This window comes from Pinus tabuliformis, chromosome J (genome assembly GCF_031772625.1).
Source record: "Pinus tabuliformis cultivar Carrire ecotype Pingquan chromosome J, CPIR1, whole genome shotgun sequence".
Classification (NCBI taxonomy): domain Eukaryota; kingdom Viridiplantae; phylum Streptophyta; class Pinopsida; order Pinales; family Pinaceae; genus Pinus; species Pinus tabuliformis.
This window is the reverse complement of record NC_142295.1, coordinates 950,317,620-950,389,708: the sequence shown is the minus strand read 5'-3', so window position 1 is coordinate 950,389,708 and position 72,089 is coordinate 950,317,620. Positions and strand designations below refer to the sequence as shown.

The window sequence follows — 72,089 nt, the reverse complement described above, 5'->3', positions numbered from 1 at the left end:
CTCTCCATCTCCATTTCGTAATGATTTGAGTAACTTCCCAAACCCTGGGTGTTCTATCTCTTCCTCACACATTCTATATATTGTATGCAAGTTATTTGCAAAGGGTTGGCTGGTTTGTAACTTCTAGGAGACTGTGGGAAAGAAACTCTGTTTCTGCACTGTGTATTTTTTACAGAGAATTAATGAAAGGCAGCGGCTCTGTTTCATGAGATTCTTGTGGTTGTGAGTGTAGCAAATGTGTTCTTATGTTCCATATGTATCTTGTTATGTTTCATAATTCAATTCATGTTTCATTTCAGTGAAATTTTCTAAGTGAGATTAGGTAGAATCCAATTTATATTGCTCTGCCTGTGGGAAAATTTCATGTGCAGTGTTATTCTTCTGTTGAAAAGGATTCATGTGACTATGCCCTTTTCACTTTCTTTAGCAATCTTCCATTCCGCGTTACCTTAAACCGAAATTGTTGCTCTTTCCGCCTACCTTGCCTCACGGAATAATCTGTGCCTTCATATTCAATTCTCTATTCTTTGCTGAGCGCCAGTCCCATATACATCCCAGAAGCTCGGTCATTCATAAAATTGTTTTCAAAATCCCTTTTCACTTACTAGCCTAAGGTAAATATTGCATTGTAAGTCATCTCAGACCATTTTTGCTTATCCATTCACTGAGCGTGACTCGGAGAGAGCCCTCTCCTGCTCTGGTAGGGCTAGCTACCAGACTGAGCGTGGTTTGTGGTTACCCTAATTTTTGCCTTCCTTCAGCCTGAGGCAGATTTAGGTGCTAACATACTACACACCACATTGCTATTGGACAGGATTGTATCTGGGGCCTTGATGATATTGACAAAATCTTGGATCCCCTCCTACATAGTCTTAACAACAAGGGCATATACTTCTTACAACAAGTCATTTCGACTTGGCATAATAGTGGCCCAATTTGGAAGCGCTTAGCGGCATGGGACTGTATGGACAGACCGCAGAGGAATGGAGCAAGATCCGCACACAACTACTGCTGATCGGGATTCGCAGAGATTCAGAAAGAGATAAGATTGTCTGGAGGGGCAAAATGAAGGGCGACAACATCATGGTGGTGGAAACATGTCAACAACTCTGCTGTTGGGATGCCACTCATCCTCAAGTATGCTGGTTCTCAAAATTTTGGAATTCTCACATCCCTACGAAAAACACTCTTTTTCTCTGGTTAGTTTCGAGAAATAAAAATTTTACATGGGCAAACCTACAAAAAAGAAATTGGTCTGGTCCCGGGATTTGCATTCTATGCAGGAGTGAGGAAGAAGATAACTGGCATATTTTCTTTATGTGTCCTGTTGTTTCTAAAATCTGGCAAAATCTGGCTGTCATATATGGACTCCAACTCCCACAGTTAACTTGCATCACTAATTGCCTTGAATGGTGGAGTCAACAGCACACTACCTGGTGCTATATTCTAGCGATTTTCCTATGGGAGATTTTGGAGATGGAGAAACAACATTATTTTCAACAAACTACAGAGAAAATTGTGCATTGGTATCGGAAAGAATCATAAGCACACTCATCTCTGAACTACAATTGGGCTCTTTCTTTGTTTTTTGTGCATGTCCCCAACGAGGTCGGGGTATAAGGAGTTAGGCTTGAACTGGTTGAACCTTTTCAAGACTAACCTCGCCAACCCCGACAACCTCCCATTGCGGAAGAAATGAAAGATGAGGGAGTAGGATATCCTTTTAAAATATTGCTCGAAGAATCCCTCGAGCGACAAAGGAACACGATGATGGACAACTTTTCCTAGATCCTTCGATGGATTCCCACATGTGACACATCTTCATCCACCAGCCACTGATCTGAAAGACGATCTTAAATCAAGAAAAAGGTATTACAGACTCATGTGCAGGAATGCCTATATCACTTAGTGCAATGGGTCGAAAAGATTGTGAATAATATAGAGAATTGGCAATTAGAAAACATAACAGAATCACATCAACATAGCCAAAATGATAAAGGAGTTCACCAGACTTCATGGCTACATCTCCTAGTCCAAGCCTTCAATGCTGACCTCTATATCCAGTCTTCAGATGTGGGATTGTTATAGTTTGTGAGCTCAATACTAAGTCTCAACACAACAATGGAATTTAATACAGAGCTTGCTCGGAACTCCTCGAGTAACAAGAGTAACACATCTCCAGACCCCCTGGATGATTCCAAAGCTTGCTTTGGTGCTGCGTTGCTCTATCTTCTCTGCCTTTCCACCTCTGTACTATCCCTCTGGCTCTCTGGCTTTCTTTCTCTGTTCACTGTCCTCTATATTCTTTTTCTACGTTCATCATATTTTATAACACGTTTTGTTACAAAAATGCTTAAAGCGTGGAATCTGTTTGTCCATAATAGAAACTATTTATAACAAAAGACTAGTGGGCGCGGTGGACCCGACCGTCCGGCCATTCTCTGGAACTAATTCCTGAAAAAACAAATTTTAGTTCATAAGCAGAAATTCACGGAAATACGTTGAAACCTGACCATTCAAACAGCTCGTCCATTCTACACCATCCAATCAATGATTGATAATCCGATGGCTGACGAACATTTTGGGCGACCCACTTGCACGGGGATAATCCACCCGAAATGAGTGGTTTTCTCTCTCCTGCACTGTGCCATGTGTCAACTAGTGTATGGAACCAGGCGGAGCCCCTTCAAAACTACTTACCACCTGAAGCCTGTCCGAAATACCATTTACAAAGAAATACATGGAAAAACTTGACCGAAAAGCTTTAAGTCAGAACTCAAATGATATAAAACCTACCCTATTATCCTTTCGGGTCTGCGCTTTATCGCAAGTCGCGTGTCGCATGTCACAGCGCCAACGCTCATGGTCCACAACCCTTTGTATGTTGTGATGCGATCAACATCACCGATCACCATCGCTAATCGCAATCGTCGATCGCACATCGGCCCTTTTGCCAACACTGCAGGTCTTGGTCCTTCCCCTTCGTGCGATGCGATAAGTCGCAAATCGCATGTCGCATGGTCTTCGGCCCTGTGGCTTAAGTCCTCCCTTTGGAATTTGCGATGCGATATATGTAATCTCTACCGTCGATCTCTGCGCCGATCCAACGGTCCACGTTAAGTTGCTGGATCACGATCGCAATTCCCATAAGGCTACCTCTAACACACTCCGTTGGCCTTTCCTGATGCGATCCGCTGGCTTCCTCCAATGCGATCTCGTTGATTCAATCCGGACCGTTGATCTGACAGATCTAACGGCTCTGATACAACGATACATCATTCTTGGGTTTCTGCCATTCTTCACTGTTTTTGCTGCGATACTCTATTTCCGATATTTGAAGACTTAGATGTTCAAGATCCATTTTGGATCATGCCTCCCCACTGAAAAGCTTTTGGACCACCAAAAGTTGGTTTTTAGTCATCGATCAAGTGACGATATTGCGCCTTCACTTGTCCAATTTCTATCCATATTGCTTTGCTTGGATTTGAACCTTTGAGCCCTACTCTCAGGTACTCAACATCCCCTTGACACGAAGTTCTTACCGTCCTGTCCAGAATTGTGCCCTCCTATAACTCATTGAGATACTCTGTTAGGCCCCTATACTACTAGTGTAACCCCTTATTGTTATTAGTATAACCCACTTATTATATTGATGTACCCATGTAGTGCCCATATTGTTACTATTGTGCCCCATAGAAGCCCACTATTGTTATTATTGTGCCCTTACATTATTATTGTTATGTCGGCTCTGATTATGTTATAACCCCTTAGACTCCTATATATAGAAAGGAGGTCTTTTCATTTGTATCATCCAAGAATTGTTCATTTATGTAATGTAAAGGAGGTTGCCCCCTCGAAGAGGCTGAATTCTAAGGCGTGGATTTATCTTTTCTATCTTTTCTTGAGCTGGTTTCATAACATTTGGTATCAGAGCTTTGGATTCTAGGGTTTTGCTGCTCCAAACAGGTCATCGTGGCATTTTCGCTATAAATTTTTTCTGTGATGTTTCAGAAGTCGCAAAAAAAACCCATTTGAGAAGAAATCACGTGAACCTTATGTCAGAATTTTAGAGCTTTTCGCGCGATATTTGCGGAGATATGATCTAAGGAAGTTGGTCTTTTTGCAGACTCCTGAATTACATTCAAAACAGGTGACCTGGGGAAAATCGTCATAACTTTCTCTCTGGGGATCGGATTGAAATTTCGTAAGAAGGTACAGAAAGAGGATGGACTGTAGTTTCTTGTATGCATTTTTCAGATCCAAAGGTTGAAACAGTGACACGTGGCACTTCATACAATTTCGCTCTTCTGGAAAGGTCTATAATCAGGTCATCTTGGGAGATTGTGCATAACTCTTTCTTAGAGAATCCAATTTGGATCAGACTGGTGGCATTGGAAAGAGGACACAGAGGGCTACTATAGTTCACAATTTCAGAACTTAAAGATCTGAAAGTACAGAGTTACAGTCGTTTCAAGTTTGAGCTCCTAAAATCAAGAAAAAGCAAGATGAGGAAGTTTGATGGCAAGGATCCGGTAAATTGGATACTTCAGATGGAGCAATATTTTGATCTACATGGTGTACAACTATTACAAAAGGTATGTATTGCATCTTCATATTTAGAACCAGATCAATTTTTATGGTATGAAGGGCTTTGTTCTCGTAAAAAACTTGTTACGTGGTCAATTTTCACGGAGGAAATGATAGCACATTATGAGGATACAAAGAGCAACACCTTCTTTAGAGCAAAACCACAACAATAGGAAAGAGTAAAAGGGCTTTGTGACATAATGGAAAGCAAAATTATGGAAACCAGGAAGCATACCCCTCACAACTATAAAGATGGAAGTGTTGTTTCTCCCAGCCTTCCACAACCTACAAGGGTTACACCACAACAATTGGAAGAAAAAAGAGAAAAAGGGCTTTGTTACAATTGTGATAGCAAATGCACTAAAGGTCATAGGTGTGCTGAGAAGAAATTATTTTACATAGAATATGAAGAGGAGGAAGAAAAGGATCAAGAAACATCAAAAGAAGAGGATATACGCCAGGACACCACCCCAGAGAAAGAAGAATTAAATCAGACCATATCTTGTAAAGCATTGGCAAGAATTACCACTCCTCAAACTCTCAAGATAGAAGGACATATCAAGAAGAAAAAGGTGCAAGAAGTGAAAGATCACATCGAGAAAGAAGAAATGAATCCAACCATATCTTGTAATTCAATGGACGAAATTACCACTCCTCAAACTATCAAGATAGAAGGACACATCAAGAAGAAAAATGTTCAAGAAGTGAAAGATCACATCGAGCATCAAGAAATGAATCCGACCATATATTGTAAAGGACTGGAAGAAATTACCACTCCTCAAAAGATAGAAGGACATATCAAGAAGAAAAAGGTTCAAGCAGAGAAAGATCACATCGAGCATCAACAGCAAGTTCTCCAACTTTTAAAGGATAACGCCACTTTGGTGCAAAATCAAATGAAACAACAGGTAGATCAACATCGTAGTGAAAAAGGTTTTGATGTAGGTGATTGGGTATTTTTACTGCTACATCTCAAGCAAGCTATTTATGAGAAGGAAATGTTGGCAATACTACATGCACTTAAAAAATGGCGACCTTACCGAATGGGAAGACTCTTCAAGGATAAGGATGTGGAAGCATTGTTTTGTGCTATTTATATTATCCAACCAGATTGGATAAACGAAGCAAGGGATGAATGGAAGAAGGACGAAGAAGTATCGCCACTTATTCAAAAGTTGCAAAAGATCACAATTCAAGCAATATTGCCAGAAATTGAAGAGGAAGGAAAAATCATATTGGAACCTGGAGCAGTCACAGAAACAAGAACCCGACAGCTACGAAATCGATCAATTTCAGAGTATCTCATCAAGTGGAAGAACTTACCCGCTGAATATTCCACATTGGAGGACAAGAATTTTATACAGAAGCATCAAGAACTACTCAAGCGTTGAGGACAACGCTTTTTGAAGGAGAGGGGCATGTTAGGCCCCTATACTACTAGTGTAACCCCTTATTGTTATTAGTATAACCCACTTATTATATTGATGTACCCATGTAGTGCCCATATTGTTACTATTGTGCCCCATAGAAGCCCACTATTGTTATTATTGTGCCCTTACATTATTATTGTTATGTCGGCTCTGATTATGTTATAACCCCTTAGACTCCTATATATAGAAAGGAGGGCTTTTCATTTGTATCATCCAAGAATTGTTCATTTATGTAATGTAAAGGAGGTTGCCCCCTCGAAGAGGCTGAATTCTAAGGCGTGGATTTATCTTTTCTATCTTTTCTTGAGCTGGTTTCATAACATACTCTGGCAACAGATCCTCAATAGAAGGCAACTGGCTTTGCTCTTCGGGATCTTCAATTAAGGAAGGTTCATACAATCTCAAGTTCTTTGCATTAACAACTGAATAGTTCTACATATAAGCTGGTAAATCAAGGTGAAAAGCATTTTCACCAATTTTATCAAGTATCTTGAAAGGTCCATACCTTATTGGTTTTAGCTTCTTACCTTCACCCTGTATTCTGTGTTTGTTGATGTACAGCCAGACTTGATCACCAACTTGAAAACTATGCTCAACCCGATGCTTGTCATGTCTTGCCTTATACTTGGCTTGACTTCTTTCCAGTTGTTCCTGTATTGCCTGGTGAATTTCCTGGATTTGTTCAATGAACTTGGTTGCTTTGTCCACATCAATGTGTCCATCAACTGCTATGTATTTACCATAGACAAAATCCAAGGGAGACTTTGGTATAAAACCAAAACAAGTCTCAAAAGGAGATCTTTGAGTAGAAGAGTGTTTGGCACGGTTGTAAGCATGCTGCACATAACACAAATGCTCATCCCAAAGCTTGGGATTCTTGCTGCAATAACCTCTGAGCAACTGGATCACTGTCCTATTGACCACTTCTGTCTGACCATCTGTTTGTGGATGAAATGTTGTGCTTTTCTTCAATTTGGTGTCCATTAACTCCCATAGACTTGACCAAAACTTCCCAACAAATCGAGAATCTCGATCAAATACAATAGAAGTGGGTAACCCAAAATGAACCCATACATTCTGAAAGAACAACTTTGTTGTTTGTTCAGCTGTAACCTGCTTATTACATGGTATCAAAATACACATTTTACTGAACCTGTCCACAACTACATACAAATAATCATGACCTTTCCTAGACTTTGGCAATCCCCAAACAAAATCCATGGAAACACTTTCCCAAGGATGAGAAGGAATTGGGAATCGAGTCTACAAGCCTAATTTTCTATTACTGGGCTTGCTTGTAGCACACATAGTACACCCTTTGATATATCTAGAAATTGTCTCATGCATTCTTGGCCAATAACAAAACCTTTGCAACTGTGCAACTGTTTTACTTACACCAAAATGACCTGATATGAGAGAAGTATGTGCTTCTCAAATTATGTTAACTCTTTCAGTTTGTGGAATGCATAACTTTCCCAAATGATATAAGATTTGGTCCTTTACATAATAATCCAATTCTTCTACCTGCTTGCCATGACTTAAAGTTGCATATACATCTTTAAAATCTACATCTTGAGCATATTGTTCAATGTAACTTTCATGAATTACTGAGTTATGCTTAAGTATAGTAGATGCATTTATGATTGGTCTTGATAACATATTTGCAACCTTATTGTGTATGCCTTTCTTATATCTAATGACAAGATGAAATTGTTGTAGAAAACCCATCCACCTATAATGTCTTGATTGCTACAATTTAGTTTGTGAGTGCAAATATTGAAGTGGTTGATGATCTGTATGTATGATTGTTTCTTTACCCATTATGTAATGTTTCCACTTTTTCACACTTTGTACTAATGCATACAATTCTTTATCATATGTAGGATAGTTAACTACTGCAGAAGTAAATGTCTCAGAATGATAGCATATAGGCTTTCTGTGTTGCATCAACACTGCTCCCATGGCATAGTCACTGGCATCTGTCTCAATCTCAAATGGATGTTGAAGATCTGGCAGTGCTAGTACTGGTGCTGTACTAATTTTCTCTTTCAAGGTGTCGAAGGCTTTTTGCTGTTTACCTCCCCACTGAAACACCTATTTCAAACTTGTTAAAGCATGTAAAGGAGCTGCAATCAATGAGAAGTTAGCAATAAACTTTCTCCAATATTGTGCTGCCCCTAGGAAACTCCTAACCTCTGTAGCAGATTTGGGTTTAGGCCAATTCACAATGACTTCAACCTTAGAGGGATCTATCTTCAATTCACCACCCCCTACAATATAACCCAAATAATTTAAAGATGTTCTGCCAAATTCACATTTCGACAATTTTACATAGAGATTTTCTCTTTTTAAAACATCTAAAGTCTGCTTCACATGCTTTACATGTTCATCCCATGTCTTACTAAAAACAAGAATGTCATCTAAATAAACTATTACAAAGTCATCAATAAATGGTCTAAATACATCATTCATAACTCGCATAAATGTAGCAGGAGCATTAGTTAAGCCAAAAGGCATAACCAACCATTCATAAAGTCCTTGCTTTGTCTTGAAAGTAGTCTTCCAGGCATCCTGTTCTGTCACTCTGATCTAATAGTAGCCACTTCGTAAATCTAACTTAGAAAAGTAAACGACTTCTTTTAATAGATCTAACAAATCATCTATACGAGGAAGAGGATAACGATTTTTAATCGTTATTTTATTTAGTGCTCTAAAATCAATACACATTCTCCATGAACCATATTTCTTTCTCACCAGTATGATTGGTGATCCACATGGTGATGTGCTTGGTCATATAAACCCCTTATCGAGCAACTCTTGTACCTACTTCTCTCTGCATTCTCTAAAGCTGATAACCTGTACATTCCAATGTTAGGTAATGGATCATCTTGCTGTAAATGAATATCATGTACTATTTCCCACTTGGATGGTAGACCTTTAGGCTCTTGAAATATAATATCATACTCCGAAACAACTTTAACTAAATCAACTTTCTGTTTAGGATCACAACCTTCAAATGCATTGGATTTATCAGGATCTTTTGCCTTCACAACCATTAGTAAAAATTGCTTACTTGAATTCACAATTCTTTTCATCTGCCCTGAGTTTATGAGCCCTTACATTGTATTCTATTCCATCTTTAGTGAGTTGATACTTATTCTTAGCTCTATAGAAAATAGCTTTCCTATCATACAAGTATGGACTTCCTAAAACAATACCACATATATCCAATGGAACTATATCTAACTCAACCTCATCTACAAATGTTGATCCAATAGCAAACCTAAGTTTACATTGTCTCATTACTTGTAGCTTTGTTTTATCACACACCCAACCTAATGGATATGGCTTCTTATGAGGCTTTGTTTCTAATTCCAACTTCTTTTCAATTGCTTCAGAAATCAAATTTACTTGTGATCCACTATCAAATAAAGTATCAATTTTATTGTGCTTGGAAATTACTCTAATATGAAATAGCTCATTTATTTTCCCCTCATTACTTTCATTATCAACAGATTGTGAAGAATTACTTGTGGATGCTTTAGAATCTTTACTTTATTACCTGTGGCTGTAACTGTTGTTTCATCACCTGAATCCGACCCCAAGTCCTTTTGAATAACAGCAACATTCTTTCTCTCCTTACTCCCGAACTTCTTAGGTTTCAATTTGGATGCAAAGACCAGCAGTGTGCCTCATCGTGTCCTTCTTTCTTACAATGAGTGCATGAAGGTTTATCCTTATTTACATTGTTTGCTTTCCTCTCCTTCCATTTCAGTTTCTTCTTTTCTTTATTCTTGTTTACAAAAGATTTAGATGATTTCCCAACCTCTAGGTTTACATTCTTACCTCTAGCCTCTAGATGTGTTGCTTGAACTGATACATCATCTAAGCTAGTGGGATTAAACATAATTATAGTATGCTTTAAATAACTATGGAGACCACCTATATACTTCAATAAAGTCTCAGGTGAGTCCAATGATATAACTAGAGTTAAAGCTCCTTTTCTGAATTCTTGAGTATAACTTTGTACACTCTGTCCCTTCAATTGCCGAAGAGTTTGCCAACTCATCATTGCCTGTTGCATGTAAGCCAAAGGATAGAATTGTTTTTTGATAGCAGAAAAAAATTCATTCTAGGTAGAAATGATTTTACCATGTTTTTAAAGATCAGCTTGTGTCTTGCCTGCCCACCATACTAGTGCAGCTCCTCCAAGTCGAAGGCTAGCCAGATGGATCTTCTTCCTCTCTGAATCAACGTTATGTACCCTGCAATATACATCAATTTGCCTTATCCAATTATCTAGCTTCTCTGCATTAAGTTCTCCATCATAAATTGGCAAATCAAACTTAACATCTAATTTGATTAAAGAAGTTTTCTTCTTCTTCTTTGAAGAGCTAGTTTTATGCGAAGAAGATGATGAGGATGATGGAGGAGATGGTGGAGGAGGCATTCCTCCTTTTCCTTTGTCTTCTGGAGGAGAAAATAGAAAAGGTTCCCCTACTCCTTTGTCTCGTGTAGGTGTTGAAGTGCCTTCACCTCGACCCTTCTTGAACTCCAGATACATCTCTTCCACCATGGCTCGTATTGTCATAAAACTGTCTATAAACTGAGATTTTGATCCCAATGTAGCTTCTTCTGCCATTCTCCTCTGAGAAAAGACTCTTCCAATCTCTGGATTGGCCTCAACAAGTTCTCCTTCTCCTAGTCTGAGCCTTAATCTAGTTAGCATTCAAATTCCTTCACAAGCTTGTCTAACCTTAACAAAAACCTTAAGCTCTGATACCACTTGATCTGAAAAATGATCTTAAATCAAGACAAAGGTATTACAGACTCATGTGCAGGAATGCCTATATTACTTAGTGCAATGGATCGAAAATATTGCGAATAATATAGACAATTAACAATTAGAAAACATAACAAAATCACATCAACACAGCCAAAATGATAAAGGAGTTCACCAGTCCTGGCTATGTCTCCTGGTCCAAGCCTTCAATGCTGACCTCTATATTCAGTCTTCAAATGTGGGATTGTTATAGTTTGTGAGCTCAATACTGAGTCTCAACACAACAATGGAATTTAATACAGAGCTTGCTCTAAACTCCTCGAGTCAACAAGAGTAACACACCTCCAGACCCCCTGGATGATTCCAAAGCTTGCTTTGGTGCTGCGCTGCTCTATCTTCTCTGCCTTTTCCACCTCTGTACTATCCCTCTGGCTCTCTAGCTCTCTTTCTCTGTTCACTGTCCTCTGTCTACTTTTTCTACATTCATCGTGTTTTATAACACGTTTTGTTACAAAAACGCTTAAAGCATGGAATGTGTTTGTCCATAATAGAAATTGTTTATAAAGAAAGACCGGCGGGCGCAGGTGGACCCAACCATCTAGTCGTTCTCGGAAACTAATTCCCGAAAACAACACATTTTAGTTCATAAACAGAAATTCACAGAAATACGTTGAAACCTGACCATTCAAACACCTCGTCCATTCTCCACCGTCTGATCAATGATTGATAATCCGACGACTAACAGACATTTCGGGCGACCCACTTGCATGGGGATAACCCACCCGAAATGAGTGGTTTTCTCTCTCCTACATTGTGCAATGTGTCGACCAGTGTATGGAACCGGGCGGAGCCACTCCAAAACTACTTACTGCTTGAAGCATGTCCGAAATACCATTTACAAAGAAATACATTGAAAAACTTGACCGAAAAGCTTCAAGTCAGAACTCAAATGATATAAAACTTGCCCTATTATCCTTTCAGGTTCACGCTTTATCGCAGGTCGCGTGTCGCATGTCGCAGCGTCAACGTTCATGGTCCACAGCCCTTTGTATGTTGCGATGCATTCAACATCGCCAATCGCACATCGACCCTTTCACCAACACTACGGGTCTTGATCCTTCCCCTTCATGCAATGTGATAAGTCGTAAATCGCATGTCACATGGTCTTTGGGCCTGCAGATTAAGTCCTCCCTTTGGAATCTGTGATGCGATATATGTAATCTCCACCATCGATCTGTGTGCCGATCCAACGGTCCACGCTAAGTTGCTGGATCGCGTTCGCAATTCCCATAAGGCTACCTCTAACACACTCCGCTGGCCTTTCCTGATGTGATCCGCTAGCTTCCTTCAATGTGATCTCACCAATTCAATCTCGACCATTGATCTGGCAGATCCAACGGCTCCGATACAATGATACATCATTCTTGGGTTTCCGCCATTCTTCACTATTTTCGTTGCGATACTCTGTTTCTGATATTTGAAGACTTAGAGGTTCAAGATCCATTTTGGATCAGCCACCCTGGAGGCTCACTCCATTTAAGTTACAAGTCAACTTTAACATTCCCATATTTGAAGGCCAAATAAATGTCGTAGATAAATGGTTAAATTTGTAGAAAATATATTTTTTCGGTTCATGATTTTTCCAATAAGGAAAGATTACTTTTTCCCTCCTCAAAGCACCCCCCCGCATCAAGGAATGATGTGAAACCTACTATGAGTAGAGGGATGAGAGGGAACCCTCACTATTTTTAGTTGCGCACACTTGGAATTATTTCTGAGACGCCATCAAGGAACAATATTACCCTGTTGGGAGCTATGAAGATAAGTACTTAAAATGGACCACACTATGGCAAGGAAGGGACCAAGACATGTCAAAATTCACAAATATTTTTCATACCCTTCACATGAAGTTGGGTATCAAGGATTATGAGTGGAATCTGGTAATCAAGTACTATAGCTATCTACAAAAATATATCCAGGACGAGATGGAGTTCCTGGACATCTCCTCTCTTGGCATCACCTATCAATACGTTGTTAAGAATGAGTAGAAATTTAAACACAAGAAGTGAGACTTTGGATCTGCAAATCTAAAGCAAGGGGAAGGTGCTTCTAAATCGCAAAACAAAGGAAAAATCCAAGGCGGGGTGACCCAATACAACCCGCCGAAGCTGCAAGCAAAGAACAACACCATGAAATCAAAGGACATACGAAAGTGGTGTGAGTTCCATAAGAGCCCCACTCACAACAAAAATGAGTGGTAAGCCAAGCAGTCACTGGTGATTGCGGTAAAAGCTTCAGATTCAAATGTGTGTTCTGACTCTGAGTGAGAACCCGATAAGGGGAATGACAAAGAGAAGCAGATTATTGATGCGAAGCCTAGTGCCACCATTGCCACCACCAAGATCCAAAATATTGGGCCCGAAGATCCACGGGAAGGGGAGCGTCTCTTCCACTCACAAATGTGGGTGAAGGGGTCTCTGTTGCAGTTCATTGTTGATAGCGAGATCCAAAAGAACCTCATCCCAACAGAGTTCGTTAAGAGGTTGGACCTACTGACCACACCAAAATCGCATCCATACACCATCGAGTGGCTCCACCAAGGACGAGATCTTTGTGTCAACCAACAATGTCATTTTCCCTACAACAACAAACCCTTCACGGATGAGGTATTGTGTGACGTTGCTCCTCTTGAAGTTTTTGATGTATTATTAGGCCATCCATAATTGTGGAAGCATCATGTTGTGTATGATTTGAGGCCTCACACTGTTATTATTACTTTGGTCAGTAAGTTGTACAGAATACCGAAGGTACCCCCGCCTACTGTCATCTCTTTGATCTCTTCTAAGAAATGTAGTAAGATCATATGCCATACTGGGAAATTTGTTTTTTTTTATTCATTCTAAAAATAAGGGGAAGATCGTGGCCACATCCATGGCCCTCACGAAGGGTTTCATCGTATAGCAGAAGCAGGTCGATAAGGTTGTGGAAGAATACAAGGACATATTCTCCTTGCCCATAGGGGCACCTTCGCACTATTAGTTCAAGTATTCGATCGATCTGATTCCCAAAGCACCGCTACCCAATGGGTCGATATATCATTGCTCTCTTATGGAAAATGAATAAATCAAGCAGTAGATCCAGGAGTTATTGAAAAAAGGGCAAATCCGACCAAGTTCCTCACCTTATGGGAGCTCGATTGTGCTTGTAGAAAAGAAGGATGGGACTTGGAGACTTTGCATTGATTACATGCACTAAATAAAATCATTGCCAGGAACATGTATCCATTCCCACATATTGATGACCTTCTTGACCAGCTCAAAGGGGCCAAGTATTTCAGCAAGATTGATTTAAAGCTTGGTTATCACCAGGTTCTAATAAATCCCACGAATGTATGGAAGACGACCTCCAAATCCAAGGAGGGCCTTTTTGAGTGGTTGGTCATGCATTTCAGGTTAAAAAATTCCCCTACAAATTTTGTGAGGTTGATGGATGACATCGTGCGACCCTTTACCAAGCCATTTTGGTTGTATATCTGTACAACATCCTCACCTTCAGCAAGAGTTGGGAAGAGCACTTGCAACACATTCAACAGGTCCTTCAAAACTTGCGACAACACAAATAACCTCTGCTTTATCAATTGCTTAACCAACTACTGCATCTACTAAAGTTACTGGATCTATTGCCCGCATACTTTCCATTTGCCCTAATAACTATTTTAGGGTAAAGACCTCGTAGTTTGGATCGAAAAAAATTGAGTTCAAGTTGGCAGACTAGATCCAAGCTAAGCAGCCAGGGATCTAGCAGTCGGGGAGCCTTAGGTGATTTATGTGATGCAGCTACGAAGAAATCCTTTTTATCGTGTCTTATCTCTATTATAGATTCCTATTGTTCATAAATATGACCATTATTACTCTAAACCAATAGAAACTACAGGAGCTAACGAAACCTTTCTCAATATATATGTAAATAGCTTCTACTATGTGCCAACTTGGAGAAATGCACCTTTGGCATGAGACAGATCCAATATCTGGGTTACATCATTGATGAGAAAGGTATGCATGTGGATCCATCTAAGATTCACGTCATTAGGGATTGTCCAGCCTCGACCACTCTAATGGAGCTTTGCAGCTTTTTGGGCCTTAACAATTTTTATCAGAGATTCATGTTCAGATTCTCTCATATCACTTGATTCTCTCATATCACTTGGCCTTTGAGCAAAGTTACCAAGGGCATAGCAAAAGCAAATTTTTTATGGTCTGAGTCCCAATAGAAGGCATTTTTTGAGCTAAAGCACCACCTCTGCTCTGCACCAATACTCACATTGTCAAACTTGCAACAAGAATTTGAAATTGAGACAGATGCCTCTAACTATGTTATTCGTGTAATTATCACACAACAAGGGCATCTGGTGGCCTATATAGGTGAGACACTTCTTGAAACAATTCATAAATACCCCACCTACGATAAGGAGATGTATTCCATCGTGCAGGCTTGCCGACAATGAAAACATTTATTTGTAGGGAAGTAGACAATTATCCACACAGATCACCGACCCCTGTAGTTTGTATAGATCCAAGGGAAGTTGTAGAATGATCACCATCAGAAGTGGTCCACATATCTGCAACAATTCCATTTGAATATCAAATACAAGAAGGGAAACACCAATCATGTTTCAGATTGCCTCAGTCAGCCACCGATTGTAGCGTTAACCATTGTTCTCAACTCTTGCGACCATGAGACCTCTGGATGGCTGCAATTATATAAAAATGATCTAGATTTTGACACCACATACCAGAGGCTAGTGGATGGCAAGCAAGTTCCATACTTCCACCTCCAGGATGCATTACTATGCTACATGGGCCATCTTTGTGTCCCTTTAAGTGAGCATGCCAAGATGATTTGGAAGGCGCACTACATTTGAGTCCTAGGACACTTTGGTGTGGAGAAAATTGTGGTTGTACTACATAAGTATTTTTATTGTCCAAATCTCCAACAAGACGTTGGAAAATACATCAGATCCTACACTACATGTGTCATTTCCAAGCCAACTATTAATAAGCAAGGCTTGTATACTCCTATACCTACTCCTATTCGACCCTGGGAATCCATCTCCGTGGACTATATGTCTAGCCTTATTTCTACCAAGAATGACAATGACTATGTATTTGTGGTCTTTGACATATTTTCTAAGATGACCATATTGGTTGCCTGCAAGAAGAGTGTCACAGCAGAGGCCACTGCCAAACTCTTATTTGAATGAGTGTGGGTACATTTTGGGATCCCATAGACCATTATATCAAACCAGGATAGAAGGTTCCTAAGCGCATTTTGTTCGGGCCTTTGGTCATTGTTGGACACCAAGCTCACCAAGTCGATTGCATTCCACCCCCAAACTGATATCCTGACAGAGGTGGTCAACAGGAGGATTGTGCACATACTACGCATGTATAAATCTAAGCATCCATGATGAGAGTCTTCCCTATGTGCAACACAGTTATAACAAAGCTCCCCATAGCTCGACTAGCCACAACCCCTTTGAAGTGAGTTTGGAATTTCAACCATTTTGTTCCCTTGATGTTGCACTGCCTTTTGAAAATACACATGAAGAATCTACCCATGTTCAGTCTGAAGCTAATAAAGCCACTAGGTTTATTAAACACATTCAACACATCCGCCAACAGGTTCACAACATCATGGAGAAATCCAATGCAAAATACAAACAATGACATGATCAGCATTGGGTTCCCCATAAGTTTCAGGTGGGCGACAAAGTTTGGTTACATCAGTATAAAGAGTGCCTTGTTGGAGCCCATTGTAAGCTTCAACCACTATGATATGGGCCTTACACCAAGGTTGTAGGAAACAATGCTTTCGAGCTCAGTATCCCCCCATTCCTTAGCTTTCACCCCATATTCAATGTGGACTGCCTTTGGCCATACTTTCCACCATTGTTGGACACATCAGACATTGTTAAGCAGTTGACACCAACAGAGCTCAACCCAGATTACATTGAACAAGACAAATGATTGGATCATGGACACACAGATGAAGAACACTCAAAAACAAAGGAGCCAACTATATCGAGTTGTCAAAGTTGTCCAACTCTTGCACCAAGGCAATTGGCTCACTAGGGACCAAGTTCAGCGGAAATTTCCGCATCTCATGGAGGCACTCAACACAATGGGGATCATTGCTTCCTAAGGAGGGAGGATTGATCCAGCTGGATATTGGTGGCCACCCACCTATTCCACTTAGACCCACAACATTGTTTCATTAAGTTTCCTTAATTGAGACACAATTTACTATTTTTGGCAGTTTTTCGAGTCCTGAACTTCCGAAGCCATTTTGAGGCCCTAAACGACTTTAGAAAATAGGAAAACCCAAAATTAATTATAAGGGTTTGCAATCGAAAGTTGTAGTCCTCGGATATATCTTTCTAATGAGGCATCATACACATCAAATGAAGATCGTATGCCGAAGTTATGACCCTAGGAAGTTGGTATACCAACAAACTGTAATAGGGCCCACAAACTTTTGGTGCTTCAACTCTTAGTGTTAGGATTTTGGATGTTGGGGTTTTCCCTTGTTTCTCGGCAATAGAAAGGTCTGTGAGTTTCATTGTAACACGATTAAGAGGCATGTAACCACCATCATCTAATCTAATTTATTTCCATTCTGTATGAAACATTCATTATTTTATTATCAATAAATTGAAGGTCACTTTTTGCTATAACTTTGTATTTCTATTTAAATCTATGTTTCATTTCGTTCCTACACAAATTTAGATCATATTTCTTTAACAAATATTAACTCATCAATAAAATAAAACAACAATATAAACAATATCATATTTCTTCATAATAAAAACAATCTATAATTTACCCAAACTTAAAAAAAACCATCCCTCATAATTTTTTTAATATTCCATTTTAATTTATTGGGTTGTTATCACTCACATCAAATTTCTCCTCCATCCAAAAATCATTCCCACAATGACAATAATACTAGATGTTAAAACAACTTTTCAACACAACATTCAAAAACAATTAAAGAATTAAATGTCATCGAATACACAAAAATATAATTGTGTGAAGATTAACCATTCAAATTTTATCAATTTATTACATGAATATATATATTTATAAAAAATAAATAAAAAATTATCTCATTCAACTAATATTTTATATATTAAATTGACTAATACACTTTATCTTTTACATTATTCATTCTTACATTTGCTTAATCTATACAATGACATTTAGTACATAAATAAACTTATAAAGCTTCACTATTAATTTTATATGTAATGTTATATTCTTAACAATGACAAGTCACAAACTTTTATACTTGAAAGAATAAGGCCCACTAACCACCATTATGATCAGGGGGTTGTTATATTGACTTGTCTATAACTATTTACTGTAATAAAGGTATGTGCAAGTAACCATAGCATTGACAAGTAACCATCATTATGATCGAGATTAATTCCTCATTTTGATGTATTGATTTGCTTTTAATTGTTTAATGTACGTCATTTTTAAAGATTAGATCATGGATGGAAGATTGGGTGACCCTTTTCGAAAAGCTTTGTTTAATTTAAATGTTTTTATTTTGATTTGCTTTTAATGGTTTAATATATGTCATTTTTGAAGATTAGATAGCACATAGATGGAAGATAGAGGACCATTTTTCAAATATTTTGTTTAATTGAAATGTATTTTATGATGGCAAGCAAATTATTCTAACTTATCATTTTATATCTTATATTATATTATTAGTTCATTGTCACTGAGATTACAAACGATAGTTTGACATATATATATATATATTTTAAAATTTTAATTATTTTATAAGATATTATAAATTATATATAATTTAATTATTTAAATTATTAATATATTTTTAAATTTAATTTTAGCTAAAAAAATTATTTATTTTATCTAAAAATAGATTTGATAAGGGTAAAGATTAATTATTAATTAATTATTATTTTTATAATATAAATTCTAAGGTTGGTAATTTTCGTTGAAATTTAAAAAAAATAAATAAATAAAAATAAATAATATAAAGGCATAGTCTAACTTATAGACTAAATAGTTTTTTTTATCGGAATTCACCAAAATTTAACAATATAATTTCAAAAAAAATGGTTGTTCAAAATACATTTTTGAATGCATAAATGGATTTAACCCATGAAAAACCCCCGGGGCACTCAAATTATGCAGATTAAACATGTAACACCAGTGACACACCAACAATTGTTTTTACCAAGTTTTATTTACCACTGTTAATTTTATTTAGTTTAATCTGAATTGTTAAAACATTTAGGCTGAAAAGCCAAAATAGAGGTTGTTAAATATTAATTAAAATATTTTGAATCAGTTTGTAAAAGAATTCGAGAATCAATTAAATTAACTTATGAAAAATAGTTACAGAGAGTTCCCTCACCCTCTTCCTTGAAAAGGAAAAAAGAGAGAATCCTGTGGGGCTTGAAAAGAAAATGAAAAACTATACTGTGATTATTTTCTTCCTAGAGCTGAGCAAGTTAGCCAGTGGGAAAGGAATTGAGATAACAGTTGGGGGTACGCGACTTGAGGTTGGACATGTTCTTGATGCCCAAGGTACCAAATTGTTTATCATTGACAGAAGTGGAAGTGCTCGGAGGGGGATTCTGGAATAATTGCCAGATCTGAGGCTGGGTGGAGAGACCTTCCAAATTAAAGGAGTTACATGCTTGAATCACACTCATACAGAGAAACAGATAAGTAATATTATTGCATTAGAAAATTATTATTAGGAAAGTATATATTGTTTATTGTGATAATAGAAATTAAGATTAGTAGGCTAGAATGTTGTATCAACATTATTTTGTTATTGAAAGGAAACAAAAATATAGTCTTTTAGTAAATTACATTGCTAACAGAGGTACATATGTCACCAGAGCATACAAGAGATAACTAATATATCTACTCACATGGCAATAATATCTACAGTAAATATTCTAATGTTTAATCACAGAGAACATTCTAAGCCTAAAAAAAATATTTGCAATATATAAAATATCAGTTTCCCATAATTTCCATCATTAACTACTGTTCATTTATGACAAAGAAATCTATGTTAGATAGTCGACCCAAACTTATTATGGCCTTGGAATGTAAATAATTGAGGAGTTAGGGTTTATCAGCCTCGGTCGAGTTCTGAAGAGAACCCACCGTGAGCCAAGTACCCAGACTCTATTAAAAACCATAAGACCCTTAAGTTATTAAACTAGAGCCCATATTCGAGCAAGTTTGGAACATTTATATATAGAAACAGAGTAATGATGACCACATTCATAATAACGTTTGAATCATTCACGGAAAAAGAAATCAATAATGCTCAGTTCACGAAGTTAAAATCAACTGCTATATATATATATATATATATATATATATATATATATATATATATATATATATATATATATATATATATATATATATCAGAAGCCGAGTTATCATGACAATTTGGACACAACATTCAAATTATTATATGTATGCCAAAATGTATAGTCTGGTTCTCACATAAACACCTGGAACCAAGCCGCGAGCTAAACTATTGTAGCGGTAAGGCACATGCCGTACCATTAAAAATTAAATAGTTAAAACCCTTAAAGTAGAAGTATCCCGGCCGCAAGGCCTAATCTTATATTAATTACATTTCCAAAACTCTCTGTTTGTAGAAGTATGTCTCTAAAGAACTCGAGCTAAAGGAGCGTTTCTGAGTCCAACCCACCTGGAAAAAATGAGAAATAGCAAGCTTAGTTTGGAACACTGGCGCCACCCAAAAAGCCATGTCGCAAGAAAATTCCGAATCCCTAAAATATTTACCTTCATAGAGAATAACGAATATGAGGACTTGAATCTGATTATCAATAACCACCGAATTGAATCTTACAACAAAGTAAGGGTTTTTACCTGGACTGTGTTTAGCATCCCTCGGAGCTGCGACAAAAGCCCGAAATGTGCATAGAACCTTAGCATTGAACTGGAAAAAGAATTTCAACATAAACTGGTAAAGGATTAGGCATTTACCTCTTACTGTCGTGCGAAATCGACCGCTCCACCTGAAATGCGAGTCCATTCCGTGGTAGAGGCACCTGCGCAAGGGCAACAATAAGAACCCTCGTCAGTCGCCCATCAAATATGCATAGGTTCATCGTAAAGAAGTTTGAGCAGAAGCTCATAAGTTAATAGTTAAGGTCTGCTGATACCTGTAGGATGAAGGATTCGAGCATGGCGGATCATGAACCAGGTTACCCCTTCTGCCGTATAGCCATAAAGCCATAAACATCAATCAAAGGAACCTTTCATCGCTGCAGAGAAGCCTTATCATATTCTGCCAACCTTGAATAGCCAAGACCGTAGATCGGTCTAGATCCAACAACGGAGATCATGCCATCTTCATCAATTCGAGACTCTTTCGAACGACTGAGTTAAGGTTCATCAATGTCGCGTTGTATGTCCAGCAGGGAAGGGACAACGATGGCAAAGGAGGGCCTCGGGCTCTCCCGCCTTGATGAGGAGGGTTACCCCGAGGTAATTCCGCTTAGGTGACATAAATGCAGGTACATCAACATAGATTACGTGGAGTCCAACAAGGATTTTGTTCCGCGGTGTCAACCCTTTATCAACACTAACAGACCCATGAGCTATGTGGGTAGTGCAAATTCCAGAAAACCTTAAAGATGTTGGATTATGACCTAGCGCCGAATTCATTAACCTTTACATCATTTAATTAGTCAAATAACTTTTTTTATTACTGTTTTTTTTTTAATTGAATACGGATGTTACAAATGGTATAAGAACCCAGGCTCACATACTGAGACTTCTGGGTTAGTTTAGTACAGTTAATTAAGTTTTTGATATATGTGTATTGATGCAAAAAAAAAAAAAACTAAGTTTGGATGCATATGAACATAGAGAGAGAGAGAGAGATAGAGGTCAACACCAAGAATTAAAAATGCAAAGAAGCCCCAGATCAGCAAGCCAACCGGAATTGCCTTACGTGGAGGCCAACCCAGAACTATGGGTACAACTGGGAGAAGAATCGCGGCAAGCCAACACTGTCCTGCTGGAAACAATGCAACAATTACAAGCAGAGATGAAGAACTTGAGGATGGACGACGAATGACTAAGGCAGGAACAGGAGAAGATCCTTAAAAGTCTGCCTCATCGACAAAATCAGCGGGCTCCAAACCCCAGTACAGAGAATAGGGAGAATACCCCAACTACCCATAATGGGGAGGATAATGCAGAATCAGCGAAATGCCATAAGGAGGAAGAAGAAGGGTGTTTAGATAATGTTTCTGATCAAAGGAGGACAAAAAGACAAAAGACAGAATTACAAGGCGAGTTCAAGAAAATCAAACCGTCGATGTTTGAAGGAGAATCTGAAGAGGCAATGAAAGCCTGGCTAATTGACATGGGTAAAGATTTTCAGATTTATGAATATACTGACAAACTTAAAGCACGATTGGCAGTTTACCAATTACGGGGAAAGGCCACCCTTTGGTGGGAAGAAATTAAAATGGTGAGGAAGATTGATGAGGAGCAAGTAACGTGGCAAGAATTCTAGAAACATTTTAAATATAAATACCTAACTAAACGTTACTATGATGAAAAAGCAAAGGAGTTCCATGAGTTAAGACTGGGATCCTTAACCATGGATGAGTATGTAAAACGGTTTACTTCCCTATTACGATACGTTCCATATATGCAGGAGGAAAAAGCTAAAATTCAGTGGTTTAGTAGCAGTTTGCCCAACTTCATGAAGGAAAAATTAGAATTCGATTATCCTAGAACAATGGACGATGCCATACGAAAAGCCCGCATCTATTATCAGCAGATGAAACAGAAAAATGAAGGACCTAAAGGAGCCATTGGCAAGAAAATGAGGAACTTACCACCAAACAGGCAACCGAAAGTCATAAATGGCAGAAATAATCAACAAAGGACTTTCGAAAAATTTGCAAGAAATATGCCTAGAACTCAGACATATACTGAGAATAGACAGCTAGAGGGGGTTAGTAAAACTGCTACTGACCAGCCGCCAAAGCCACCACTGCAATGTTGGGGATGTGGGGAAGCACATTATTACAAGAACTTCCCACACAAAGCTCAAATTGAACAACTTTCAAACATGCAAGAAGCCTCCACAGTGGGAGATATCGCAAGGAGCATGCCCAGAATTAATGTTGCCTTGGACGATCATCAAGCGGAATATCAACCCACCATGATCGAATGTGAAGGTATGATTATTGATCAACATGTTTTTGTTTTATTTGATCCAGGTGCTAGCCTAAGCTACATTAGTCCTAATGTGGTAGAAAAATGTCAACTGCAAAGCAGTAAATTTAAGAAGTCTTGGCTAGTTCAACTAGCCACTAGAACAAAAAGGAAGGTGTATGCGAAAACAGAAAACTGCCCTATAACAGTTTCATGACAACCCATCCGTGTTGATCTGAATATCCTTCCCCTGGGTTCGTATGATGTATTAATAGGGATGGACTGGTTGGAAGGTCGCTGGTCCCTAGTGGATTGCAAAGAAAAATCTGTAAGTTATCTTACTGAGTTAGGGTAGCGAAAAGAAATTCAAGGAATCAAGAAGAATGTCAAATTACGCCCTGTTATAGCCAACCATCTCAGAAGATGCATAAGGAAGCGCTGCCAGATTGATGCTTTCCAAGTAGGGTACAACAATGACAGAATAAGATGACCTCTTTAGAGAATATTCCTGTAATTCAAGAATTCATGGACGTGTTTCCTGAATCCATCCTTGGATTTCCACCAAGGCGTGATATCGATTTTACCATTGAACTAGTGCCAGAGCAACCCCTGTTTCGAAAGTTCCCTACCGCATGAGAATTCCTGAGTTAATAGAGCTCAAAATGCAGCTTCAGGAACTATTAGATAAAGGTTACATTCGCCCTAGTGTGTCCCCTTGGGGAGCCCCTGTACTATTTGTACGAAAAAAGGACAGAACCTTAAGATTATGCATTGATTATTGTTAGCTAAATAATTTGACCATCAAGAATAAGTATCCTTTACCTCATATAGATGATTTATTTGATCAAGTGCAGGGAGCTAGTGTGTTCTCCAAAATCGACTTAAGGTCCGGTTACCACCAAATCAGAATAAAGGATGAAGACATCTGCAAAACCACATTCCGAACTTGTTATGGACATTATGAGTTCGTGGAACTGCCTTTCGGCCTTACCAATGCTCTAGCCACTTTCATGAGCCTAATGCACGACATTTTCCATCCATTGCTAGATAAATTTGTACTGATTTTTATTGATGATATACTAATCTATTCAAAAAATAAGGAGGAACATGAGAAACACTTGAGAACAATATTGCAGATTTTGCGAGATAACCAATTATATGCAAAATTTAGCAAACGTGATTGATATAAAGGTCAAATCCAGTACCTAAGCCATGTAATATCAGCAGAAGGAATAGTGGTGGATCTAGAAAAGATCAAAATTATTATGGAATGGACCACACCAAAAAACTTTGCTGACATAAGATCCTTATTGGGGCTAGCAGGGTATTATCACCGATTTATCAAAGGCGCTTCAAAAATAGCTTTTCCGATGACTTCACTTCAGAAAAAGGGTCGTGCTTTCCACTGGACAGCGGAATGCCAACAAAGTTTTGAGTAGCTAAAGCAACTTCTTACTACTGCCCTAGTGCTAAAAGTAGCAGATCTGGAAAAATCTTTTGTAGTATGTACAGATGCAAGTAAGGAGGGCGTCGGTGGAGTATTAACACAGGAAGGAAAATTCATAGCCTATGAGTCACGCAAACTGAAGGATTATGAGTAGCGCTACTCTGCTTACGATCCAAAGTTGACCGCAGTAGTGCATGCATTAAAAATGTGGCGACACTAACTTCTGGGAAAGAAATTTCTGTTATTAATTCACCACAATAGTCTTACAAATTTCTTTAACCAGTCTAGTATAAATGCTCGGCAGGCCAGATGGACCGCATTCTTGAGCGAATTTGACTTTGACATGAAACACCTCAAAGGAAAAGAAAACCAAGTAGCAGACGCTTTAAGCCAAAAAGTACATTGCATTTATGAAGTACAATTCAACCAAGCACAATCTAACCTGCCAGAGGTTATTCGAGAGGCATCCCTCAAAGACCTAGAATATACATTCTTATGGCAGCAAGCTTCGGAAGCTCAGGCAAAAGGGAAACAATCTGAGTATGGAATTAGCCTCGAAAAAATGTTAACATTCAGAAATAGAATATATATTCCTAGCCAAAACTCTGTTAAGCAATTGTTATTAGATGAGTTTCATAGGAAGCCTTACGCTGCTTACCTGGGATACCAAAAACTGATTTCTTCTATCAAGAAAAGTTATTTCTGGCCAGGCTTAAGAAAAGATGTGGCTTAATATTGGTGAAGGCGGAACATCAACATCCTGCCAGAATGTTGCAACCATTACCCATCCCTGAATGGAAATGGGAGACAATCACTTTAGACTTTATTACTGGATTACCTCATACTAAAAAGCAACATGACTCAATCATGGTTGTGGTGGACAAGCTGAGCAAGACTGCTCATTTCATTACCATAAAATCCACCTATAAAATGGTGGAGATTGCAGACATATTTATGGGAGAAATATTCCGATTACACGGGATACTCCGAGTGGTGATCTCTGACAAAGATGTAAAATTTACATCCGCATTTTGGAAAACCCTCTTTGCAGGGTTGGGCACTCAAATTAAATTCAGTACTGCCTACTATCCACAGACAGACAGTTAGCCAAAGCGAGTGAATCAAGTCTTGGAAGACATGATGAGAATGTTTGTAATGCAACAACCAAAGAAATGGGAGGATTACCTCCACTTGGTAGAATTGGAGTACAATAATGGACATCATGAATCATTGGGTATGAGCCCTTTTGAAGTGTTGTATGGAAGAAAGTGTCGGGTACCCACGGACTGGAATAGTCTGGATAATAAATTAGCATTGGGTCCTGATATGTTAGCTGAAATGGAGGCCACCGTTAAGAAGGTTCACCATAATTTGAAGGCTGCTCAAGATAGGAAAAAGGTTTATGTAGATAAGAAAATAACTCATAAAGAATTCTAGTTGGGGGATCACGTGTACTTGAAGGTTAAACCTCGGAAAAGAACCTTACAATGGAAAGGTTGTGCGAAGTTGGCACCACGGTATTGTGGGCCTTTTCAGATTTTGGAGCGGATTGGGCCTGTGGCGTACAAGCTAGCACTCCTGGGCCACATCCGAGTCCACAATGTTTTCCATGTATCCTTATAAAAAAAATATGTATACGACCCTCGACATATTATTAACTGGGAAAACATTCAAGTAATGATAGAATTAAGTATATATATTAAGAATTATTGTTTATAAAAATTTTCTGATAGCAGATTATGAATGTGCAGGTAGAACATGAGGGAGAATTTCTGGTAGAGCCTCTTCGTATCCTCAATCGGAGAGAAACCACCCTGCGGAGGCGAGCCATTACCCAAGTTAAAGTGCAGTGGAAGCACTTTGGCCCGGATGAGGCTACTAGGGAGGAAGAGGAAGCCACGCAAAAAGTCTATCCTACACTGTTTACTTAAAGGAAAGAACACCAAAGACGATGTTCCTCTCAAAGGGAGGGCGCTATAAAACCCAGTGACACACCAACAATTGTTTTTACCAAGTTTTATTTACCATTGTTAATTCTATTTAGTTTAATCTGAATTGTTAAAACATTTAGGCTGAAAAGCCAGAATAGAGGTTGTTAAATATTAATTAAAAGATTTTGAATCAGTTTGTAAAAGAACTAGAGAATCAGTTAAATTAACTTCTGAAAAATAGTTACAGATAGTTCTCTCACCCTCCTCCTTGAAAAGGAAAAAGGAGAGAATCCTGTGGGGGTTGAAAAGAGAAGGAAAAATTGTACTGTGATTATTTTCTTCCAGAGCTGAGCAAGTTAGCCAGTGGGAAAGGAATTGAGATAAAAGTTCGGGATACACAACTTGAGGTTTGACATGTTCCTAATGCCCAAGGTACCAAACTATTTATCATTGACAGAAGTGGAAGTGCTCGGAGGGGGATTCTGGACGTGGGTGGAGAGACCTTCGAAATTAAAGGAGTTACATGCTTGAATCACACTCATATAGAGAAACATATAAGTAATATTATTGTGTTAGAAAATTATTATTAGGAAAGTATATATTGTTTATTGTGATAATAGAAAGGAAACAAAAATACAGTCTTTAAGTATATTACATTGCTACCAGAGGTACATATGTCACCAGAGCATACAAGAGATAACTAATATATCTACTCACATGGCACTAATGTCTACAGTAAATATTCTAATGTTTAATCAAAGAGAACATTCTAAGCCTAACAGCGAAGAACTTAATTCAAAGATTTAATTTAGACTTTCTGTACCTATTATATCTCTGAACCTTATACAATTTATTGAAAAAAAATATTTGCAATGTATAAAATATCAGTTTCCCAGAATTTCCATCAATAACTACTGTTCATTTATGACAAATAAATCTATGCAAGATAGTCAACCCAAACTTTATTACGGCATGGGAATGTAAATAACTGAGGAGTTAGGGTTTATCGGCCTCAGTCGAGTTCTGAGGAGAACCCACCAGGAGCCAAGTACCTAGACTCTATTAAAAACCCTAAGACCCTTAAGTTATTAAACCAAAGACCATATTCAAGCAAGTTTGGAACACTGATATATATAAACAGAGTAACGACGACCACATTCATAATAACGCTTGAATCATTCATGGAAAAAGAAATCAATAATGCTCAGTTCATGAAGTTAAAATCAACTGCAAAATATATATATATATATACCAGAAGTCGAGTTATCATGATAGTTTGGACACAACATTCAAATTATTATATGTATGATGAAATGTATAGTCTGGTTCTCATAGAAACACCTGGAACCAAGCCACGAGCTAAACTATCGTAGCGGTAAGGCACATGCCGACCCATTAAAAACTAAATAGTTAAAACCCTTAAAGTAGAAGTATCCCGGTCGCAAGGCCTAATCTCATATTAATTACATTTCCAAAACTCTCTCTTCGCAAAAGTATGTCTCTAAAGAACTTGAGCTAAAGGAGAGTTTCTGAGTCCAACCCACTTGGAAAAAGTGAGAAATAGCAAGCTTAGTTTGGAACACTGGCACCACCAAAAAAGCCATGCTACAAGAAGAGTATGAATCCCTGAAATATTTACCTACATAGAGAACAACGAATATGAGGACTTGAATCCGATTATCAATAACCACCGAATTGAATCTTACAACAAAAAAAGGGTTTTTACCTGGACTGAGTTTAATATCCCTCGGAGCTGCGACAGAAGCCTGAAATGTGAATAGAACCTTAGCATTGAACTAGAAAATGAATTTCAACATAAACTGGTAAAGGATTAGGCATTTACCTCTTGTTGCCGTGCGAAATCGACTGCTCCACTTGAAATGCGAGTCCATTCTGTGGTAGAGGCACCTGTGCAAGGGCAACAGTAAGAACCCTCGTCGGCCGCCCATCAAATACGCATAGGTTCATCATAAAGGAGTTTGAGCAGAAGCTCATAAGTTAATCGTTAAGGTTTGCTGATACCTATAGGATGAAGGATTCGAGCATGGCAGATCATGAACTAGGTTACCCCTTCTGCCGCAGAGCCATAGAGCCAAAAACATCAGTCAAATGAACCTTTCATTGCTGCAGAAAAACCTTATCATATTCCGCTAACCCTGAATAGCCAAGACCGTAGATCGGTCTAGATCCAATGACGGAGATCATGCCATCTGCATCAGTTCGAGACTCTTCTGAACAACCGAGTTAAGGTTTATCAATGCCGGGTTGTGTGGCCAGCAGGGAAGGGACGGTGATGACAGAGGAGGGCCTCAGGGCTCTCCTGCCTTAATGAGGAGGGTTACCCCGAGGTAAGTTCGCTTAGGCGACATAAATGCAAGTACAACAACATAGATTACGTGGAGTCCAACAAGGATTTTGTTTCGCGGTGTCAACCCTTTATCAACACTAACAGACCTGTGAGCTATGTGGGTAGTGCAAATTCCAGAAAACCTTAAAGATGTTGGATTATGACCTGGTGTCGAATTCATTAACCTTTATATCATTTAATTAGTCAAATAACTCGTTTTATTAGTGTTTTTTTTTTTTAATTGAATAAGGATGTTATAAAACAATTTAAACTCAAAGTTTTTAAAAAGCTCTCTCAGATTTTGATTAAAATTAACCACAAAAATGGTCATAAAATGAAATAGGCCATTTAATCTATAAATTAGACTATACCTAACATAAATTGTGTAATTCACAATCTATAAAATTAGAGTGTTTCAATAGTTTTTCAAGACATTAAATTCATTTATATATTTAAAAAAACAAAAAAACATAATCTAGCCCCAAAAAAGCACAGACTATTATTGCATAATAATGCAAATTGAAAATAAGATGAAAATATTTAAAACCTATGAATTTTTTATTTGAAAAATAAAAATAAAGGAAATTTGAATATGTAAATAGATTTTTGCAACGTTATGTTAAATTAAATTTAAATATTGAAATAGAGTACTTTAAATATTAATTTAATTTAAAATTTAAAAATTGTTAAAATTACAAATATTAAATTGAAATTATATAAATGGTGCTTTAAAAAACTAATATTATTTATGTATTAATATTTTTTTTAAATAATAAAAAATTATAATAGTATTTTGTAATAATGATTAAAAATAAAAAACTATTACACGAAAAATACCGGGTAAAATAAAAAAGAATTATCTAATTTGTTGAGTGACAATTAATTCCCAAAAAATTATATATGTCTATTGTTAAATAATCTACTGCTTAAATGCAAACGTAAGTATATACAACCTGCGTATTAACTTTTGCGCAAAAACAAGATATTTTCCAAAAACTAAAAACCATTATAATAAAGACCGCCCTTCTCATGAAGAGACGGTGAGAATAAAATCCATTAAAATAAAAAGGGAAAGGGCAATTAATTATTAAAAAAAAAGGTGGGCATTTTGTCCTCACAAAGCGTGTTTCTCATGGCCGCGAATCGAGCATGCATCAACATAGATGCTTCCTTTGTGGGGTGAAATCAAATAAACAAATCGTACGGCGGTAGCGTGTCGTGGAACCTCCCTCTCTCTGCACGGCCGCCTCACAGTGGGCCACAAGCAGCGGCGGCACCCGCAGCTCTCAGTAGAGTCCGACTCCCCTTCTTTCTTGGCTATGCTTCACCCAACAAGCTCCGAGGTCCCCACACACAGCGACTAAAAAGAGAGAGCATATGACGCTGGAAAGAGCTAACCAGCCATTCCCAAATCCAAGTTATAGTTGTTAAACTTCAAAATTTTAGGTGTTTTAAACATTTTGATAGTGCTAAATCTATTTCCACCATAAAAATATGATTCAAACACTGTTTCTACAAGATTTTTTAAAATATTTTTTTGTCTAATTTCCAACCACTTTTGACCGCCTAACAATTGTTCGGGAACCACAAGAACAGGCACTTTATTGAGTAGCTACCGCACCCCTGCCGGCCTGTCTGCTTTCACGACAACCTACTCACCGACGCGCACCTCCATCATCACTAATGGTCGTCACACGTCATGGATTTCGAAATTGATAACGGGCCGTTGCCGGTGGCAGTCGGGAGTACTGTGGAATGGGCTCCATAAAGTGAGTACAAGGTGTGCTTTTCCCGGCCATTGTAGTCGGTAACTTTTAATTTTGTTTTAGAAATTGGGAGTTAATTTAGAGATCCAAAATTCACGGGACTGTGAATTATAGTTTCGTTAATTTAGGGAAACTTTGATCTGAGGCCAAATAATTATAATAACGTCAATGCTCTTTAATCTCTCATAAGATAAATGATGATGTATTTTGGTTATTCATTGTTTTCATAAAAGTAAATTTATTTTTATATTAATATTTATTTATTTGGTCTGAGTATGTTTTAAAATTATTTTTATTTAGATAAAAGTTAGTTTTTTTATATATAAAGAAACAATTAATAATTCCAGATCCAGAAATATTTGGTATGAGTGAAAATCTACCCTTTACATATGGTTTTCTTTCAATAACAACAATGAATCAAACTTACATTCCCCATAACGATCCTCGTTACATTTTTTATAACTAAATTATGATCAATTTTTCTACCGGTAAAAAAAATCTATTTTTTTATTAATTTAAAAATTATAAAAAATATCACAGATGTTTGAGACGAACACTCAGTCAACTGTCATACAGTTATAGTAAGATATATTTCAATAATTTTAAGAATGAAACAGTACAATAGGTTTCGTCCAGTGTACGGTTGAGACATCATTAAAGTTTAGTGAAGACAGGCAGGCGAAGTTGACGGGCAACCTTACGCAACACTGAAAAAATCATACCCAACACATTAAAATGTCAAAGAAGTTTATCAGAAGTGCAAAATTCATGAACTTTAACTGTTTTATGTTTTGACTTTTTTGGTATTCTCGGTTTTTTTTAACTGTTTTATGTTTTGACCTTTTTACTCTGCAAAATCATAATTTTCAAATATATTTCGAAATACTAAAATAAATTTAATATTTTAATTTTCAAATATATTTTGAAATATTAAAATAAATTTAATATTTTAAAACTTATATTATAAGATGTAAATAATTCAATATTGTTATAAAATTTCTAAATATATATATTTTGTAAATTTGGCATATTTTATTTTTTATTTTTTTAAAAATATAGATAAGGGGTACATACACATTTAACAGTATTAGATGGTCTCAACTTTCTCACTGAAATAGAGTCTGTTGGCCATCTAATTGTATTATTGTGTTGGCCATCTAATTGTATTATTGTATTGTAAGCCATCCAAAATTTAAAGGTTCTCAAGTTATCTAATCATACAATATAATGTTAGATTTTAAGCTTATGTGGTTGTTATTTGGTGTAGTATGATCCGGATTATCCATAATATTATATTCATCATGTCGAAGTTTCGAACCCCAAAGGGGGTCCATCATCAGCACCAAAAAAATGTAGATTATGAATGATTGTTCTTTGAGAGAAGAATCTTTGGATCAACGTATATATAAACCTAATTAATCTTAAATAGTGAAAGTATTAGTTTAATTTTTTATTCTTATTTTATTTATTTATTTCAGTTTTAATTATTAATTATTAATTTAATTATTATAATTATATATATATATATATATATATATATATATATATATATATATTTTAATTATAATACAATATAAGTCTGAATATCCTTATTACTCTTAATATCTATATAGCTAAAATGGAGACAAAAAATTGTAAAGTCATCATATGAACTACACAAATTTTTCACAAAACATGACCATGTTAATCATCTAGTTATTTATTAAAGGAGTCAATAGGCATCAGATCTCTTTGGCGTTGGAACCACTTTGGCACTGGAATTGACAACTCTCTTTGAGGAAGGCAAGGGATGTGCTTCTCAATCCAGCTGAGGCAAACATTTTGGAGTTGGATTCAAAGCTAGCTGAGGCGAACATTTTGGAGTTGGATTCAAAGCTGGCTGAATCTGGTTTGGATGGCTCAACAAAACTGGACATAATTGCTTTTGTAACTATGTTCTTCATAAGCCAGTATAAATAAACTCTCTATTGGAACTGAGTGCATCTTCCATGAGAGTGTTCTCAACATGTTGTTTTAGCTCTGTTTCCCAACTACATAATCGCTTTTGTCACTATGTTCTTCATAAGCCAGTGTAAATAAACTATCTGTTGGAACTTAGTGTATCTTCCATGAGAATGTTCTCAACATGTTGTTTTAGCTCTGTTTCCCAACTAGATATCTAGAGGGGCAAGGGTATTGCAATGGTATGCTTAAGAGAATCTCCCAACTAAATATCTATTCAGTGACAGGGGCAGGGGTATTGCAATGGTATGCTTAAGAGTATTGCAATGGTATGCTTAAACAGATTCTCGGGACTTCCCCACACTACCATGACACCCTCTACCCCTCCCTAGCGAAGGCTGAGCTTGCCCACCCCCACGCCCTCGACCTCTGAGCAATTTTTGTTTGTTTGTTTAGTGATGTGAGTTTTAACATGGCACACCTAGCCTTGAAAATCACCTCAATTGCATTCAACTTGAACCACACCAAAGTTCAAACAGTTTTCATAATTTCAACAAAAAAAATTAAATAATTTTACAATTTTTTTAATTTGATGATAAACCATCTAATAACTAACAAAATTCCATCCCTACCGGGCACTGCTAAGTACAAAATCTTTAACAATTTTCCAATCAAATTCCATCAAAATCTCTAACAATTTTCTGATCAAATTTCATCCATATCCAAGATGGCTAAGTACAAAGTCTTTTCCCATAGAAGCCAAAAGACTTTTGTCTTCTCTACTTGATTTCATGTACAATTTTGCATGCCGTTTATCCCAAACAAATTTCAACAGCTTCATGTCAATTTTGCATCCCATTTATCCCCCCAAAAAAAAAAAAAAAAATTCAACAATTTTACAGCTTCATCTCTCTTCCATACATTTAGATATTTTGGTATTAATCGCTCGTATCATGTATTTTTTTTTTTATTGAATGGATTGTGCGAATTGATATGAGGAATTGTTTATTGAGATATTTGTGTTTCGAACCCGGGTCCTGGAGTGCTCTAGGAGGACCACGTTTACCCACCCTATTATGCGGCATTCAATGTTACTGTGCTGCACCTGTTAATACACGTTATTGGGTGGAAAAGCAATTCCAACATTTAATATATTGTATGGTCAAGTTAATAAACTCGATCAGTGTAAATATGGTCAATTTATTTTTTTTCAAATTTAACAGCATAGCTAAGGTAATAAGTCCAGTTGGTCGTATACAGGTCGTTGGATGTGAAATGAGTTCTGTTTGTCGTATTCAGAATGAATGAAAACAAATTCAAATTCAACATTAAATATTATATGGACAAATTTGTAAACCAAAAAAGTCATTAAATATTTAAAATTTTAATATTATCTAATAGAAATTATATGATGATAATGATGGTGGTGGTGGTTAACGTTTGCTATACCAAACATTGGTCTATCGAACCTAAAGAGACAAATTATTTATTTTGATTTAAGATTTTATTCCTATGCTCAAAAAGCTTGGAGAGAAGCCTCCCGAGCTCACTATAATTTTGACATTGTAAAAGGCTAGGAAGGTCAGTGTTGTAACAAAGATTGTGACATTGAGATCTAATGTGGTTGTACGCGGGCACTCTAAGAGGAAGTGGTTTTCATCCTCGATTTTCCTATTCTCACATATATGGCAGATCCTTTCCATCCATGGCATTTTAGGAACTGCCCAACCACCTGTTTCACTATGGAGCTCATGAGAATTCCTTCTAATCTTTGCTATATTAATTTTTTTCTTTGAGCTAGTTAAAATAGAGAGACACTTTTGATCTTCTAGGGTGGGGTTGATGACCTTCTTATAATAACTTAATTTTCTTTTAGCCGCTAAATCTTTCTCACACCACATTTTTTCTTTGAACTTAGAAGTAACAATATCTTTAATGTTATTTATGTTTTGCAATGCATCATTCTCGTTGACCTCCCAATAGTTTAACCAGGCCCTTGTGTCTTTATGCCACCCCGATTGAGCATTAGGTGGTTTTGGCTGGAATTTAAAGCTAGCTTAAGAAGTCTATGCTCGTCTATGTTATTGAGTTTGTGCTTGTACAACAAAAACCTAATCATAGCTAGGCTCTCAATAGGGGAAAGACCTGTTTCTATAAGGAGAATAGGATAGGGTGTATTACTTTTAATTTTCAGGTTATAAGTTATAAAACGCTTTTGGATTTGCTCAATCTTTTTCCATGATTCTCTAGAGACGCTGCAACCCCAAACCTCACAACCGTATAAGATAACATGAGCGACTAAAATTTCAAAGAGGTACTTCTTTTTATCCCACATTACGAGGTTCCTTGTTTTACAATTATTTTCAAGACCAAAATAAGCTTTCCACCCCCATTAATCCTTTTCTCAATGCTATGGTTCAAGTTGAGCTTGTGATGAATATCAATTCCTAGGTACTTGTAAGAATACACTTCCTCCAAGTTATTATTGTCATACATAAAATTAGTGTAAGTGTCATTCTTGGATTTGATAATCATAACTTTTGTTTTGTCAGTGTTAACAGTGATACCCATGGTAGAGCAGAAATCCTTAAGAAACCTGAGTTGCTTATTAATAATTACATTAACTATATAGATATATATAATTAATGTAATTAAATAAATTTTATATTCATAGAGGTTGATTTTCACAACTGCCGTATAAACTTTAATTTATCCTCAGAGAAGGATACCCAAAAAATTCCAAACTCAGTGATCATTATATAGGGAGTGCTTCTATTTACTATAGTTATTATATTATTTATTAATTTTAAATTTAATAAAAAATTATTATATAAATAGTATTTTTGTATTTAATTTCTTTTTATTAATTTAAAATATAATAAATAAAAAATATTTTTTAGTAGTTTAAATATTTTATTTTATGAAAAGTATGTAGTTTAAATATTTTATATTTTTGTATATTTGATGATTTTTTATTTTTTATTTTATTTTTTTTCCAGTAAAAAAAAGCTTTGATTGTATTAAATTCAGATAACGTCTTTACATCATAGTATACAGAAAATAGTAGACTTGACTAAGTGGGCAGAAAAAGCGATTCTGCTAAGGATTCTGACAGTTAATATGAACTATAAAAGTCAGAAAGAAGATAGTGAGAAAAGGATTTATTTGTGTGATATACAAAAGGATAAAACAAAAGGAGAAATAAGTTCCAGATTGATAATTCTTTTAAGAAACATTTCTGCCCTGAAGGAAAGAGATAAGCATTTGATAAAGGGAAAAACACAGATACCAGGTACATACCAGAGGAGCGTGATTTTGAGACACAGTAGAATTATGTACGTGGAAGAGAAAACTCTTGAATCTGGAACGTTTCGACATCTACTTTGATGTCCATTATCCATTTGTCCGTTTGATATATTTTATGAAAAATGTGTAGTTTAAATATTAAGTTAAAAATTATTAAAATAATATTTGAGTTGAAGAAAGTCTTTCAGATTAATCACATAATTAGGATTTGGTCGATGTTTGGAACCAACTAATGTGGTTCATCCTGATGTTTGGAACCAACTAATGTGGTTCATCCTGATGACACTGAACCACATTAGTTGGTTCAAAACGTAAACCAAATCCTAACTATGTGATTAATTCGAAAGACTTTCTTCTACAATATAGATCACAAAAGTCTTAAATTCAACAATATTTGAGTTATTAAATTTTAGCTCTGATTTTTATATAAAAAAATAAAATAAAATTACAAAAAATAATTTTACTAGCAATTATAAACTAATATTCCATAAAAAAATAAAATCACAATTTCACTTAAACAATACTGTTATACCAATTAAAACTTCAAATTTATGCATATCAAATACTAAGGCTCAAAATAATTTGTCATTTGAAATATATTTTAAAAAAAAACCTTACTAAAAATTATATCATCAAATTTTAATTAAAAAACTAAAAATTATATCATTAAATTCTAATTAAAAAACAAAATTCTATAAAGATAAAACTTTACGTTAACCAAATATTATACACTCTAAACACTCAACATTTAAACTTACTTCTTTTGAACAAAATATTAAATACCGGCACAGATAATTAATTAGGGAGGTGAGATTGAAAAATTGAAAATGGTATTGGAATTATGTAATTACTATATTTTTGCTCTTTTTTTTTTTCTCTCGTTAAAATTTTATAATAAAATGGCCAGTTTTAATGAATTAAAATATATTCGTAACAACTCCGAAAATTTATATAAATCAATTCAAAACTCTGAAAATTTAGGCGTATTCGATTTATACAGATTACAGAATTAAATTTAACCATCTTAAAAAATCCCAAGAACCTGGGATATCGATCCCTTATAATTAACGGGTGTTCTATGGTTTTCAGATCTATCTATACCTTCCGAACCCTTCCATACCTTATTGGTGTGGTTTGCCAGCCCTTTATTCAAACTTGTATAAAGCACTTGACTACGACATCTTTCGAGGTAACAGTTTTTAGTGGAGGCTATGGTTGTGGCGGAATTTTTAATACTGTAAAAAAAAATTGTGAAGTTGTTAAAAAAATTCAAAATTTTTTGCAGTAGCAGCGTTTGAATTTTGTTTTTGATGGCGGAAATGGATTCAGCACCATCAAAAACTTTTAAGTCACCCAAAATATTGAAGTTTGACAGCTATAATTTTGATTTAGAAAAATAACTACCCGATTTTATCAAAATATGACAGAAATTTCCATGATTTTCAAGGCAAAATTTCCAGTTGTAATATGGAATCCACATAAACAGTATCACTGCCAAAGTGTGGGTTACAATTTTGTGTGGACTACTAATTTTAATGTGACAGTGTTTAAATCAGTTTTTTGATAGTAAAAATAAATTTAGCACGATCAAAACATTCAAAATCTTGAAATTTATAGTTATAATTTAAATTTTGAAAATCAAATTTTCACAAAATCATACCAAAATAATAATCATACCAAAATATTTATTATTTTATAAGCAAAATTATAACTTCTTTAAGGTGATATTTAAATAAATAACAAAAGCAATATTACCAACAAGTAATGTTCAACCAACGTGAAAAAAATTGCTTATAAGAAAACGCTCTGGTTTATATGATTATTATTTGCCATATTTGGAACGAACGGCCAGCAAATGATGTAATACAATAAAGAAAACATAAAGTGACCGCTGGCAGGCTGCCCATGCGGGGCATTCAAAACGCCTTTGATGGCGGTAGTTTAACGGAAAATCCTATTTTCACTAATATAGGATCAGGCCTGGAATTTCAAATTTTTTTTGACTGTCAAATTAAAATTTGATGACGTTTTTGTATTTTTTTTACCGTTCGTTTTACGTTTTAACTAAATATGTGAGTGTCACAGAAAATTCTATTTTAATAATTTTTGTAAATTTATTCCACAACACATAATAAGTCATCAAATGGAGGATGATAATCACTGTTGTTTATAATGTTTCTTGTTAGATTGAAATTACAGATTTGCAGTCTATCATATTTATAGCTCAGATTTATGGTGGGGCCATTTAAACAATAAAATCTTTGCAAAAAACTTACAATCCACGGACTATAAATAAATTATCTAGTGAAATTATAAATAAATCTTGGACTATAAATAAATACAGAAAAGTTATGTAATAATAAACAGTTATTATACTTCATTAAAAGTCAAACTTTATGGAGAAACTACAAATTTTTTTATCAATAGGAATATTTCAATACATAGATCCTCCCTTAAACATAAACTAGAAGAATTTTCAAAGGTCAAGAATCCAAGGATATGCATACCGGTTCAAAAACGGTTTCAATGTCGGTGTCGATACTAGTTTCATCCGCGTTTGAATCTAGCTCCCCTGCAGTTTAGAATGGGGATTGAGATATAAAATATTTCGACTTTAATGGCTTTCAGCAATGAAACATTGGAAGTTGGAACAAGGATCGTTGACAGAGAAAATACATACAGGTAACCATGGTTGCCTCCAGAGAAGCCAAGTGCTCTACAGAAAGGTTGATGGGGATCTTAACACTTCGTTTGTGGCTGCTTCTGTTCCCAGTACGTTTCCCTTACGCTTGAAACACACAAAAGGTCAGACAGTATATTGATAAAGAAACAATTGCAGAAAATAATTTTCTTGTGGGTTTCCGAAAGTTTCAATATCGTGAATGATTGATTAAACCAGAGAAGCTTCAATCATGGGTTATTATATTTCCGCTGAGAAATAATGAAAATATTAAGGGATACTCATCATGCATGCATTCCCTTCTGAGACTAAAACTGACCTCGCTGTAGCTTCGATAGTCCCCTTGCTCAGTCCTGATAATTTTACTTCCCTTCGCTGATTTGGGCATGTTGTAACATAGAAGACGAAAGCGATTAATATAGCACTCACCTGTCCAAATTCCATGACTCTTCGTGGCATTGAAATCCTCAAGGCTCCTGTCAATTAGCACGCATTATAGCAGGTTTAGTGGGAAATAATTCAATACCATTTGGCAGCGGTGAAATTTTCGATGCGCCTGATGCGCCTGTCAACTACCACTAACCTGTCTGAACCTGCTGCAATTGCCACGAATTATTCTCCTTTGCCTGCAGTTGCAACGAATTAGAAATTCCAAGATAAAGCGCTATTAAATGATGGCTCACATGTCAAAACTCTTCTCACGCGGAATCGGCAACCCTTATCCCTATTGCAGAGTCGTTGAACCTGTTGCCAGGGCTGTTCGATCCCACCATCTCTGTCACCGTTTATATTGAAGGACGTTTGGTTTATTACCGGAATTGTTTATGGTCAGAAACTCCGAAAATCTCAACTGTACCATCATCAGACCCATACTCCCGGTGGTGAACGTAATCCAGACCCATACTCCCGGTTACAGATATTATAAATATTTACGTTTTCTTTATGAAAGTGGACGTCAAAATGACGGATTGGAAAAGTATATCGCACGTCAGGTTTGACGTGGAAGATTTTTTTGCTGCCGTCAAATACGTCCTAAAATCAAAAATACGTCCCACAGGACGTCAAATTCCAGGCCTGTATAGGATTATTAATGCGCTTTTACATGCGTGGGAGATAGACGTTTATAACTAGATAATGAAAATAAAAACGGCGCGTTACCCCTGCGCGTGTTATAAAAGTCTATCTCCCCCGCATGTAAGAACGCATTAATGATCCTATAGTGGTGGAAATAGGATTTTCCTAGTTTAACTATTTTAGGTTGTGGTTTTTAAGGTTTTTTTTGGTATATATATCTATATATATAAATAATAGAAATTTATAGGTACCATAAGTGTGATGTTACTTGACGGAGCGTAACATGTGACGTGAAGGGGATCCACCGGAAGGAAGCAAAAGTGTAGAATCTTTTAGGGGCACTGCATTTTTATGTTTTTCCCACTACCACGCCCTTTGTGTTATTGGTTGGTGACACCATTTATTTCTGGGAAACATCCATACAAAGAGCATTGAATAGACCAAAAAACCTTTACGGACGTTACCCCTTTAATTCAATTCGTTTTATTTATTCAGAGGTGGGCAAGCGCAGTGTGGGGCCCAACAAAATGGGTGCGCGCCGACCGGCATTCAATCTCTGTAATTGGCAACATCTCCTCTTTCCTTACCTTGAAGCGACATTTATGGATGAGCGCCGCCCGGCATTCTATCACTGTGATTGGTAGATTTATGGAGGATTTTGCGTCATGCTGTGACATTATAACATATCCACATTTTACCCCTTTATACAGTAAATAAACACCGACATTTTGTTTATAAAAGAAAGCGCGTGTGCTCACCCCTGTAATGTGTCATTTGGTAGAAAATTACTCGGAGACAAAATCAAATCCCGGAAAGAGACGGGCTTGGCAGGTTGGAAATGAAGTTAAAACCATAAGAGACAGGTAGAGCAGGTTGGAAAATAAAATTCAAACGTCTAGAGACAGGTAGAGCAGGTTGCAAATGAAACTGCAACCTTGAAAGGACAGGCAAAGCAGATTAAACAGGAATCGGAACTTGCTCGGATTGAATAACGCTTAAAAAAAAAAAAAAGTTTTTCTTCATGTTGTACCAAACTGGATGGTTCGAGTCAACAAAATTATGATGATATGGAATCAACAAAATTCTGATGATGTGATTTTTACTAATTTTTTTTTTTACTTTTCATATATAGATCATAGCAGCTTAAATTCAGTTATTACAAATTTAAATATTAAAAAGATAAAAAAAATGATAAAGAAATAATTAATGAATTCTATTTATGCACAATTTTTTTTTACCAAAGAATACAATTCAATGCAATATATTCTACACTGATGACTAATTTAGTATTAGTGAATCTAGAGAGATCTGAACATCCAATAAAGAATACTCACACCTAGTCTTGTTAACTAGCCATGCAATGATCAATCGATTTTCCCATGCAAGTGGAGATCAATAGAACTCATGCATGCACTTGTGAAATGCCCTCTTGGTGATAACAAGTTGAATGCACAACTCCATTCATTAGACTAATTGAAGTGCAATTAAGTGTATCTTGTCTTCAATACCCCTTGTGAAGCACTACTAAAGAGAACAAAAATGGGTCCCAACAAGAAACCATCGAATGACCAATTTTACAATGCATTTAAGTAGCATAGAAGAATTCCAAGAAGATGAAAGAGAGAAACCCACGAGGGGGAAAAAACAATATTGAAAAAACAATACACTAGTAGGCAATTATGTCCTTCACCCCAAGATGCTCTCGCGGAAAGTGAAACTTCTCCTTAGTAAAATTCTTCATGAAGATGTTGGTGATCTATACAGAAGTTGGACAATACTAGAACTTAATAACTCCATCATGTACTAATTCCCAGATGTAGTGCATGTGGATCTCCATGTGTTATGTTTATTGTTGTTGCATTGGAGCTCTGTGAAACTTTAGCGTGCTTTTATTGTCACACTAGATGACAATTAAACGATGAAATATTATACCAAGCTCAGTGAGGAAGTTTTGCAACCAAATAACATGAATGACAATGTTGATTGCACTTATGTATTCAACCTCTATCGATGATAAAACAATCACATATTGCTTTTTGTTGGACTAACCAATAGGGCCAAAACCCAAAAAAACCAGATTGAGAACATATCCTGAAGTGGATTTACAATCAATTTTATCGCTAGCCCAATCTAAATCAATTGGCCAATGAGATTAAAAGTACATCCTGTTGCATAATGAAGCTCATATCTTACGGTCCCCTTAACATATCTTTATATGCACTTGACAACCTTCCAATAAAATTCATGTGACTCCTAAATGTATATATAAACTACGCCTATTACATATGAGAGATCTGAACAAGAGTGAGTGAGATAGAGGAGACTCCCCACAAGATGTTTGTACATGTCGCAATAAACCAACGATGTATCCTTTCCATCCTCAAAGTGTACCCCTGATAAAAACGATGTAGTTGTTGGCTTGCAATGGGTGATGTGAAAGTGAACTAAGAGACCTCTTGCTTACTTGGACTTAGAATTTTTTATCCTTAAATCATTTGAACTGATTTCTAGTCCATGAAGTGTATTAGACCCATATCTTCCATGGAAAACTTGCCATGTAAAGTGGTTTTGACTATAGCAATGGTTGAGGCTGAACTACCTGTGATTAGTAGATCACCTACATAGAGCACTATGATCAACAAAGAGTTAGATGTTCTTAGCATATAAGCATTTGAATCAGATTTACATTAAACAAAATGTTGAGAGAGTAAATAGTAATCCATTTTAGCATACTATTCTCTAGCTTCCTACTTGAGGCCATCAAGAGAATTCTTGAGGCGGAAAACTAAAGATGAATTCTTTACATACCCTTGTGGTTGCTCCATGTAAATTTCCTCTTTGATATCACTTTGAAGAAATGCATTCTTCACATCCATGTGGTGAACCTCCCACCTTCTTGTTGCTGCAATGGAAAGAGAATTGAATAGAGTCCATTTTGGCCACTGGAGCAAAGGTTTCATCATAATAGATGCCATGACCATGCTGAAATCCTTTGGCCACCAACCCTGCTTTGCATTTTCTCACAAGTCTATTTTCTATTTTCTTTGTCCTATAGACCCACTTCCATTTGACAAGCTTACAATATGAAAGAAGTGGAACCAAGTTCCAAGTTTGGTTTTTAATGAGGGATTTGTACTCCTCATCCATAACTACTTCCCAAAAAGGATTCCTTTCAACTTTTACATAAGTTTGATGGTTGGATGTTAGAACCATGTAACAATGCATGGAAATGACTACTTCTGTAATTGTGAGTGCATGAGGTGCTTCTTCAAATTGCGATCTCATCGTAGGATCACCCAAGGGATCACTCATGAGGTGTCACTTTTATGCCAAAAGTGGTCGGGAATTTGGATCTTCACATTCATGCCTGTGATCTTTTGAATTAGCTTCAGAACTCAAATATGAGATATGGTTTGAATGACATGCCACCATATTTTAGATATACTATAGAAGGAAGCACATAAGTTTCTGCACGTTGTTCATGTTATAGTCGCTAAAACAACACCCAAAATTTTGGGTTCCCCAGCCCCCATCTGCTTTCTTAAATTCATACAGGTTATGGTCATGTTTGGAACTAGTCAATCTCCCCATGACTCATTCCCATTAAACCCTATTGGTGTAACCACTTACACGATGCATTTCATCTTTTTCCTTCTTGACTTATCTCGAAACATGATCACATCAGTAGCATTGGGGTTTATGGGAACACCTTCTGTCGATAACTTCACCTCACCATCAGCCTCATCCCTCTCAAATCCATTAGGATTCATGTATTTCTATCTTTCTCATGTGCACCTCAAACCCTGGATGGTTGATTAAAGCCCCAACCCGGTTTAAACAATATCTTATCCTATAGATGCATTACCACAAACATGTTATGGCACTAACAACACATCATAACATCATCATGGCATTGTTGGGTTGTATTTTTGTGACTGTGCTAGGGTTGGAGTGATTTCCATGGCTTCCACATTATAACCTTGATTTCTTCTCTCTCTAATGATGCAATCATATCTTCAGTCCTAGACATGACAATTGCATAGTCATCATTGAAATTGAGCCAATTCACATGCTAAGAGGTTTAGTACATTTGAGGAAGTGTCGTTCACATGCCCAAGATTAAACTATTGGAAGATACACATGTGCATTATTGATCTTGCTTTTAAGAAATGCCACTTACATTAGTGGTATTTATGACATCATCTGGAACACCTCGAACATTTTATAGCGAGACTTTTATAGACTCAATTCCTTATTTGTTGCGATTTAGGTCTTAATGTTTAGAATGTGACATGGTTTTTCTTGTAGTGCATAACCTTATTTACACTTACTATTATTATGCATGCAGGTTCAATATTTGTAACATCCTCCTCCCACATCTACCCAAGTAACCGACCAACCGGGGTAAACATGTGACAAAAATTTACTATGATATGGTTCTACCTCCTAAGTCACGTTAAGGAAGTGGAACCGACAAAAACACACCATACAGACCTTCAACAACAACAACAAGACTCTCAGGAACCATCCCAACCTTTCAGGTAACCAACCCTTGAGTCCCACTGAGTTTTTAGACCAATTAACCCTTGGACTCTCCCATGCTATGGGCATGCCAGCATCCATAGGGTTATGGACACTCCCACAGCATGGCATGCCAGCGTCCAGAGACTATTTTTCTCAGTGTTGTGCCATCATCCCTAGTATTTGAGCCACTTTTTAGGCCCAGAGCCCAGGTCACTACCCAAAATTCATGATACCTTCAGAACAAAAAGATAACAATGGAATGATGATACAAATGCATTTACTTCAACAAGCCCTTGATTGGACCCCTACTAGCCATGACAGACATTTCGTCAAACATGTCACAAATATGTAATCTACAAGTGTAAACAACAGATCTATGCATAGGGGTCTCATATTCATCTGAGAATCACTAAGAAGCATTGATGCCTCAACACATTAGCTGCCATTTCAATCACTAGGCCATAGATACATTGTTCATTCATTTACAAGTGAAAACATGATGAGAGCCATACATAGCTATTGTCGTAATACATGATCATAACCAACATAATAACCACAAAAATACCAAGGAAATAACAAACATATCACCCACATATAAACGAGTACAATACTCAAAGAATAACAAGTAGAAATAACCTCATATTAATGATGTAAAGGCCAACTAGTTGTGGGACTTCCATGAACCACCCAACTATAGACATGGCTGAACCACCCGACCGTAGACATGGCTGAGCCAAAACTCTCTTCAGCCAGTCACCCCCGTGCCATATTCCAAGCATTAATGTGCAATCTCATAAAACACATCAATCCAAAACCATCCACGGCTTCCAAAGGCCAACCACCTCAACCCATCAAACAATGATTCCACCTCATTGTCGGACATCACAAAACCCTCATCAGATTGGTCTCTACCCAAGCCTTCCAGGGCTCAAGAGCGTTTGTTCCAACCAAGGCTTCCAGTACTAGTAACTCAACCCACAACTTAATATGTGTTAATTTTTGGTATGTTCTATGCTAGAGCAATTTATTTAAATTTTCACAGTTAGCAATCATATCAGCATTACGATAAACTGCAGATAGAACATAAATATAATATGCAGAAGACAAGCCAAGACAAGAGGACACAAGATATGGCGCGAGCCAGGGACAAACCCCACAATGTGTGGGGAAACCCTTTGATCAAATCTTCTTTTATCTTCAAAGTTCAGCAGAGAAAGAGAGAGAGAGAGAGAGAATACAATTACAACAGAAGTCAACACTTTTACTTGTCTAAATCTAAGCATAGATCATCTTCTATAACAATGAGATCAGTTGAAGACATTCTGCTTCAACTGATTCTCCAAGGTGACTCCTTCACCTATCATCGTGCTGCATCTGGTTCTCTTGCTGCACCACTGCATACTACACCATGCTGCACTAATCATGATTATCATCATGTTTCCCATGTCCATGATCTTATTAATCATCTTGCTGCCTTTTATGTTGCATCCTCTATCATCATGCAGCTCTATGACTAAGCTGCTCTCATCTAATCTTAGCATCATCTTGCTGCCCATGCCCATCATGATCTTATTCATCATTATGCTGCTCATATTACCCATATGCATCATGCTGCTCATACTTCCCATATGCATCATCATGCTGCTCACACTGCCCATATGCATCACGCTGCTCACACTTCCCATATGCATCACACTGCTCACACTGCCCATATGCATCACGCTGCTCACACTGCCCATATGCATCACGCTGCTCATACATATCATGCTATCCATATCACACTGTCAACAGGCTTCCATTATTATAATGACAATTTCATTCCTTTGGCCCAGAACGTAAGATGCGTTCTAGCTACATATATCTTTATATCGTGATAGTGTTGATCGCATGACTGCGTTTGTGTGTGGAGTTCCTTTATCTGCGCAGAAGGTCTTTATGACTGCGTATATGGTCTGCATATCTTCATGTAGTTGTGCGTAGAATCCTCATCATGTATAGGTTTCCATGAACAGCGTAAGAAACCTATAAAACATGTATCTTCCCTTACGGCGGCTGGGTGATTTCATGACTGCGGTTATGACTGTGTGGACAGCATACATGAACAGAACTGCGTTCCTGTACCTGCGGCTTTATCTTTTCCACTTGGCTGCGGCTATGACTGTGCAATGTTTCAACCGCATGGTATATCTATGTTGATCTGCGTGTATCACCATGACTTGACTTCCCAGCGCATCATGATCTGTGTGGTATATTGCTGAGCGTATCATGATCTGCGTGGAGGTTTCATGACCCAACATTCTGCCTGCGTGTTAGGTCTTTGATGATGCGTATATATATGCGGTTCCATATAACATGAACAGCGTATATAGATTAACAACGAATCATTTTCCATTGCGTATAGATTCCATGACTGTCCATGCTTTGCGATTGGTCTTCCAACGTATCTGCGTATGACCTGTGAATGAGTCTACAATGTGTTGACTGCGAGGAATCAGTCTTCAAGACTGCGTTGCTATTGCCTGCGTATTCATAATTATTTCCAGCGCTAATTGTCAGGACTGTGTTATTCATAACAGCATGACTGCGTTATACTCTCTATGTATTAACTGCGTAAGTCCTTTATTGTTTCACCACTTCCTGAACAGCGTATATAGATTAACAACGAATCATTTTCCAGCGGATAGATGTCTTCTCAGATTAGGGCATCATTGTTATAGGAGTTTCCATTGCTGTGCGTTAGAACTAGGGCATCAAGGTCAGTGCATATTCTCATGGTGTCTCTCTCCTACTCCAAAAACCCAATACGTGGAGAGGACGATATCACCTCAAGAATGTGTGTTCAAATGACATCAAATATTCATCTATTTATACTAAAACAAGGGTGATGAATAGACACGTCGGTTGGGCTTCTAGAGCCTACATAAGTGTTGGTCGGCTTGATAATAATTACATAAACAAAATAAATTCATATCTCCATAAATACTTATCGGAATCGGATGATCTTTGGATCAATCCTACACCTCTCGACGAGAGGGATCCAATAAAAATATCAGCTGCCAGAAATAAGCTAACCCACATGGAGTTTGGCCCTAGTTGCCAATTTAACACTCCCTCTCAACTAGGGAGAACTCCATCTGCTGATCCATATGTATGACTGTACTATCTCTGCCATTAGTGCCTTGCACTACTCTGCCTAGCTCTGCTGGCTCTACTCAGCTCTGCTGGCTTTGCTCTGCTCTGCTCAGCGCTGCTGGCTCTGCTCTGCTTAGTGCTGCTGGCTCTGCTCTGCTCAGTGCTGCTGGCTCTGCTCTGCTCAGCTCTACTGGCTCTGCTATGCTCAGCTCAGCTCCGCTGAACTATGAAGAAGAAGAATTGATTGAGAATGAGTCATATCATTCTCCACTGACCTGAAGTCAGTCTCAGAGTGCATACCACTAGTCCCAGACCAGTCTCAACTGACCCGAAGTCAGCTTCATAGTAAGTACCACTCTCACTGGTCCCAGACCAGTACTGCACTGACACGAAGTCAGTCTCGGAGTATGTACCACTGGTCCCAAACCAGTCTCAGCCGACTCGAAGTCAGCGTCATAGCATGTACAACTCCTACCACTGGTCCCAGACCAGTATCATTGATCCCAGATCAATGGAGGACATCCTAGCGTAGGGAGTACGGTAGATACAACGATGCGTCCATCGGTACTACTATGGTCCCTAACTTCATTTCCCTGCTCATTGATCAGATGAGAGGTACTTCCCATGAGTCCCAGACTGCATGGGTAGGATGCCTCAACAGGAGAACTTAATCAATCCTGTCCTCACAGGAGAACACATCAATCCTGCTACAATCGCCATGGAGAACACATCAATCCAGGCTGCCATGGAGAACACATCAATCCAGGCCTCACAGGAGAACACATCAATCCTGCCACAATCGCCATGGAGAACACATCAATCCAGGCCTCACAGGAGAACACATCAATCCTGCTACAATCGCCATGGAGAACACATCAATCCAGGCCTCACAGGAGAACACATCAATCCTGCTACAATCGCCATGGAGAACACATCAATCCAGGCCTCACAGGAGAACACATCAATCCTGCTACAATCGCCATGGAGAACACATCAATCCAGGCCTCACAGGAGAACACATCAATCCTGCTACACAAGAGAGCGAATCATCTTGTCTTACAAGAGAGTGAATCATCTTGTCCCACAAGAGAGCGAATCATCTTGTTTCAGTGCGCACCACCAGGGGAGGGTGAGTCACCCGGTGGTCGTATGTTGCTCCAATAGAACTGCAAGCCCCCCAAAGCTCCTAGAGCTCAATTTATGCAGCATGCAGGACCCTTTTACAAAGGTCTCTCAACGACTCCAAGTCGTTCGGGAAAATCACAAATTTGATCTTTCCTCAGGGCTTTGTCCTGTACATCATCTCAGTGTGATGGAGCCTCCTTGATCATCGACTTACCATATCCCAGATAAGGCAGTAATTGATGTCTATCTGCTGGAACAATTGTCAAATACGGGATTCCTCAATAATCGAATCCCATCTCTGGTTGTCACAGAGATTCACAGTGGTATTCATCATGTGTACAAACAGCTCACTGAAGAGCTTCAGCAACCAGACTGCCTCACAGAAGGCCATGCTATCAGCAATGTATTCTGCTCAGAGTCACCGACTTCTGCTTCCTGCTCATCCAGGATATCGAGGCAGATTCCAAAGAGAAACAACACTGGGAAGTGCTCTAGTGATCCTCCATACTACCTGCCCACTCATCATTCGAATAATCATGTGGTTTCATATTTCCGCCAGTGTATCTCAATCCATGAGAGATTGTGCCCTGAAGATATCTCAGAAGATTCTTGGCACCAATCCAGTGAGGCTCAAATATGAGCTCACCATGCTAACTGCATCCCATATGTCCAGACGGAGGTTCTTCAAGTACATCAGTGTGAATGAGTTTATGAAGCTCAAAGGCATTTCCCAAATCTGGTCCGTCATCATTACCATATAACTTCTGAAAGTTAAGATCCTCGAGGCAGTCACAAGCTTGCAGCTTATCTTCTCACATTCAAAATCCAACTCCCTCTGTCTCCTATAAATGAGAGGGTCTGCACATGTCAGACATAGGTGCCAGTACGAGAGGTTTATCATCCACAACCTTCGAGTAATGGTTTGGATCGGTTTCACTCCTAGTGAATCTCAGCTACATTAAACAGCTATCAATCCTCTCATACTATGCCCAAGGTGTTTTTCTTCAAGCCATAGAGGGCTTTCTTCCATCAAACTCCTCGGGTTGTTCCAAACCTGTGAACCTGCTGCATGAGGGGAATGGTACCCTTATAATATTTTCCTTTGGTACATTTCAGACATGTACCTTCATGCTTCCTTTTGAATTCAGGCATCCTAGTCACCATTTGACTCACAGACCTCTAGAGCTGAGTCAATGGACATGGTCCCCAGTGGACTTCCTGCAACTTGATACAACCCTGAACTCAAAAACATCTTTAAAAGATCTATTTTCAAACACATACCTTTCCATCGATAAGTGCCACCCTGCAACCTTTGACTTCCATTTCCGAGATGGACATCAGGTTCGATCAGGTACATAAAAGAGATTTTGGGGTTCCTTGCTTTCGTGGAAGAGTTGACCATTTCCTTGATGACCTGCATTACCAGTCATTCTTTTGATCATTGAAGATGTCCCAGGAATGATTGTTATCTTCATCAAGAGATGTGTCTATGCCATTCGGACACTCCTTCGCATAACGGCCGAACTTATTTCAACAAGGCATCTGCCTTTCCTTCCACCCTTAGATCTGAACTTCCCAATGAAGTGATCTTAAGATGGACCATCAAAATATTCTGCTGCGCCATTCTGATAACATTCTTTGCTTTGAATTCACCCTCGGTGAATAATGAGGAACCCATTGATCCTTCTGTCTTGTCCCAACTGTCTTCGGTGATTGCTATTTCACTCTTGCTTGGGCATTGTCTTCACCTCTGCTCTGATACCATGTTAATTTTTGGTATGTTCTATGCTAGAGCAGTTTATTTAAATTTTCACAGTTAGCAATCATATCAGCATTACGATAAACTGCAGATAGAACATAAATATAATATGCAGAAGACAAGCCAAGACAAGAGGACACAAGATATGGCGCGAGCCAGGGACAAACCCCACAATGTGTGGGGAAACCCTTTGATCAAATCTTCTTTTATCTTCAAAGTTCAGCAGAGAAAGAGAGAGAGAGAGAGAGAGAGAGAATACAATTACAACAGAAGTCAACACTTTGACTTGTCTAAATCTAAGCATAGATCATCTTCTATAACAATGAGATCAGTTGAAGACATTCTGCTTCAACTGATTCTCCAAGGTGACTCCTTCACCTATCATCGTGCTGCATCTGGTTCTCTTGTTGCACCACTGCATACTACACCATGCTGCACTAATCATGATTATCATCATGTTTCCCATGTCCATGATCTTATTAATTATCTTGCTGCCTTTTATGTTGCATCCTCTATCATCATGCAGCCCTATGACTAAGCTGCTCTCATCTACTCTTAGCATCATCTTGCTGCCCATGCCCATCATGATCTTATTCATCATGATGCTCATTATCTCATACATATGCATTATGCTGCTCATACTACCCATATGCATCATGCTGCTCATACTTCCCATATGCATCATGCTGCTCACACTGCCCATATGCATCACGCTGCTCACACTGCCCATATGCATCACGCTGCTCACACTGCCCATATGCATCACGCTGCTCACACTGCCCATATGCATCATGCTGCTCATACATATCATGCTGTCCATATCACGTTGTCAACAGGCTTCCATTATTATAATGACAATTTCATTCCTTTGGCCCAGAACGTAAGATGCGTTCTAGCTACATATATCTTTCTATCGTGACAGTGTTGATCTCATGACTGCGTTTGTGTGTGGAGTTCCTTTATCTGCGCAGAAGGTCTTTATGACTGCGTATATGGTCTACATATCTTCATGTAGTTGTGCGTAGAATCCTCATCATGTATAGGTTTCCATGAACAACGTAAGAAACCTATAAAACATGTATCTTCCCTTACGGCGGCTGGGTGATTTCATGACTCCGGTTATGACTGTGTGGATAGCATACATGAACAAAACTGCGTTCCTGTACCTGCGGCTTTATCTTTTCCACTTGGCTGCGGCTATGACTGTGCAATGTTTCAACCGCATGGTATATCTATGTTGATCTGCGTGTATCACCATGACTTGACTTCCCAGCACATCATGATCTGTGTGGTATATTGCTGAGCATATCATGATCTGCGTGGAGGTTTCATGACCTGACATTCTGCCTGCGTGTTAGGTCTTTGATGATGCGTATATATATGCGGTTCCATATAACATGAACAGCGTATATAGATTAACAACGAATCATTTTCCATTGCGTATAGATTCCATGACTGTCCATGCTTTGCGATTGGTCTTCCAACGTATCTGCGTATGACCTGTGAATGAGTCTACAATGTGTTGACTGCGAGGAATCAATCTTCAAGACTGCGTTGCTATTGCCTGCGTATTCATAATTATTTCCAGCGCTAATTGCCAGGACTGCGTTATTCATAACAGCATGACTGCGTTATACTCTCTATGTATTAACTGCGTAAGTCCTTTATTGTTTCACCACTTCCTGAACAATGTATATAGATTAACAACGAATCATTTTCCAGTGGATAGATGTCTTCTCGGATTAGGGCATCATTGTTATAGGAGTTTCCATTGCTGTGCGTTAGAACTAGGGCATCAAGGTCAGTGCATATTCTCATGGTGTCTCTCTCCTACTCCAAAAACCCAATACGTGGAGAGGAGGATATCACCTCAAGAATGTGTGTTCAAATGAAATCAAATATTCATCTATTTATACTAAAACAAGGGTGATGAATAGACACGTCGGTTGGGCTTCTAGAGCCTACATAAGTGCTGGTTGGCTTGATAATAATTACATAAACAAAATAAATTCATATCTCCATAAATGCTTATCGGAATTGGATGATCTTTGGATCAATCCTATACCTCTCGACGAGAGGGATCCAATAAAAATATCAGCTGCCAGAAATAAGCTAACCCACATGGTGTTTGGCCCTAGTTGCCAATTTAACAATATGGGATTCAAAAGTGTTTGTACAACCATTGCTTCCAGTATTTAGCTCGATGCAGTATTTAAAATGATCATCCTACTAAGAAGCAAACCAACATGACAACATAACAAGTATAACATCATAATGACATGACACCCATACCGCTTGTTAGAGCTTTATAACATAGATCATGGCGGTATTTACATCCATATATATATATATATACCAAAACCACCATAACATGTACCAAAACATATACCAAAGACATACCAAAACACCATACCAAAACTGCTTTGCCTCAACTGACAAACAACGAAGGATACATAGCCCGCATCTGATCCGCCATCTCCCATGTAGCTTCATTGGGCCAAAAGTGTTTCCAATGCACTTTAACTTGCTCGATTTCTTGGTTCCAGAGCATGAGAATATTTCTTTGCAATATACATTGAGGTTCTTTATGGAATTCTCCATCTGGCTCCACCTGTAATACAAACCAGTAAATCACGTGATAAAATTTTTGAACATACTTCTTAAACAACGACACATGGAAAACATCATGGACTTTCATTGTTGGAGGTAGTGCAATTCTATAGGCTACTGGCCCAATCCTCTCAATAATCCTAAAAGGTCCACAAAACCTGGGTGCCAGCTTGACACATGATCCAATCCGCAAAGGAGCTCTCACTCGTTTTGATGCACAAGTACACCTGTTCCCTGACTTGGAACTCCTTGAAAAATTTATTCTGATCTACATATCTCTTCTGCTTATCTTGTGTTTCTTTCAATTTCCTCTTGATTACCTGCATTTCCTGTTCCATTTCTGCCAACATGTCTGGTCCAATCAACATCATGTTCACTAGATCACTCCAACTAATGGGAGTATTGTAACTCTTCCAATACAATGCCTCAAACAGACTCATCTTTAAAGATTCTTGATACCCATTGTTGTAAGCGAACTTTACCAGTGGAAGATACTCTTCCCACCTTCATTGTTGATGCATCATGTACATCCTCAACATGTCCTCCAATATCTTGTTGACCCTCTCAATCTGTCCACCTGTCGGAGGATGGTAAGCTGTATTGAAGACCAACTTTGTGCCCAAACCTGCAAACAACTCATTCCAAAACTTGGAAGTGAACTTTACATCCCTGTCTAACACAATCTTCTTTGGAACTCCATACAATTTGACCACATCTCTGATGAATACCTATGCTACATCACTCATTGAGAATGTAGACTTCACTGGAATGAAGTGTGTTACCTTTGTCAACCTGTCCACCACTACCATCATGGAATCATGTTGTCTCAATGTCCTCGACAACCCTGTGATAAAATCCACGGAAATGACCTCCCATTTTCATTTTGGAATTGCAATTGGCTGTAGCAGTCCACCTGGATGCTCACACTATGCCTTCACCTATTGGCAATTAAAACACCTAGCCACAAACTCTGCCACATCCTTCTTCGAATTCGAACAACAATAAAATTTCTTCACTGCAGTCAATGTCTTCTGATAGCCTAGGTGACCTGAATATGGTTTCACATGAAACTCCCTCAAGATCACCTTCTTGAGCTCACTATTGTCTGACACATATCTCCTATCTCTAAATCTAACCAATCCGTCTGTCGTGAGACGATAGTCCACATCCTGTGCACCTGCGTTTGTACCTGTACCTGTACCACTACCTGTGCCACCACTTGTACCTATACTAGCACCTATACATGTACCTGTACTACCACTTGTACCTGTACCACTACCTGAACTCTACTGCAACCTATGCACAATCTCCATATACTTGACATCATGTTGACCTACCTGCGAGATCCTATCCTGTAAGTTTGTCCCATAGGAGCTCATATCTGTTAAGTGATTTAGCTGTATCCTCCTGCTAAGAGAATCTGCCAGCCCGTTCTCTTTACCTTTGATAAATCTAATCTCAAAATTTAACTCACTGATCGTGGCCAACCACCGAGCTTGCGTGCCATTCAGATTCGATTAGTTAAATAGATACCTCAAACCATTGTGATCACTCATCAATACAAACCTCCTGCCAAGAGGATAGTGCCTCCACATCTTCAATGCATGTATGATCGCTTCCAACTCAAGATCACGTGTGGGGTAGTTCTGCTAGTGCTCGTTCAGTTTTCGTGACTCATAGCATACCACCTGTCCAACCTGCATAAGGACTCCACTAAATTCTTTGTCCATATCTGCAATCTTTAACACTGGTGCATGTGTCAACAACTACTTAAGCTGCTCAAAACTGGCCTCACACTCCTCTGTCCATTCAAACTTCTTACCTTTCCTCTGCAATGATGTAATAGGATAAGCAATCTGTGAGAAGTTCCTGATGAACCTCCTATAATAGCCTGCCAACCCCATGAAATATCTCACCTCATCCACATTCTTAGGAGCTGCCCACTCCATGATAGCTCTTATCTTCTCTAGATCCACTATTATGCCATCCTTGGAAACCACATGTCCCAAGTAGTGTACCTCAGTCTGAAAGAAACTGCACTTGCTGAGCTTAGCATACAACTGATGCTCTCTCAACAATCTCAACATTGCTGCTAAATGCTCGGCATGTTCTTCCTAATTTTTAGAATATACCAATATGTCATCAATGAACACAATAACAAACTTATCCAAATACGGATGCAACACACTATTCATCAAGAACATAAAAGTAGTTGGAGCGTTAGTGAAGCCGAATGGAACTAAAACAAAATCTTAATGCCCATACCTGGTCCGGAAAGCTATTTTGTAGATTTCTTCTTCCTTAATGCATACCTAATGATATCCAAATCTTAGATCAATCCTCGAGAACACTACTGCTCCCTTCAACTGATCGAACAAGTTATCAATCCTTGGTAAGGAATACCTGTTCTTGACGATCACTTTTTTCAACTGCCTGTAGTTAATGCATAATATGAGAGTACCATCCTTCTTCTTTACAAACAATATTGGTGCGCCCCATGGTGATACACTTGGCCTAATGTATCCCTTATCCAACATTTCCTTCAACTACAACTTCAACTCTACCAATTCAAGTGTACTCATCCTGTAAGGTGCCTTTGATGTCGGAGCTACCCCTAACACCAACGCAATAGAAAATTCTACCACCTTGTGAGGTGGCAACTCTGAAATATCCTCAGGAAATACATCCTAGAACTACTATAGAACTAGGTACCTGCTAAAAACATCTACATCCTCAACTTCCTTACCTTTGTCACTAGAAATGTGCATTGCAAATAACACACATCCTTTCCTACGACTATACCTTGCCTGCATAACTATCACCATCCTAACTGAAGTCTCTTTCTTCTTACCTCACAAAACTCTTTTTTCCCCATTGTCATCCAAGCACTCAATGGATTTGTCATAACAATCCACCTTGGTCCTATGAAGGTACAACGAATCCATGCCCAACAACATATTGTATGATCCCAATGGTAATACATTCAAATGTGATGAGGTAGGCATACCATTCAAATCAGATGCACAAGCTCTTACCCAATGGTGAACTCACTTCTTTGTACCGGTAGCCAGCTGCACTAACCAAGAATCTACATGCGCTTCTTTATTCAAACCACACTTATCCACCAGGTCAGGACTAACATAACTATAATTAGATCCAAGGCCAATCAAAATAGAAATAACTTAATCACAAAGCTTACCATCCATCTCAATGATAGATTCCTGATCATCTACCTGTATATTATCCAGCGTTGCATAGATACGAGGAATGCTCTGACCAACATCCCAAACAGTCTGTGCCTCTTGTGCACTAAATATATCTGAAGCCTACCACCCTGATTTTGCAGAAAATCTCTCCCGTGATGATCTTTGCCACAAGTCCAACACTCTATAGGCTTCCATCCTGCATCTTTGTTCTAATCCTCAGATCAATGTCCTTGTCCTTTATCAGACAGATTGAACTTCTTAGATGGCATTGCATTCTATTTATTAGTTGAATCCCTAGGTCTTGCTCGTTTCTTGTCCCATTTTCCTTTGTTCTTTGCATTACCTTTCCAATTTGTCTTAGTCTCAAATATGTGCTTTGATTGATCATAGCAGGGCTTTAGCTTTCATATGGCCCCCTCCAATTATCTAGGTTCATCAAACTCAATCCTGCCTTTGAATGCCATTGGAAACCCACTAGTGAATCTCTGAAGCTTGGACTTCTCCTCCTTGAGGTAAGGCACATACCTCAGTAGCTCCAAGAACTTTCTAGTGTACTCCTCATTTGTCACTGATCCTATCTTTAGCTCATAGAATTCTTTTTCCCTGTCATCAAAGTATCTCTCTGATAGGTACTTCTTCTTGAATAGTCACTCAAACTCATTCCAAGTCAAGTCCTCCTCATGTATACCTCTGAAATTATTCACATCTTCCCACCAAATGCCTGCTTTACCTTTGAGACTGAATGTAGCCATTGTGGCTTTCATGTTCTTTGAATAATCATGCAACCAGAAGAACTTCCTCATACGAAGCAACCATGCTTCTGCATCCCGTGATTTATTCCTCCCTCCATCAAATTTAGGTGGTTTTTCTTTCTTAAAATCGTCCGGAAAATATCCCCTGTCACTCCTCCTATAAAGATGATAATGATGTCAATCATCATGCGTGTTAGAACGAGAACTAGAATAGAACATGTTTCTATCACCTCTCCTATCTGGAGTATCTAACAATCTGTCATCTCTAATCATGTCATCTATATCTGACCTATGACCACCATGATACCTACTGCCATATGCCCCATTAGTTTTGTCCTCCTGCTCATGGTTGATCTGAAGTGGTCCCTGTCGCTGTAATTCTGACAAACTCTGAAGTATCACCGCATTTACCTTTGCTTGTTTCTCCCGTGCCTGTATGATTTTGTCATTATTTTCCTTACAACTCCTTATTTATTCCTTTAAGATTCTCAGTGTGTCTTCCAAATCAGAAGAGTGCCAAACGCCACGCTACTCATCTTATCCGTAGGGAGAGTCTCGGAAATTGTAGTCTACCATCTTGCTAGTCATCTTTGATATTCTTCTTGCAAGGCATATCATGTTAGCTAGACCAAATCACAATAAATCAATGTACCTTAGCATAGTTCGGGGAGGATATCTCATCTCCAATATCAACAAATCAGCGTAATACATATATAACATAATCATAACAACATATAGAAATATAACTCCTAAGCATATAGCCATGTAACCATCATTCTAGCTAGAGTCTAGTCATCAATGCACGACCATTTCAACTACACATACCATGACCTCATGCATGACAACAAACACCACATCACTGTACACTTGACCACATGTGCATACTAACGTGCATAAACAATGCATAATAAACCATACACTCATGATGACACACTACCAAAACAACACCATCAACTTCCCATGGCGACATCACTACAACCATGACCCATACCATACAAATGAAACAAGCACATGGTCATGCAACATAAGAGACACACATGCAACTGACATGAATGCATGACCAACACACAACCTAGGGGTGAATCATTCAACGATACCACTTTGTAACACCCTCCTCCCACGTCTACCCAAGTAACCAACCAATCGGGGTAAACATGTGTTGAGAAGTTACTATGATATGATTCGACCTCTTGAGTCATGTTAAGGAAGTGGAACTAGTAGAAACACACCATACACCTTCAACAAAAACAACAAGACTCTAAGGAACCATCCCAACCTCTCAAGTAACTAGCCCATGAGTTCCACTGAGTTTTTAGACCAGTTAACCCCCGACATCTCCCATGCTATGGGTATGCCAGTTTCCAGAAGGTTCTGCATGCTCCTACAACATGGCATGCCAATGTCTAGGGACTATTTTTCTCAGTTTTGTGCCAACGTCTCCGAGATTTGAGCCACTTTTCAAGCCTAGAGCCCAGGTCACTGCCCAAAATTCAATTATACCTTTAGAATATAAATATAACAATGGAATCATGATACAAATGCAATTACTTGAACAAGCCCTTGACTTGAGCCCTACTAGCCATGACAAACATTTTGTCGAACATATCACAAATATGTAATCTATAGGTGTAAACAACAGATCTAAGCATAGGGGTCTCGTACTCATATGAGAATTGTTAAGAAGCATTGATGTCTCAACACATTAGCTGCCATTTCATCCATTAGGCCATAGATACATTTTTCATTCATTTACAAGTGAAAACATGATGAAATCCATACATAGTTATTGTCATAATACATTATCATAACTAGCATAATAACCACAAAAATACCAAGGAAAAAACAAAGATATGATCAACATATAAACTAGTACAATACTTATAGAATAATAAGTAGAAATATGCTCATATTAATGATGCAAAGGGAAACCAGTTGTGGAACTTCCACGAACCACCCGACCATAGACATGGTTGAGCCAAAACTCTCTTTAGCAAGTCACCCCCGTGCCATATTCTAAGCACGAATGTGGGATCTCATAAAACACATAAATCCAAAACCATCCAGGGCTTCTAGAGGACAACCACCTCAACCCATCAAACAATGATCCCACCTCATGGTCAAACATCACAAAACCATTAACACATTGGTCTCTACCCAATCCTTTCAGGGCTCCATAAAATTTGTTCCAATTAAGGCTTCCAGGACTAGTAACTCAACCCATGAAGGGCTTCCAGACTGTTTGTCCAACTAGGGCTTCTAGGACTAGTAACTCAACCCACCAAGGGCTTCCAAAAAACTTGTCCAACCAAGGCTTCTAGGACTAGTAACTCAACCCAAGTTGTTACAGGGCTTCCAGAGCGTTTGTCCAACCAGGGCTTCCAGGAACTATAAACTCAACCCAAGCTAAAGGAAACACGAGAACCAACCATAAAAACAAAGAAATAAACCCATAAAACCATTGCTATCCAGGAAATGGAAAGGCTAGGAAATCCACTGTGAATCTAAGCAATCCCCCATGCTAGTGACAGATCATGAACAATGAACCAATGCATATGCCATGCATGCAAAAACTAGTGAGGAAAACATACATGCAACTCGGTACCTGCAAGAAAAACCTGTTGTAGCTGCTAATTTCGATATCCTCTTGTGATTTCCTACTCTTCCTTTTCCTTCTTGCTCCAAAGCTCCAAGTATGCCACACCCTCCAAGATTGCTCCAAGAAAACTCTAAGTGTCCAAGAATGAGAGAGAGAGAATAGAGAGAGAGAGAGCTCCAAAACTGAACTTAAAAAAGTTTGTGAACTGATCCTTAAAAGCCTTTTTATTAATGAGGCCTCTATTTTCTTCATTTTCCATTATTTTCCTTCATTTTCCTCCTCACATGCAACTTGTGACCTTTCACCTCCCTTCTGTCCTAATTTCCATTATTTTTCATAAATAAATGTGCCAGAATGCTATTTTGCCTTTCCAAAGCCTTAGCCATTTCCTTCGCCAATTTCCTTAGTAATAATAAACCAATGAACACCCACACTAAGATGTTTTTCCCAATATTCAGCTTGAAATAAGTGTCCCATCAACCGTGGTTATTATTTTGCCTTTATTAACTTTTATTACATGGAAATTTTCACCAGGTTTGTTACAATATCAAAGAGAGTTCCAAGTCATGTTGAAAAGGGTGGTGGAACTTCAAGATACCAACGCATATCAGATTTATATGAGGGTTCAATTCGAGGGGTTTTAAGGCTATGTTAACATCACTAGGGTTTTCCTTATCATTACACGCTAAGAATTGGGTTTGAATTGGAGTGCATTACACCGATATGATTGAAGAGCCCTCTTTTCAAACAAAATGTGTGTTACTAAGCCATATTAATACTCCATCGACTTGGTACTCAACTATCACACAATTCAAGCCTATGAGGTTAGGGAAAATGAAACTAAATAAAGGTGTCTTGATACACTTCTAGAAATGAAAATTGTGCATTGAAAATGTATCACTCTAGTTTTGTCAGTGTGCCCTAAGGCATAACATCTTTCCATGGGAAACACAATCACTAAAGCGGAAAAAAAATTCAAAGTTTCAATGATAGGCATGCTCCTTGGTCATCCATTACCATGCACTCTCATTAAATAATTTAGAGCAACTTATTGGCACACGTAAGGTTGCTCATAAGTGCACTTGTGATATATATATGAAGGGGTGACATTAAAAAAGGACCTTTTGAATGACGACAGTGTGTTATTGTGCAATCAAAACCACAAACCAACATTGAGGCAAACATTCTTTTGGGAGTCGACGCTTACTTCTAAAATACAACACTATATGAGTGTTAAGAGCCTATAAAAAGGGGAAGGGTACATTGTTGAGTGTGTTAAAGGTAAGGGGCACCCTCTATTACATATTATATGGTGTACCTTTGAGTTAAGTGGAAAACTTATCCATGCCTCTTGATGGAGGATACATGTTTGTGTGACGAGACTCATATGGCGATGTGCATTACATCGAAACTTCATTAAAATACATGCTACACCAAGATAGTGTTGGGGTTATATTACAAAGATATATTTTATCAAAGGCATTGTCAATATTACATCCAGGTGTCCATATCGAAAAGTGCTATTGGATGAACGATGCAGTGGAAAAACCATGTAAAGAAAACAAGTGCTGGAATCATACCCACACCAAAGGGTAAGATATGAAGGGATGATGTCGCATCACAATGTTGTCAATTGTTACGACTTAATTCCAACTAACATAGCGTTGGCAACATTAGCAAATGTATATAAATATTTAGAAGGAAGTAGTGTGACCAATGCATCACTCATTCAACGTGTGACTATTGGTGGTCATTTTTTACCACACCCGGTGAATATATCATTTATTAAGATGCGTAGGGTACATTGTTACGTCTCAAGGTGAATCCATAAAATATGAACACATTTCCACTCATGCATAGGGAATGGGGAAAACATGATTGGTTATATTTCGTTTCCATAATCGCAGTATGAAAGGGAATGACACCATGGTTTCATATAGGCGGAAAATGACCATGCCAATTATGCAGCGTTGTACTGTGTGACCAGGTCATATGTTAGTGCAATATATTGCATTAACAAATCCATATATCAACAAACCTTCAATGTCATCCCATTGTCATGAACAGTCAGGAGGATCAAACTTTGGTCACACTCTAATTTTTCGATGGGCATAGTTGATGTAATAGTTATCAGAAGTCCAAACATTGTTGCAAATGACTAGAGAAGTGTTGAGCATCAATGGGAATCGACATTGCATAACTATCAGTATTCATGGGGCTAAGAAGTACTCACACTCTAGTCTCTTCTCTCCCAGTTGCACAATCGTGATTTTGTGCTTCAACACATAGCCATAAATGTGATCTGTCCTAATCACAACTGTGCGACCTCTCTTTAGGTCACAAGGTCGCATTGATGTGCATAGCAACACATCCAATAATGCGACCTCCATTAAAATGCAACCTCGTGACTGATCTTTCCCTTAGATTATCCGATTAACATCATAGGTCACATAGTCGGGATTGTTAGCCTTAGGCAAGTTACCAGAATTGCGACCTGACCCCTCAATTGCGACCATGCGACTTTCATCAGTCGCAATTCCTCTCTATGATCCCCACAAGTCACAACCTCCCTCACTGGTCGCATAATCGCATTCCTTTTCCTCAAATGTGCATCCAAAAAGTGTTGCCCCATCAAAGTATGACTTTGCGACCTCTGCAAAAATCATGATTTCCATCTGCAACCTCCACAGACACAATTCCCAAGTGCGGTCTCTCTCTCCACTTGTCACATTTTCTACCAGAAATCGCAACCTAAGTATGCGACCTACTATAGGATTTTGACATGCCCCAGACTCTAGAATCATTTCATCACCCACAGGTCTCACATTACATTCAATTGCATACTAAGGAAGTTAACCACATTTTTTCATAAAGTGGAAATGTTGATTGTGTCCATCACAAAACAATCACATTCAAATGCTTATCTTCCTTATATTTATAATCATCCAAGAGGAGAAACATCCACCACGAAGTAACTACTATGTTCCTTCTAAAATCTTCTAAAATCATTAACAATTTGAATTGAGAGGAACAAAACAGAAGGGTTGTTCGGGCCACACCGTTCCCCTCTATTCTTGATGAGATCAAATACCCACTACAACACTACAACCTTGATAATAATCACTACTTACATTGAGGAGGTGGTTATCACTGTTAGGGTCCTATAAATGATAGGATCTCAAGATGATTTAGTATTTTGCATTGGCGATTTCATGTTGTACATAATTTCAATATTCAAATGATTTCCAAAAATATGAAAAAAGAAAATGAAAAGAGGGTATGTTAAAAAATAAAGAAGAAAAAAAGGAAATAAGAACCCCACAAAAGAAGAAATAGAAAATAATACTGAAAGTGTTGCAAGTCTAAATGCCACTACTGATAAGTTAGTTCTTTTAATTCATTATCAAATAAGGTTGTGTGCAAATTGTTTTTGAATGCAACAATGACTGAAATTCTGTTCAGGTCATACAATTGAATCATGACTGAACACATTTAAACTTCTATTAAATAAGTTAGTGAATAAAGGTTTACCAAACAATCTAATCTTGGTAAATTAGTAGCTAGGTAGAAATAAAATTGATTCAATATTTTAATCTGAATCAATGGTGAGATAAGTGATCGGATAAGGTAGATTTTCATAAAAGAAAAGTGATTTCGGTCTGCTAGTTTAAATGCACCCTACAAAGCAAGAAGAGAAAATGTTAGCTTAGAAAAAGAATTGAAATGAGAAAGGGTAGGTAGAAGCACTATGGTGGTTAGAGGAAAAGCATGGAAGTTTTATTCTAAGATGAATTTCAAATATAAATCATGTACAGAAAGAAGTCTAAGCTACATTCTAAACTAAGCCTAAGCAAGGATTCAGAGCAAGAGAACGTTATCACCACCATAGAGCCACTTGTTTCCTCATTGGTGGGTGATCACACTACACTTTCTCCCACTACCTCCACAGCTTCACAAGATTAGCAGCAGGTTATGCAGACCAACACATCTACCACAAGGGAGACAAAAAATAGTATATTTGATATATTCAAAGAGATTAAAGTGAGAAATGAGGCCTTGAAAATCAACACATATAATGAGTTCTGGAAGCAGACTTCTAGTTCTCAAAGTAGAATGCTGTCAACCTTTGATTCAGAGAAAGGAAAAATTTAAATGGAATTCCACCAAGCATATATTCCCCAACCCAAGGTAGCATCATATTACAAGAAGACATCATTTGAATTTGATGTGAAAGACATACATCCCATTGACCAAATGGAGATGCGCAAGTAGATTGGACAAATGATTTCATCTACTCTCACTAACACTGCTATGAGTTTGTCTAAATTGCAGGTTACATTAGCCAATGTCCAATCACAATTAAAGATGGAGAAGGTCTCTGCACTTGCCAAAGACACAAGGATCAAAGCTTTGGAGGACTTGGTGATCAAAGTAGGTTATGATCCTACAAATATCAATGTTGCAGAAGAGTTTGTAAGGAAAAAGAATATAGACATAGCAACATTAAGGAAGCAATTGAAATTACCAGCCACAAAAGATCCTCTGGCCAAGGACATTGAAGAAACAGAGTCATAGAAAGCAGACATGATGAAGCTCATCATGGAGCAGAGTGCATAGTTGAAGCAAATGGAGACATAGATGGAAAAGATAATCAAAGAAAAGGAGCAAGCTGCCAAAATGGCTATTGTCCCTTTAGAAGCACTGCCTATCACAACCATTCTTACAACTACATCTTCTACAACAAGCACATGGGCTGTTGCAGATCAGTTAGAAAATGTAGTGCAAAACATGTCTCTCCAAACTGAATAAATCAAAATATTGGAGGCTCAAGTAAATCTTCTACAAGATCAGAAGACAAACTTTCCATGCAGTAGAGCTACAAAGAGCTCAAAACCAGGTAGAAATATGGAGGAAATCAGAAACTGAGTCCTCTATTGGCCACACATTGGCCCACGTCAAAGAAATTATATGGAACAACATCATTGAAGCAATGGATGAATTCTGGCCTTGTATCCAAAGTATATTTGAGCAGAAAGAGTTGATGGAGAAAGCCAAGTAGGTCATTTCCACTATCAACAATGAATTGGGAGAAATGCCTACCACGACCAACCACATCATCAAATTTCTCAACTCTAAAAACATATATGAATTGGATGATTTGGGAGTAGATGAAAGAACATAAACAATCTTAGAAGTAAAGAAATTTCTGACAAAAAAGAACTTGGTTGTGCAACTGACAGAGAAAAGTCACACTTTGGAGGTAAAAGTTAACAGGTTTTTCACCAAGATAGAAGCATTAAATAAGAAAGGCTTGCCTTCTTTATTTGTGATCAATGACAAGCTGATGACCAGGGAAGAATATATGAAGAAGCTGAAATACATTGCAAAGGATATGGCCAAGTCTTCCCACATCAAAGGTGCTATGACAGGGAGAGCTTTTTATGAAGCTATCAGTAACATGAGTTTCATCTAGCATGAGATAAAACACATTTTTGTAGTAAAACCCACATTCGCTCGGTATACTGAGGTAGATGAGATCTATCGCAAAGTAACAAAAATTTCCATTCCAGATGAGGAGCGGTGGGATAAACTGTGTGAATTCTAGGATTAAAGAAAGGGCCAGCTTCACCAGTGCGACACACAAATAGTGGCCACTCAACAACTGTTCTCCACCAAAGCAGTGCCAGATGTCCAAATCACTTTGCCAATTCACCTCTTTTGGTCACATTATTTCATTTTTGTTAGTTTGAAGTTAATAATAGAATTCCATGTCAATGAGGCATTAATTGTAATCTTTTTTGCAAATTATGTTTAAATACTTCATTCAGTCGAAGTATTGAGGGTTTGTTCCCGATCATTGTAACTCTTTTTATCAAGCACTGTACTTTTTCCACGCTGTTGGAGCATCATTAATAAAAATACTCTTCACAGGATACTTGTGTTGCGATATACTGGTGATGTTTTTCTTAGTGTAATTGTGTTTCCATTGTTATTCTTTGTCTGTTTATCATCTGAAATCTAATTGTAAAACAAGAGATGTGAAAAATAAGATATGTTATTTAGCACCTTATTTGGATTGTGTTTACAATTTGTATGTTTTCTTCTAAAGTCTGATTGAGAAATTCTTAAATGCTTTTCAATCACTACTGAATCACCTCTTTTCTCCATTCCATAATTCAATTTAAATATACTGTAAATGTAACTAGCTTGCCTTGTGATTACTCCTTTGAACTTTTGATGCAACATCCAACTTAATTTGACTCCATAGCCCAATGGAAAGAAATTAATTTGATCAGATCAACCAACCAACCAATCAAACAAATTCAAACAAACAACCAAGCATAATCATAACTAGCCTAAAATCAACTTAAAAATCAAGCTAAATTCTAAATAGAGATCCCTCTCTGAAGCTAGTAGGGTTAGATCCCAACTCCAAAAGTGGTTTTGATGTTGTCCAATGTATTTACTCCCATAGCCTCAAAAATACAGTTCTATAACAATCACAATCACCATTTAAAGGTCGAATCATCACCATCAACATGTAGGCGTGTTGGGAACTAAATCAAGTTGATTGATGTTTCTTATATATATTCATAGAACAATATTATGGTTGATAGTGACTAGGTATTGGGAGAAGCATCATTGACCAGGAAAATATTTTGTTAGACCTTCTAAATTATAAAGAGAGATCCCTCTCTGAAGCTGGCAGGGCTAGATCCCAGCTTCAAAAGTGGTTTTGATGTTGTCCAATGTATTTACTCCCACAACCTCAAAAATACATAACGATAACATAGTGGCGACCATACTAGGGAAGAATACATTTTAATCCAAAACATTATTATTCCCTAGTTTAAAATCAGTATTTCAGTAAGCAATTACTGTATCAATATGAAATACATGATCTGAGGTTGTTTTTTGTAGATATCTTCTATATCTTTGATTTTAATTTTGAGTTTTGTGTGATGATTTTTCATAGCCCTGGTTCCCAAAAGAATTCACACTAGATCTCACCCTGATCCCAACCCTGCTAAAATTGTAGATGACCCTGAGAAACTAGTGAGAAAGAAAATCTTTACTGAGAGTCAAGGTAGTAATAGTCCCTTGTCTAGATTCAATTATCCTCTGGAAAATACTCCTTTGTCAAGGTCTAATTCTCTCCCAGAGAAATTTGAAACTTTACAAGATATATAATTTGATTTTCCTTTTCAACAAAGTTTGTTTAGATCCAAGTTTGAGGCTTTTATAGATCAAACTATCATAGACAAAGCCATACTGCAACCATATGTTTCCCAAACCCAAGACCTTGAAACAAATCTTGATCTTGAATCTTTACAACAATTTGACAAACTACAAGGTCTAGTTTCAGTATTGGACCAAGCTATAGAAGAAGCTTTTATTCAACAGTCTGTTGAATTCTCTGCTTTAACTATTGCAGCAGCCTCTTTGTCTAGTTAGTCTTCTTAGTTTGTACATTTATAGCCTCCTAGCCCTACTCATTCTGTAGTTTCAACTTCCCTACCTCTGGTTTCTCAAACTACTATACCTACTATCCCTGTAGTTATCCAAACTACACCTCCACTAGGTCCATCCTCAACTCAATCTACCAGGATAGTTATGGTAGGAAGGTATGCACCCTTGGTGTTACCAAGCCAGCTAAATGCTATGCCTGCAGATTATCCATCCAAAATTGTGACCTTTGATAATATTGGTGTTTACAATGCCCAACAACATGTGGATAGGATGAATGCTATGTTTGATCTCCAAGAAGTGGATGAAGCCGATGTTAAAATGAGATTGTTTGCCTAGAGCTTAGGAGGTGATGCAAAGAAATGGTTTAGGGGTTTATCGGTAGGAAGTATAGCCAATCTTGCTGCTTTCCATCAAGATTTTCTAGCCAGATGGGAGATCAAGAAGAACCCACTTCAACTCCTAAACGAATATAAAAGGTTAAAAAGAAAACCCAATGAAACTGTGGAAGAGTATTGTGAAAGATTCAATACTGTTTACAATGCCATTCCACAAGACATCAAGCCCTCCCCTGGCCTAGCCCTGATTGATTTTCTAGATGGTTTCGATGTAGATATGGAATATCAACTTAGGGAAAGAGACCCGACAACTTTGGAAGAAATGCAAGAAAATGCAATTAAAGTTGAAGCCAACATCCTGGCCAAAAAAGCCAAACTGAAGTTTGAATGCAGAGTAACCATAAAAGAAGAACCTTCTACTTCTGTTATTGACCATAAGATTGATAACCTAGTTAGAGTAGTGAATCAAATGATGCAAAGAGTGAGCATCAATGACCAAAATCAAGCAAGAGAAAACCAAAATGTCAACAAACCAGAAACCAAAACTTTAGAAGAAATGTTCCCCAAATTAAACAAAGAGAGAAAAAGGGACAAGATCAGCAGTTTGGCCTCCTTTTCAGGAAAATTACACACATGATGAGGGGAATATCGTGGAATATTTAGATGATAACCAAATTAATTTTTTAGGGATAAGTGATGATGAAACAATTTTCCTCAATCAGGAGGAACAAGAACTTTTTCTTATAGCCCATACTGAAATGAATTCTGAAGAGTCAGAGGAATACAAACAAGGATTTGAAAATTCCATAATGGAAGTCCATAGGCAATATAATCTTAGAAGTAAGAAAAATCAAGATACTGCAAATAAAAAGAATGTTGAAAATCTTGTTAAAAAGGTCTCTGATTCTGATCCTAAGAAAACCACAGAAAATCTTGGAAAGAAGCTAGTATAAGCTACCATGAAAAAGACCTTTGATACTTTTTCTAGAAATACTCAAACTAATCTCCCTTCTACCAGCCAACAAATTGAACTGGTCACAAAAATAGTTGCTGATAAATCTGATTTTTCAAACCCGCTTAAAAATAAAACACCATTCAATATGGAGAATGAACTTTCCAAGTTGAATATTTCTATCCCCTTAATTGAATTAGTCAACAAGAATGTATACATGACTAAGGTCCTGAAGGCATTAAACATTGGGAGAAAATCGATGATGTAAATTTGAGTGATGATCAACCTGAGCTCCTATTTGGGCCAAAAGTAGAAGGCAAACCACAAGAAGGAGGAGTCCCTCCATTTTATGTCAGTTTGAATATTCGTGATAAAATTCTTCATAATGCTATGCTAGATTCAAGTGCATCCCATAATTTAATGCCCAAAGCAGTCATGGAGAAACTAGGACTAGACATTACTAGACAATAGAAAGATTTATATTCCTTTGATTCGAGCAAAGTCAGATGCCTAGGCCTTATCAAAGATCTGTGTTACTTTAGCCCAAATCCCTACTAAAAGTCTAGTGATGGATATAGTGGTTGCAGAAATTCCCCCAAAGTATGGCATGTTGTTGTCACACTCATGGGGAGAAAAATTACAAGGAACCCTGCAAATGGACATGACTTATGCCACTATACCAGTGTTTGGTCAACAAAGAAGACTGTATAGGGAAACTTTAATGAAGTATATGGTCAGCAGTCAAGATAAACCACATAACTACCCTCTCTACTCTGTTCATTTCGACCTAGACTCTTTCATTCTTTACAATGATGAAGGCATTGATGCACAGGTTACTCAAGCAGAAAATGATATTGATAAAAAAAATGAAAATCAAACTCTAATTGTGCAACAAAACACTGAAATTAAACCTTTTTGGAACATGAGCTTTGATGGCTCTTGTAGCAAAGCAGGTTCAGGGGCAGGTGTTTGGGTGTCCAATTCAGGGAACAACCATGCAAAGGGTCATTCCTATAAACTCAACTTTCATTGAACCAAAAATATAGCGGAATATGAGGCACTTCTCTTAGGATTGCAATTATTGAAGAAGTTATGTGCTAAAAGAACTGTTGTTCATGGTGATTCTGAATTAATTGTAAGACAGATCAAGGGAGAGTATGCTACCAAACATCCTAGGTTGAGAGCCTACATAAATGTTGTGCTTGACTTTCTAGGAAATTTTGAAGAATATGATCTTGCTATCATTCCCAGAAATCAGAATGTCTTGGCTAATGGTTTAGCTTTTCAGCTAGCACATGTAAAATGCCTCACCCCAAAAAACAATATACAGTGGAAGTTAAACACCGTCCAGTTGTACCTAACAATATAAGACATTGGCAGGTATTTGGAAGTGACAAAGAAATTGAAAGCTTTTTGCAATCCAAGGATGAGTATGAAGAGTACACCATAGATTTAGAGTGTGAAGTAGAAAATAAGATTGTTGAATATGTTAGTATAGATAAGCAGCTTGATGATTCTGATGTAAATATTTCAGTCAATAAAGATGTAAATAAATTAGAATTGCATGAAATAGATCCAGAAAAATAAGAATTTGAAGTACTAGAGCTTAAGGATAATGTTCTGCCTAGGGGTTTATTTCCATTAAAATAACTTTTCTATTTTAATGATGTGGCAAAAAAGCCAAAAATGGAACCTACAGAGACAGACATAGAAGAATGCAATATAGCTAGTGAGCATAATCCCAAAATGATAAAACTCTCAAAATCAATTCCTATTAAAAACAATGATACATAGCCCTTTTCAAAGAGTTCATAGATGTCTTTGCATGGAGTTATGAGGATCTAAAAGCATATGACACTAGCATCATACAATATAAAATCCCAATCAAGGAAGATCAAAAACCATTTAAGTAAAAACTTCATAGGATAAATCATGTCCTAATGCCTTTGATTGAGAAAGAAGTAAAAAGGACGCATGATTCTAAAATTATACTCCCTCTTAGATACTCTAAATGGGTGTCTAACATTGTCCCTACTAGAAAGAAAAGTGGAGAAATCAGATTGTGTATTGATTTCAGAAATCTAAATAAGGTATCCCTTAAAGACAATTACCCGTTAACTAAAATGGATCATATATTGAAAAAGGTGGTAGGGTCTAGTAGGATTTCCTTGTTAGATGGTTTATCAGCTTACAACCAAGTCTTAGTGCATCCTGATGATCAAGATAAAACTGCCTTCACTACACCATGGGGCACCTTCATGTATGTGAAAATGCCCTTTGGCTTAATGATTGTTGGAGCCACTTTACAAAGAGCAATGGATATTGCCTTTGCTAATGAAATTGGCCATTTTATTGTGATTTATCTATATGACATTACAGTCTATTCTAAAACTAATGAAGAACATTTAACACATCTGAGAAGAGTGTTTGAAAAATGTAGAAGGTTTGGCATCTCACTCAATCCTAAGAAGACATTGTTTGGCCTTGAGGAAGGAAAACTTCTTGGTCTCATTATTTCCAAGGATGGAATTAGGATTGATCCCAACAGAATTGAAGAAATATTAAAAATCAGTCATCCAATAAACATCAAAGAGCTTCAGCCTTTTATTGGTAAAATCAATTTCCTAAGGAGATTTATTCCTAACCTGGCAGAACTCTTCTTAGGAACATAAGAAACATGCTTAAAAGGGATTTTGAAATCAAGTGGAGTATTGAGGCTAAACAATTCTTTGACTTAGTTAAACAAGAATTGACCAAGGCACCAGTGTTGATCATCCCAGATTTTACCAAAGATTTCATAATCTTCTCTTTTGCTTCTGAACACACTATTGCAACAATTTTACTATAGAAAAATAGTGAAGGATTTGAACAACCTATTGCATTCTTTAGTAAAGCTTTAAGAGATGCATCTTTGAAATACAACATTATGGAAAAGCAGGCCTTTGCATTGGTTAAAAAAATAAAATATTTTAGAATATATATTTTTCATTCCCATATTATTGCTTATGTACCTATTGCAGTGGTTAAGGAAATTTTGACACAGAATGGACCTGATGGAAAGCGAGGCAAATGGATTGTTGTCATTCTGGAATATGACTTAGAAATCAAGCCCACCAAGTTAATCAAAAGTCAGGGACTAGCCAAATTGATGGCTGAGTCAAATTTCCTTATATTAGACATTAACTTGATTGATTCATTAGACAATCAAGAGGAACAAACGACTCCACAAATTGATGAGGCATTTATGAACTCACCCTGGTATGCAGACTTGCTTTATGTTTTATTTAGTTTAAATGCTCCTCCTGGTTTGAAAAAAACAAAGGCAAGATTTCTGAAGTTAAAAGAAATTAAATTTTGCATTATAGATAATGTTTTGTATTGGAAAGATGCTGGGGGTATTTTACTTAAATGCTTGTTAAAGGATGATGCAAATAAAGTTATGCAGGAATTCCATGAAGGTGACTGTGGTGGACATCATTATTGGAAAAATACTGCCAATAAAATCCTTAGAGTTGGTTTCTATTGGCCTACCCTTTTCCCTGACATTCACAAACAAGTCACCTCATGTCATAAATGCCATATTTTTGAGGAAAAGAGAAAACTGTTGCCCCTGCCCTTAAAGCCTATCTCTGTTGAAAGCCCTTTCCAGCAATGGGGATTGGATTTCATTGGTGAAATTCATCCCTCTTCCTCTGCCCAACATAACTGGATTCTTACAGCCACTGACTACTTTACCAAGTGGATAGAGGCCACCCCATCTAGAAATTCCATTAGTGCTATCATTATTAAATTCCTTGAGACTAATATCCTCTCCAGATTTGGTTGTCCTAGAAAACTCATCGCTGATAATGTTGCAGTATTTAAATCTAAAAATATGGTTGAATTTTCCATAAATACCACCCTACTGTGGGACATTCAACAGCTTATTACCCTCAGGGTAATGGGTTGGCTGAATCCTCAAACAAAAGTTTGGTAAACATCATTAAAAAGCTGTTAGAGGACAACAAAAAGTCTTGGCACAACAAGCTGGTCAATGCACTTTGGGCTGACAGACTTACTACTAAAAA

At 37.5% G+C, this 72,089-nt stretch overlaps 1 long non-coding RNA gene across 2 annotated transcripts; it reads right to left on the bottom strand.

Annotated features, from left to right (window-relative positions):
* Window positions 1–38,259: 38,259 nt before the first annotated feature.
* On the bottom strand, window positions 38,260–39,553 carry LOC149229933 (uncharacterized). 2 transcript variants are annotated; one of them, XR_016247337.1, is made up of 3 exons: window positions 38,807–39,553; window positions 38,488–38,595; window positions 38,260–38,379 (listed from the first exon to the last, which is right to left on the bottom strand). It is a non-coding gene; the product is annotated as an uncharacterized LOC149229933 (long non-coding RNA). The 2 variants fall into 2 exon arrangements; XR_016247338.1 differs by having other exon boundaries at window positions 38,488–38,589.
* Between the last annotated feature and the right edge of the window lie 32,536 nt (window positions 39,554–72,089).